Raw genomic sequence first — 60,948 nt, forward strand, 5'->3', positions numbered from 1 at the left:
TTTCATCTTTACTTAGAGTTTTCTGCTGGTAGATGATATAGAATTTATATTTTTTAGTCTAAAATTTTTCATATTTTAAATGGTATATTTAGACCTCTGTTAGAGTCTATATAATACAATTTTTATATCTACTACAGTAATTATCACATTAAATATCTGTTTTTGTTTTTGAATCCTATTCCATTGCAGTAATACTTCACTGTTAGTTTTAACAGATTCCAAATTTCCTTAATTCAATCTCATGTTGACTTATCAATTCTTTTAAGATTTTAGATTTAGAGTGGTATTGATGGTTGCTGTTTTTCTGTAGTAGCCTAGAATACAAGCAGCTTGTAAAGTTTTAACCTAAGTGTATAGTGTAGTTGTCTCCAAAGAAGCCAAAGAGTCAGACATTTGTACCAGGGAATGTGAAATAGTGGCTAACTTTGACTGCATTTGGAACCCAAGCACCTGTGGAATTTGCTGCAGAGCAGCTGCAACAGAAAAATCCCAAACTTTCTCAGAGGGCTTGGGGGAAAAAAAGAAAGGAAAATCTAACTGGCAAGGCAGTGATTCCAGCATGTGCCCATGGTTGCAAAAGATCAAACAAAAGTTGTTGTTTTTGTTTTTGTTTTTCGTGAATGTGTGCCCCATATTGGATGTCAGATAAAGTATGGATCTAATTAGTCTTAATCAACAGAAACTGGGAGGCAAATATCAAGCGTGAAAGCTAAAAGATGAGAGAAAGAGAGCAGCCAGCCACTAGAGACTTTTTACCTCTACAAAGTCTCAGACTGAAAGCGAGAAGAGGCTACTTTCTCTATGAATCCTCAGACAGAATGGGGGCAATCCTGACTAAGAATCCTCACACTGAATAGACGAAGTCCTATCTCTACCCATTTTATATTCCCGTCCCCACCTCCGTAGTGCTGGGATTAAAGGTATGAGCCACCACTGCCTGGCCTCTGTGGTTAACTGTGGCTAGCTCTACCCTCTGATCTCCATGCAAGCTTTATTTGTCAGAACACAAGCAAATATCATACGACATACTTCTCAAGAACACCATGGCAAAGAATGGAGTTTGGAACAGAATTAAAATAAATATCACTTGCACTAAATGCAATGAAATTAAAGATTATAAAAATACTCACATTTTAGTGAAAACAGTGTTTAAAGGGAAAATTTAAGAACCGAATACATGTACTAGAAGTCGAAGTATATTTAATATTGCCATCTAAATTTCTTTATAACTTATGAAATTAGAAAATAATAAATTAACTTTAAAGCAAAAGTAAATGAAATAATACATATTAGAATAGAAATGAATGAAATAAAAAGCAATGATACACTAAGTTCTAAAAACAAATTCCATTATTTTAATGTGATTAAATTGATAAACTCATAGACATATTAGGAAGAAAGAACACACAATTTTTTGATCTAAAGTTTAATCATGAGACATCCATAATGTTTCTATATAAGCTAAATATATAATAGAATATTTTAAAGGAATGTAAGCCCACAAGTTTCGTAACTTAGATGAAAAGAACCCATTTCTTGAAGGACACATAGATGAATATGTGAAGAGATAGAACACCTGGATAAACATATTTTCATGAAAGAAATTAAAACAGCAATAGTATTTCAAATCCTAACCCTAAGCAGCTACATAAAGTAGCTCAGTTATCAGTTCCACTAAATAGTAAAAAGGGGTTATACTCATTCTTTCCAATAAAGCACAGAAAAAAGATGCTTAATTTCATGTGCCATTGGGTATTACAGGTCACTAAAATGAGATATCACTTAATATCTATAGGAATGGACAAATTCTAAAACTCTGGCAAGATCAAATGCTGGAGATATCGTGGTATTATATCACTCACAATTAATGATAACAGGAACACAAAATGCTACACTATCACAAAATTAAACATATATAAATGCAACAGGTAAAAATTATAAATGTAAATGAGGTTAGTGAGTTACAAAATAGTAGAGATAACTATTTTAAGCCAGCTATCTGAAAAATTTATGTAAAATTTATGAGTATAAATAATTGATGCTAGAAAAAGTATACAAATATTCAACATAGAAAAGATATAACATTAAGAATTACTTGAAATTTTATCAATATATCAAAACAATAAATGATTGTCAATGTAAAGGCTCTACCTACAAAATTTCTGGCAACAAACTGAGAAAATTTTTGGTATCAGAAAATTCTAACCTTGTATTGACTAAGGGACTGATGGGCAAAGGTGATGGTGATATTGAAGAATACAATCTCTTTTAAAAATTGTGCAGGGGAACCCAGCAGTGGTGGCACACACTTTTAATCCCAACACTTGGGAGGAAGAGGCAGGTGGATTTATGTGAGTTAAAAACAAGTCTGGTCTATAAGAGTTAGTTCCAAGACAGGTTTTCAAGGAACAGAGAAACAGAGAAATCCTGTCTCAAACCCCCCCCCCCCAACGGAGCAACCAATAAACCAAGCAAACAAACAAACAACAACAACAACAAAAAAAAAAAAACGGTCCTGGGATATTCACATGTAGAATATTGAAATTAGATCCCTACTTTACACATTGCTCCAAAATCAATTTCAAAATGTCACATTGGTCAATGACTTTAAAGAAACACATTACATCTTGTAATTGCTGGAGACAATCTTAAGAGAAAACAAAGAAATAGATATTGGAAACACATTTCTGGAGAGAAGTCTAAAAGCTGTGGAAATAATAGCATGCATCAACAAAGGAGGATTATAAAATATAAAAATTATTCTATCAAGGGAAAAAATTACAAGGCTGAAAAGAACACAAAATGGAAGAAAACATTTGCCAGTTATTTATATATCTGAAGGGGGACTAATATGTCAAACATATAAAAAGTTAGAAAAAGTACCCAAAGGACAAATAATAAATTTCCCCCTAATGAAAAAATAAAAAATAAAAGATGTGATTAATTAATTAATTAATTGGCTAAATTGGATAGACACTCAATAAATAGGTGTAAAGGGAAATAAAAATGCCCTATATTTCATGTCATTATGCAAAACAATATTAAATTTTGAGTTTATTTCACCATAGACAGAGTATCTATCATGATAGAAATAAAATTTACAAATTCTGTTAAAAAAGTAAAAGTATCATGAATTGTACTGATAATGTAAATCAGTCTAGTCACTATGGAAACCAGAATAGCATTTTCTGTGAATTTTTCTACAGAGATAGAATATATTTCAGGTATACTAAGACCAGATATATATGCAAATCAATCCAAGTAATCTAAGAAAAATATCTTCTTACCCTTACTTGATATTGCACTTCCCAGAATACCAGAAAATAAAGAAGCAACATGTGTGTCTATAAAAAAAGGAATGGAAAAATCAAAATATTCTACAGTGGACTTTTAAAGGACATTTCACACTATTTTCCTAAAGGAGCACAGAATTTTTAGATTCATAGTGAGTACCATGTGAACAAATCTTAAAGCACTATGCTAAGTGGATGAATGCAATTATGAAAAACTCACATATTGTATGACTCTTTTTTTTTTTTTTTTTTTTTTTTTTTTTTTGGTTTTTCGAGACAGGGTTTCTCTGTAGCTTTGGAGCCTGTCCTGGAACTAGCTCTGTAGACCAGGCTGGTCTCGAACTCACAGAGATCCGCCTGCCTCTGCCTCCCGAGTGCTGGGATTAAAGGCGTGCACCACCATCGCCCGGCCCTGACTCTTTTTTGCAAAATGTCCAGAGTAGGCAAATCTATAAAAGGTAGAGAATACTGATTCCTTAGGAATAAAGTAGAGGAAAATTCATGGCTGCTAAGGATTGCAGATTTTTAAAGGGAGTGGTTAAGTAGCTTATAATTGATATTGGTATGTAAATATAAATCTTTATGGTTAGTAAAAATATCTTTACAGTTAATAAAAACACTCATTTGTATACTTGTAATATTTGAATAATATACTATGACTTTTATGTAAATAAAGTGCTTAAAAATTTAAAATAAACTTATCTTTCTCACATTTTTGTAAATGTATTTTGTTGTTTCATTTACCCATCAAAAAGAAGATTATAAAATCTTCAGGAAATTGTATGTAACTGGATATCAACATGTGAACCAAAATAAATTAGACTCAGAATACAAGTACAATATATTTTCTCTCCTGTAGAATTGCGAAAACAACAAAGAAGTTGAAGGGAAAAGAATACTGTGAGAAATCCAAGGACAGTGCAAGATAGGGGAAGAATATAATGAAAATCCATTATACTCATGTATAAAAACATCAACATGATACTTATTATTTGCATAATTGATAGCTTTTGCTAATGCTAAAATTCTGAAAACAATTTGATAACATAATTAAAAAACTGCTCTACAAAGTTCCCTTCACAAATGTCAGATTATTTAATAAAATAAACAGCTAATTATAATATGTAATTGATAATATAACTATTAACACATCAATAATATTCAAATTATACTTAATAGAAAGTCAAAAATAAAGGTACACATTTGTGAGATATCTATAAATCTACTGATAGACTATAAAATGAGTTGCTAATAGAAATATATAGTCCATTCATTATAGAAGAAACTGTTATAAAAAATATTAATCACCTTAAATTCTTACTTTTTGAAAATTATTCTTTATGTATGAGTGCTTTACCTGCATATGTCTCTGTGCACCACGTGTATACAGTGCCTTGCCAAAGCCAGAATAGAACGTTAGATCCCCTGGTACTGGAAAAACACATGGTTATGAGCAGAAATGTGGGTGCTGAGAACTGGTCAAACTCAGGTCCTCTGGAAGAGCAGTTAGTCCTCTTAACCACTGAGATATCTCTCCAGTCCCAATTACCTAAAATTAATTGAATATCTGGTGCCTTATACATTGCTCTGATATTTAAAACCAAACTCAGTCTGTGGTTTTCCATGACTGAAATCTACTTGGAATAATGGGACAAATAAAAATAATATTAACAATAAGAGCAAGGACCCTATGTCTGTATAGACCTAGAACCTGTGTTTGAATACACCCTGAAAGGAGACAGGTTGAAGAAAAAATTGGCTGTAGGAAATTTTAAATTTGACTCATTTTCTCCAATGTGCAATATAGAGAACCAGGTAATTTTATTTTATTCTATTTTATTTTATTTTTGGTTTTTTTGAGACAGGGTTTCTCTGTGTATCTTTGGTCCCTGTCCTGGAACTAGCTCTTGTAGACCAGGCTGGTCTCGAACTCACAGAGATCCACCTGCCTCTGCCTCCCACGTGCTGGGATTAATGGTGTGTGCTACCACTGTCTGGGTGAGGACCGTATATTTTTAAGTAACATCTGAATCCAGTAGGAATCCACTGCTAAAAGTTTTGAACATATTCTTATATCTGTCATCAGAGGATTAGACCCAACTATTAAGGAGTTCCCTCTACACCTTGAATTACATAGTACCTGATAGTCAGTCTCCTGTGCTTCCTACTGTGACTCAAGGATAGATAAACTAACAAGCAGAAAATGCACACCTGAACTTCTTGAAAACAGTCCCAAGGATTAAAATCTTCAGTCTGAAAAAAAGGTACAAGCAAAAAAGCTCAAAAAGATACAAGCAAAGTGGCTGAGTATCTTCAAATAACCAAAATAAGAATTAACATATTCTAGCAAGGTGGCACAGGCCTGTAATTCCAGCCTTCAAGAAACAGGCAGTTTGATTGTTGAAGCTAGGCCACTCTAAGCTACCTAAGATTTCCAGGGCAGCCTGAGCTACACAGCGAGATTGGTTCCCCACAAACATAAACAAAAGATGTAACCTTTAACCAGAAAAAAAGAAAGACAACAGGTATGATGGTATATGGGGACAATGAGGCAGGAAAATCACAAAAGCTCATTAGGTCTAGGGCAATATGAGATACACAGAGAGAGAATAACCAAAGATAAAAGAGTAGAGGAAAAGAAAGTATAGAGTTGAGGGTTGAGAAAGGCTGTGGGGGGATGGGAGAGGAGGAAAAATGGAAGGAAAGGGGGAAAGCTAAGAAGAAAGGAGAATTGAAAGATGTTGCACGTGTTGTAATATGTCTTAATAATAAAAGCCCAGAGTTATATCTAGGAGAAAATGTGGAGAGATCAGATAGACGAAGCAGCAAACCACAGCAACCTTAACTACTCATCTTCCCAGCCAAAATGGTGGCTGTGGATTGCTCCTTTGTCTATCTGATCTCTCCACATTTTCTCCCATATATAACTTTGGACTTTTATTATTAAGACCAAGCTCATGTTCTCCCTTCTTCTGCTCCTCATTTGGACCTTGGGAGCTCAGTCCAGTGCTGCAATGTGGGTCTCTGTCTCTATCTCCATCCATCGCCAGATGAAGGTTCTATGGCGATATGCAAGATATTCATTAGTATGGCTATAGGATCAGGCCAGTTCAGGCACCCTCTCCTCAGCTGCCCAAGGAACTAGTTGGGGAAATCCCCTTGAACATCTGCGAACCCCTCTAGAGTCAAGTCTCTTGCCAACCCTAAAATGGCTCCCTTAATTAAGATATCTACTTCGCTGGTCCCACATTCACCTCTCCCCCATCCCCACCATCCCATTCCCTCAAGCTCTCCCCATCCTCCCCTTCTCCCTTCTCTCTCCCCATCTCCACTTACCCCCATCCCAACCCACCCCCAAGCTCCCAATTTTTGCCTGGCAATCTTGTCTACTTCCAATATCCAGGAGGATAACTACATGTTTTTCTTTGGGTTCACCTTAATGCAACAGATAGGAGGTAGTAAATAGCTGGCTAGGGGGTTGCAGAGTGCAGGAGTGGGATGGGGTGAGAAATCACAGTAAATATTCAGGGTTCCAAGTACAAAATAACAGGCATAATAGAGCCCTTTCAATGATTTATGGTGAAGTTATGAACAAGAATCCTATGCTCCAAATTACACTCTTCACAGTATTCTCGTGGACGTCAGAATTTTGTCTGGAATGCTTACTGACTCACAGCAAGACATTCCAGCCCCAGGCAAAGTTAACATGAACCTATTTATCTGGGGACTTCCCCTTTTCCCGGAACAAAAAATGACAAGAACACTTCCTCCTATGGAGTTATTTTAATGAGAACAAGGAGCAGAGGGGGACAGAGAGAGGGAAGCCGAGGGCCCTAACTTCCGATTAATTGTCCTGTCGGTATAGGCCTTGGTCAACTTGGTGAAGGCGTCTCCTGTCAGGTAAAAGAAACTCCCCTGGTGTTGTAGGGTGTTACAATTGGGGGCTCCTGAGTTAAAACTATGACAGCCAGAATCTTTTTGTGAATCTCCTAAAAAAAAGTCCACCCTTGGCCTTGAAAAGGAAGCCAGCCACACAGGCCTGCTTCTGCTCTGGTTTCCGAAGTTCCGGACATGGCCCTTAGGCCAAGATACCGGTAACTTTTTCTTGTGTCTCTCAGAGAAGGAAGGCCGCATTAAGATAATGGAGGACTAAGGGACAAAGGAGGAAATATAGAAGTTATAGATTTATAAGGAGGGAGGCCAGTTATGAAAATTAGGAAGATTGACCCACGCTTCATGGGGTATACATAGAATTGTTCTCTTGTATGGTGGCTTAGGTGGGTCAGGCAGGCCCAAAGACTGTGGTGCCACCTCACTTTGTCCTTCAGAGAACACGGAGATGGGAGAATTGTGTAGCATGTTTTAAGATGTTCACACTGAGGAGATCTGGGAAAGAAACGGTGGGAGGGGCAGGCTTCGCAAAAGTATAAGCATATTACCCGTCGGCTGAATAGCATCAGGCATAAGCAGCAAAGCTTAACTTAATTTCCACCTGTGTGTTATTAGTGAAGGTTGTCGTGTTAAGTTTAGAGAGTCAGGGAAAAGTGGGGATCCAGACTTAATTCAAAATGCACACGAGGGTTCTGAATATAAAGAGGATCCTGAAATTTATCAAATGGGGCTCTAATGTAAATGCTTTTCTCTCACTAGGAAGGTATAACCTGGGGTGCAATGCAGTGCCCTAACACAATCTGATTTCCTCCACAGGGTTTCTTAGGAAGTGGATTACAACCATAAAAATCAGAGCACCGTGAGTACCCAAAAAGATGTCCCGAGAAAAGGAGCGGAGGTGGCATTCATTTATTAAAGAGAAGTCTCTCACTACCCAGTGATGATATGGCATTCATAGTGTTATTCTATTCCCTCCAGATACCTGCCTTTACAGCACTCCTGCCTGCTGACTGTGAGACAACTCATCATGCCTAGGGGCAACAAGAGCAAGGGCCGCTCCCGGGCCAAAAGGCAACAGACTCGGGGAGAGAGGCAGAATCTCCAGGGTGCTCAGTCCGCTGCAGAGGAGGAAGCAACATCGCCCCCTCTTGGCCAGGGGGATGACCCCAGCTCCCCTGAAGGCTGCACTCCTCAGGGGTCTCAGGAGGCCATGCCCCATGGCTCTCCTGAGTTAGATGTGCCCCGCTCAATCTTTGATGTTGGTGCTGAGGGTTCTGATGTTGGTGCTGAGGGTTCTGTTGCAGGTGCTGATGAGACAAGTGCTGTCAGTGCTGAAGGTTCTGGTGCTGGTACTGGTGCCGAGGATTCTGTTGCAGATGATGACAGACGTGCTCATGCCTCCAAGATAGCAGCTGCCATTCTGTCTGCACGCAGAGATCCTCTGACCAGGAAGGCCAATGTATTGATAGAGTTCATGCTGGAGAAATTTAAGGTGAAAAAGGCCTTCACACAGGCAGATATGCTTAGGATGATCAGCAGGAAGTACAAGGTGCACTTCACTGAGATCCTCAGGAGAATCTCTGTGCGTCTGGAGTTGGTCTTTGGCCTTGAGTTGAAAGAAGTAGATCCCAGTTCTCAGTCATATATGCTTGTGAGCAAGCTGGGTCTCTCCACTGAGGGAAGTCTGAGTAACAGTACTGGGTTGCCCAAGACAGGGCTTCTGATGACCCTCCTGGGTGTGATCTTCATGAAGGGGAACCGTGCCACTGAGAAAGATGTTTCGGAATTCCTGAAAGTAGTGGGGATTTATCCTGGGAAGAGTCATGTAATTTTTGGGGAGCCTTGGGAGTTCATCACCAAAGATTTGGTGAAGGAAAATTATGTGATATACCGTCAAGTTCTTGGCAGTGACCCCCCAAGCTATGAGTTCAGGTGGGGTCCCAGAGCCTATGCTGAAACCACCAAGATGAAAGTCCTGGAAGTTGTAGCTAAGATCAATAATACTTTCCCCAGTTTCTTCCCTAGTATGTATGAAGAGGCTATGCTTGATGAGGCTAATAGAGCAGCTCGGCGATTTACAGCTGTACCTGGCAATGCTGTTGATATCAGTGATATCAGGGAAGTTAGGGCTCATCATCGCAAGTGCATGGCTCATAGCTCCTCCCACATTTAGTTGGATTTGAGATATAGTTTTTATTGTGCTGAAGAGTAGTCAGTCTTCTAAGTAATGAAATGTATTTTGGGCTAGAAATAAAGTTTGTATCTTATCTTTCTGCAATACATGAGAAAATATATGTATTTTTCTTTGCTATTTTCTTTGCTATTCAACGTTCCTTGAATCGAGGATTAGCTTGTTTCATAATCTGCTTCTTAACATTGGGCCTGACATACTTATTGGTGTTTTTCATGTTTAAGACCAAGAGTTTGGCTATTAAAAAAACTGGTATATCTTTAAAATGTTAATGTGGCATTGGAAGAATAACTTTCCTGAAAATGTAGAATTGGTTAATGGTGAAACAGACGTGACAAGGCTAATTCAAATTGGTTGTATTTTGCTTTTTCTTGTAATGCCTGTAACTGAAATAAACTTGGATTTTATTACTCAAAATGTGTTAGACAATAAATTATAATAAATACCACAGAAAAATAAAAGCGGTCAAGGACATCACAAGACAAACCACATAAAAACTAACTTGGGCTCATAGGACCTCACAAATTCTGAAACAACAATCAGGGAAACTGTATGGGACTGACTTAGGCCCTCTACATATTTGTGACAGTTGTGTAGTTTGGTCTACTTGTGAGACTCCTAACAATGGGAATAGGGGATGTTCCTCAGGCTTTGAATGGCTCTTGGGAACCTATTCCTCATACTGGATTGCCTTGCCCAGCCTCAATACAAGGGGAGGTGTTTAGTCTTAAGGCAACATGATATGCCATGCTTTGTTGATAACCATGGTTGGCCTGCCTGTTTCTGAACAGAAACAGAGGAAGAGTCGATGGGGAAATTGCTGTGGAGGGTCAGTGGATGGAGAAAATGGGAGGAAAGGAGGGAAGGAAATGAGGTTCTGATGTGAAGTAAATCCCCCCAACCCTTTACTACTGGCAGGCAAGAAAGCAGTTCCTGGGATTAAGAGAGATGAAGAACTATGTCTGTCCCTCACTGGATGTAGCACAAGGGAGAACAGGAACTGCATCCTTTGTGGACAGTATACTAGAGCTGACCCTATTGGCTGGCTGTGATGCAGGCGAGCCCACTGAGGGCATTAGAGTACAAGAAATGGCCCTGTCCCCCTTCATGTGGTAGCATTGGTGAGGGAAAGATGCTTCCCCCTGCTCCTGGTATTAGGTGATAGAACCCCAGGATCACTAGAGTGGGGGAACTATCCCTGCCCCTCATCATCTGCAGCACACAGGAGAGCAGTGGACCCTACAACTCACCAAGGTACCAAACTTGTCCTTGTATGCTGTTGTAAGGGATGCAGCTGAGCCAGCCCTAATGGTGTAAGAACAGGAGAGCTGCCTCTGCCTACACCCCTCCTACACTCCTACATCCTTGCCTGTGGGAAAAACAGTGGAGTTAGCCCTTGTGGTGTGAGTGTGATTGAGTGGACCTGAGGACCTGAGAGCAGGAGAATAGGCTACATTGGATGGGCAGAATGAGACAGTATTGGAGAGCATGTGAGGGTGGGGGTGACAATGAGGAGAAAGCAGGCAGGCTGACCAATCCAGCTGATAGCCAGGCCCTAGACTGTGAGCTGTTAGAGCCTGAGAAGGGATGGATCCAAAACTGCAGGATCTCCATGACACAGGACAAAGGTAGAAAGTCCAGGTGGGGGTAGACCCACTGAGAGCCCATTGTCCATGCTGTGGAAGAGGACAGAGGTCCCTAACCAGACTCATGGCATTGAATAATTGCAAATGAAGGTGAAAAGAGGTAACCCAGACCCAGAATGCCAAACACTGTATATTCTCTCTCAGATGTGGACACTAGCTTTGAATCTTAAGTATGTTTGTTTACATTGGCATGCCCTTAGAAGTCAGGAAACTAGTAAGGGACTATGTAGGAGATATCAAAAGAGGGGGTTACAACACAGGTGGTATAAAAGGAGAAAAGGGAATAATGGAACAGGAAAAGCTGAATGGGGTAGAGAAGAGAGTGCAGCGTAGAGGAGCGAGTGTGGAAAGGGATAACTAACATTAGACCTTTGGGAAAAAAAACATATGGAAAGCTACTACAATAGGAACTTCTTTAAATAAATTATATTCATCTATAAATATATTTTTCCTGAAGTTACCAGCAAAAGAGCCACAGTGCCTTTCCTAGACAACAAATAAAAGCCTAGTGAAATTCATGTTGCTAGCCAATGGGGTCATAAAAACCTCTGCAAACACAACAGACTACTGTGATTATTCTTGGTTGCCCCCCAGAAACTTGATGATAAGACCACGAAGACACCACATACTTAAATCACAGCACAAGGAGAAATCAAGATAAAAATGACTTAGAAGCTTCATTTCTATTTGCTAGATTTTAGAGTCCTAGAAGGTGGTATGTATGCTACTAGGGGACAAAAAAAAATCATTAGCAATCTTTCCCAGAGCTAAAATAATGACTGGCTGGGAAAGATATGCCCACTTGTTCAATAGTGGCATGAATGTTATGGTACTAATCCACCACTTTCTATGTGTAGTTAAGGCTCAGTTTACAAGACTGAACTCATACTAGGTTCTCTTAATCAGAACTAGAACCCTTGCCTGGGTGGTGATAAGTCCCAGTGAAGAATTACTATTATTTCACTAAATAGACACAGCACTAAAATGCCTCCCAAGGACTTATCTTTATTACCTGTGAATGAATGTGTCTCTCAACTTTTTTTTGCAGTAAATAGCAATTAATACAGAGATTCTGATTGATCAATATGCAGAGAAGAGGAGAATGTAAATGCTTGATTTTAAATGAGACATGTTGGTGGAGGCTGTTTGTTCATTCTCCACCCAGACCTAAAATAATTACACAGAAACTGTATTAATAACTGCTTGGCCAATAGCTTATGTGTATTTCTAGATACCTCTTACATCTTAAATTAACTCATTTCTTTTAATCTGTGTATTTCCACAATGATGTGTCTAACTGGGTAAAGTTCCAGGCGTCTGTCTCCTCTGGTGGCTACATGGCATCTATCTGACTCTGCCTATGCTCTCTCTCTATTTTTTTCAGTCTGGCTATACTCTGCCCTGCTATAGGCTAAGGCAGCTTTATCATTAACCAATAAAGGCAACATATGTACAGAAGGACATCCCATATCACTTCCCCTTTTATGTCTAAAGAAAAAGGAAGGATTTAAATTTAACATAGTAAAATTATATATAATAAAACAGGTATCAAGCAAGAATTACAGTTATAATATTTATATCTACTTTATCTTTCATCATAATTAAGCAAAATTATAATTATATGTATTCTTCAAGTCCATCAAAGACTCCATACAGAAAGACATAATATTACCTAGGTAAATAGGAAGTACATTGTAAGCAACTTCCAAAACTCTAGAATTGACAGAGACGTCTTGCTGCCTAGACAGTCATCCAAAGTTCTTCGGTAACATTATGGCATCTATCTTCAATCTACAGGCCCATAGTACCTGGAAGATTTTTCATGAAGCAGGAAATTTGAAAATCTCTTATGATTTGTACTGGCAAAGTTAATCAGTTGTTTTCTGCTGTGTCCTGGAAAAGGTCTCATGAAGCAGGAACTCCAGAGAGCCATCTAACATTTAGACAAGTTCAGCAGTCATTTTTCTGTGGGTGGGTCCTTTCATGTCTGGTTCATTTTGTAGTAGGAGACTTCTTTTTTGTTCCTGGCCCCCCAGACCCAAAATATGTATTAATTGTAATACTGTTTGGTCAATAGCTTAAGCATATTTCTAGATAGCTCTTACATCTTTAATTAACATATTTCTATTATTTATATTTTACCACAAGGCTCATGGTTTACTGGTAAGGTTCCAGCATCTGTCTCCTTTGGCAGCTACATGGTGTCTCTCTCGACTTAGCCTACTCTCTCTATATATATCTTTTCCAGCTTGGCTATATTCTGTTAATCCAATGGCCAAAAGGAACTTTTTTATTAACCAATGGCAATAAGACATATTCATAGCATGCAGAGTGAAATTCCACATCACCTTCTCTTTTATGTCTAAATAAAAAGAAATGTTTTAACTTTAACATAGTAAAATTACATATAGCAAAACAGGTATCAAGCAAGAATTGCAGTTACAAGATTTATATCTAATTTATCTTTTATCATAACTAAGAAAAAGTATAATTATAAATATCTATTTTTCAACTCCATCAAAGACTCCAGAAGGATATAATATTACCTAAGTTAACAGGAAGTGCGTTGTAAACAACTTCCAAAACTCTAAAATTGACAGAGACATCTTGCTGCCTGGACAGTCACCCAAAGTTCTTTTGTAACATTGGGGCATCCATCTTCAGCCTATTGGCCCATAGTATCTGGCAAACTCACCAATCTGTTGGAGGAGGCTACTTGTTCATTCCTGGCTGCCCAGACCCGAAATAATTACACCGAAACTGTACTAATTAAACAACTGCCTGGTCAATAGTTTTTACATATTTCTAACTAGCTCTTACATATTAAATTAATTAATTTCTGTTAATCTGTGTATCACCACAATGCTGTGGCTTACCGGATAAGTCTGTCTGACTCTCTGATTCTGCCCCCCCCCATATATCTATATATCTATATCTATATCTATATCTATATCTATATCTATATCTATATCTATATCTATATATCTTTCAGTCTGGCTATATTTTGCCCTGCTATAGGCTAAGGTAGCTTTATTTATTAACCAATAAAAGCAACACATATAAAGAAGGACATCCCACATCAGAGACATCTATCTCATATCCCTTCCCCTCAGTGCTTAGGGCTTATAAGACCCAGAGGAAGTATATAACTGCAGCAAAGCAGTGTTTGCAGAACACAACAGAAATACTGTACACTTGAACTCATACTGGCAGGGTGTGCATACACAAGATGTGTATGAGATCAAGTCATCAAAAACCCCAGCACAAATATGAGGGGGCCTCATGAAGTTCCTCACCAAACTAAAAATCAACTGACAATTGATGCCTGCTGGGAGAGGGGAAGTCAGTTTTCATCTGGGAAGTAGCCCCTGAGAGGCTAGCCATGATTCAATAGATGAACCTATACAAATACATTGGCTTAGTGATTGGGTGTAGCATGAATTCTAACATTTCTTAATAATAAAAACTCGGAGTCAGCTATCAGGGGGAGAAAACAGAAGTATTAGAGAAGCAGAGGGACCAGTAGCTAGAGGACCTCAAGGAAGATCCTGTCCTCAGACAGCCTCCTCAGACTGTATCCTCAGACTAACTGCCTAGACTACAATCTCAGTCTAACTGCTGCTTCAGACTGCTGTGTCATACTGTACTGAGCTCCTGTCTTATCCTGCCTTATATTCCTCTTTCTGTCCATCCATATAACTCCTCTTCCATCTTCATAGTGCTGAAATTAAAGGCATGTGATCTCAAGTGCTGGGAATCTCCTTTGTTTGAGCTCTGTTTATCTTTTAGACTGGATGAATTTCATGTAGCCCAGAGTAGCTTTGAACTAACAGAAATCTGCCTCAGTCTCTTGAGTCCTGGGATTAAAGGTGTGTGCTACCACTGCCTGGCCTCTAGTGACTTAGCTCTGCACTCTGATCTTCAGGCAAGTTTTATTTGTTAAAAAAGCAAAAACAAAATATCACCACAACTGGGGGAAGGGAGAGTGCCTATGACATTGGGAAAGAAAAATGTTTGGAGGGTTAAGGGTATAATTGCACAGCAGGAAATGATGAGAAGATTTGGTAAAACTTTGTCTTAAGATTTCCATTGCTATAAAGAAACACCATGATCTTCATAACTCACAAATGAAAATATTAATTAGTGCTGGCTTACAGTTCAGAGGTTAGTCTATTATCATCATGGTGGGAAGCATGGTAGCACACAGGCAGACATGGTGCTGGATAGGTAGCTGCGAGTTCTATATCTGAAGGCAACAGGACAAAAGTGTGAACTATTTGGTCTAGCTTGAGCTTCTGAAACTTCAAAGTCTACCCTAGTACATAATTTCCTCCAACAAGTAAACTCCTAATAATGCCACTCCCTATGAGTGTGTGAGGGCTGTTTTCATTCAAGCCCCTATATTATATGCATGCTAAAAATTCTGAAATAGTAGAAAAGGGGTTGGAAAGATGGCTCAGTGGTTAAGAGCACTGGCTACTCTTCCAGAGGTCCTGAATTCAATTCCAAACAACCATCAATAATGAGAAATGGTGCCCTCTTCTGGCCTGCAGGCAGACATGCAGGCAAAACTGCTATATATTACTATATATAGTAAATAAATCAAGTCTTAAATAAAAAGTACTCTTTCTACCAGATGGTGGTAGTGCACACCTTTAATCCCAGCACTTCGAAGGCAGAGACAGGCAAATCTCTGTGAGTTCGAGGACAGCCTGGTCTATAGAGCTAGTGTCAGAATAGGCTCCAAAGATACACAGAGAAACCCTATCTCAAGAAACAAAAAAAAGAAAAAAGCATAAAGCAATAAAACAAACTAAAATAAAAATAATTGTAAGAGGATAACAAAGTTAGAATGATGGAGGAGTTAATTTCATTGGTTAATTAATAAAGAAACTGCCTAGGCCCATTTGATGGGCCAACCCCTAGGTGGGTGGAGTAAACAGAACAGAATGCTGGGAGAAAGAAGACAAGTCAGGCAGTCGCCATGATTCTCCCACTCCAGACAGACGCAGGTTAAGATCTCCCTGGTAAGCCACCTCGTGGGGCTACACAGAATATCAGAAATGGGTTAGATCAATATGTAAGAGCTAGCCAATAAGAGGCTGGAAGGAATGGGTCAGGCAGTGTTCAAAAGAATACAGTTTCCGTGTAATTATTTTGGATAAAGCTAGCTGTGCGGGTGGCCGGGTGCCAGGAACTTAGCCCACCGCTCCTATTACAATATTAGAATTTGAATTGGGGTCCTGGGTGGAGTTTGAGGAACATGAGATGTGAATACAATAAAGATACATTGTATACATATATGAATTTTTTAAAGAATAAATAATAACAAACTTAAAAAGCCAGATTATGTTCTTTAAAAGAATATTTCTATCTGGTTAATTAGAGTGTAGTTTGTCAAACAATAACAGAGTGCTTGTTACTGGAGTAATGATAAAAAGAATGGAAAAGAATGATTTGAACTCAGAGCACTAATGAGAGATGATGTTGGTCTTTGTTTCAAAACATCAACAGTGACTTGCCTATAGCCAAAGAACAAAGTAATTAAATATAATTACCTAATTTATAAACATTAGTTTTTTGATGAGCAGCATTTTGCCTGCTTTATGCCCTCAGATTTATTCTTTAATATATTTGTCAGTTAAATTCTGAAAGGAAAGGTGGTTACTATGTTAGGTAAAAATTATCTCAGTATTAACTGAACTTGTCAGTTGATTTACATCCATTCTGTATTGAAATCCTACATGCAACGGATTTTCAGAAATTTATTCCCCTTTTACATAAACTTGAAATTTTCTCAAGTTCATAAAGCTGTTACATGAGAGAGATTGGCTCAGAATTTCTTTCAAATTGATATCTTTGCATTTTTCCAAGCCTGAAGCAAAATCTATGTCATTCACTTTCTGCTCATTACATCAAAATGTTTTTCTGGTAAAAATATGCATGCCTTTAAACTCAAAATACTGCTTTGAAAAACAGGGCCCCAAAAATAAGCAGTAAAATATTAAGTATAAATAAACAGAGAGACCAAGGGAGGAAGACTTTTTCACATAAGTTTTTAATTTTTTACTTGGTTTATGTGGTAATACAACTAAAATTTGGATTCACCCTATGCACATGTGCCTCCTGTAATTTCTCCTCAACAAATGTCAATTCCTTTTCTGCTTCATCTGTTAATTCTCTGGGACTATTCATGTCTTTATCACCATAAAAGCTTTTGTTTAAATGAATTATTAGATCAGGTGTTATCCCAATAGCCAGTCATTGACTGGAAATGACTCCTAACTGTCTTTGAAAGTCATTAAGAGTCTGCAACTGGTCTCTCCTAATTTGTGTCTTTTGTGCTCTAATTTTCTGTAAACCTATTTTATAACCCATGTAATTGACAGAATCTCCTCTCTGTATTTTTTCAGGAGCAATTTGTAATCCCCAATTTGGCAAAACTTTTTTTACTTCTTCAAACATTTTTTTCTAAGGTATCTATGTTTTACTCAGCAAAATGCCATCCATGTAATAGTAATTTGTAGATTAAGAAAAAATTTTAAGTATTATTTCCAATGGCTGACTTACAAAGTATTGGCATAGGGTGGTGCTTGAATCCTGTTCCAAGCATTTAAGGCTACTTTGTGGCAAAGGGACTAGATTTGTTCATTGTAAAGAGCTTGAACCAGCATAAGTGCCCTCACCAAGAATTTGATTTTGGGAAGTTTCTAGTCCTCTTGTTTTTCCCTACTGTTCTAAAATTTTAGCCTCTTCCCTGAAATAATGTTTAAACATCAATTGAGGCCTGTCATCCAGGACTACTGAAACATGTCTTTATCATCTCCCTAACAAATGCCAAATGTAAGCCATAAATTACAACAGCTTGCTTAAATTCTTTTAGATCATTCATTCCTATAGGTATCCGTCTACCTTCCTTGAATCCTTTTGGGTCTTTAGAACTTGACACTTTGTCAGAGTAGATTACAGGGTAGGAAGCTAAAACCCTGAGTAAGCCATCTCTGACTGCTGCTGGTGATGTTGAATTTTATTCTTGTGCCTTCTTTCCCTGTTCATCAGCTCCAATAATTGCCTCAATAATTTTAAATCTTTTTACTATTGTCTTTTGTAAAGCCTGAATCTCCTGGCCTGTATATATTTCTAGTGATTTCATTGAGGCACCTAGGCTCTGATCCTCATTCTGCACATGTGATTTCAAGGACTGAAGTTTTTACTTTAAAGATAACACCTCAACCCTGGACATTATTTGGATAGCATGCAGATTGCCATCCTGGAGAGATACTCTATCTGATAACCTATCATAACTTTTTAACAAATTTTGATTGTCAAATTCAACAGTATGAAATTTTTAGATAATTTCTCAGTACCCTTAGACATGTATTCAATTTTATCTGTCAAATTAATGTTACTCTTTTCAATAGTATTAATTTTTCCAGGTATCTTTGATTTTTGATGATATTAATCCTGTCAGCTAGCTGTTCATTATTAGTCTGTAAAGACTGTATCATTTCTAAAAGTGCCCCATTCTTGGCTTTGTTAACAAACCATTTTCTTAAGGATTTAATATGTAGAAAAAAACTGAGTCCCAATATCCTATAAATGGATGTATCACAAAAAATCATATAAGCCTTACAGAATACAATCCATAGTATTAGCAAAAAAAGTTACTAAACGTTTCAATGATAATGCAGCCTGCCATTATATAACTTTCAAGTTTATTGATTTATCAATTACCTGTTATGAGATCCAGTAAATTGTTTTAGGTGTAATAATCTTTACTGTCCAGCAGGTGTCATGGTTGCAAAGTCGTGACTAGCATCGATGCAACTGGTAGTGACATGAACAGTCCTGAGGTGCTTTAGTTTCCTGGCTTGGAACTGGTTAAATACTGAAAAATATGCTTTACTTGACAAATTAAAAGCAATTAAATCAGTTCTATAAAAGGAGCAAGAAGCCCAGAACTCATGGGTAGGGAGCACAAACAGGAAGCTGCACAAATCGCCATGTGGCAAGGAACATGGCAGTAAAGGAGGTGATCTTCAAGAGTTTGGGAAATTTCCAAGTTGTTGCACGCAGTTAGCTCTGCTGTGGCAGGGGTTTTACAAAAAAAAAAATAAAAATAAATAAAAAAAAAACACTTAGGTAAACGCAACTTTCAGGGCTGTGGATAGGTTATCCACCCAGTAGGTATGGAGTCTGAGTCCACTTGGGGTGCCAGATGAAGAAGGATGCTTAAAAGAAATCCCACACTAGCTATGACTTGAGTATAATAGAGAGTTATTTATTTAAGGGTAGATTCACAGATCACAATCCTCTGCTGGAATGTGGAACAGCAACACAATCCCACAGCTGGAAGAGACCAAACACCCAAGTGGGCACATAACTTAAAAGCTACTGGCTGTAGGAATTTCTACAGCAACCTCTGGCATGACACAAGACAAGGAACCTCTAAATCTCTAAATATGCCATCGAGTTCATTTTCTCTTGGCCATCTACTCCTGGGCATGTGGCTTACCCATAAGACTAGTTTGTTTCACCAATACAACTTTTTTGCAGGAAACTAGATTTTTATTTGTAGTTTGTTATCAACTGCACATAGCTTCTGGGTTAGGGTACAGATATGTGTCCACTTCTTTTAGGTCTTGAACCCCACCTGTTGCAGACCCCTGTGGGCCTAATGCATATTGCCTCAGTCTCTGTGATCCCATTGATTTAGAGGGACTTATTTCCTTGGTGTCCTCTATTCTTTCTGACTCTTATGCAATTCGTACCTCATCTTCTGTGGGGTTGTTGTACTACTGCAAATTGGCACCAAGCGTGGTCAAATGAATCCATGTAAAACCTGAGAAAGCTTAAAACGGAATTCTAGACACACACACACACACACACACACACACACAAAACCCACCATAGTTAAGCAATTTTTCGGGTGGGCTCTGTTTGCTAGAAGCAAGCAGAGGCACGATTCTTTTAAGAGAATGTTTCCTGACTCAGCAGTAGCAGCAAAAACCAGACAGTTTCAAAATGGTGGCTTCTTGGTTTACCAGCATAAATGGCTATGAATCTTTTGGGAGGTTGGACTATGGAGCACTTGAATGGGGTTTGTGGGCCCAGGTGCTTGTATGCCTGCTTGGGGTCAGGAAGAAAGTAGCTGAGAACATGCCTGCATCTCAGCACCCCCCTCCAATCTGGGCAGGAAGCAGGATCATGTCTGCTAAGAGTATACAGGCAGGAAAGCATGGTGGATTCTCAGTGTCATACACAGAGATATTTTCAGGCCAGGCATTGTGCTGCATGGCAGATTAGGTTTTACACAAATAAAAATGATTTATATGCTGCACAATGCTTCCCAGAGTTGAGACAGTCTCTCACTGGGCAGTCTCAGAGGCAGTATACATGCTTCCTCCATGTTGAACTGGGCTGAGTGAACAGGCAAGGCCCTGGTGGCCCTATCCATGCCTGCTTAGTATTTAAAAAAAAGAAAAAAAAAAGCGGTTTTGGTCAGAAAAGGATTACAGATATGCAATAAAGACTAATCCAGATAAAAAGACCTCTAAATGGGTGACAGTGTGGGATAAATGTATGGAGGCTTGGGAAAGAGAAGAAAAAGAGTACAGATAGTCATAAAAAGAAGTAAATGGTTTTTTAAAAAGTAAAACAAAGTCTTTAAAAAGACAGAGTAGCCGGGCGTTGGTGGTGCACGCCTTTAATCCCAGCACTCGGGAGGCAGAGGCAGGCGAATCTTTGTGAGTTCAAGTCCAGCCTGGTCTACAAGAGCTAGTTCCAGGACAGGCTCCAAAACCACAGATAAACCCTGTCTCGAAAAACCAAAAAAAAAAAAAAGAAGAAAAAAGAAACAAAAAGACAGAGTAAACTTGTAGAAGAAGTAATAGTAATAATGAAAAATAAGCCATATAAAGATAGAATATACACAGAGATTCTGGATTATGTTTATTATTGTGTTTTCTTTGAATTTTTTGACTGCAGAGAGACATTTGATTATGGAAACTGCTAAACTAAACCAACATATATGTTTTAAAGGTTTCTTTACTTCAAAATTTGAGTCTAAGGATATGTTGCTTTGGAAATGAAGTTCTTCTTTTGTTTCCACAGATGAGAACCTTTGGTTCTTCTTTCAAACTGATGTGGATTGATGAACCAAGAGCCCCTATAAGGTCACCGTGGACACCCCAAAAATATTTCAGCCAGCAAAAATTAGGGCAGTTTGGAGAGAACTATGACCAAATTCCCTAAATGATTGTTTATAAATATTTGTTTACATTTAAAGAGGATATGCTATAGAGATTTGCGTTGGTGTGGATCTTGGTTTATCGATAAAAATTTAAGATCAATTTTGTTATATGTATATTTCTGCTCTTGATTAAGGTATTGTGTTTGTGCAGCTCATTTCAAAATGTATGATTAAGAAATATAGGTTAACAGATAATTATCTATAATAGTCAAGTGTGTGGTCATGTTAGGTTTTCTAGATATATGGAGATATATTTCAGTTATATAGGTGTTCTTCAAGTGTTTCAGAGACCTTCAGAATATGACACTTAAAGTGTTTAATAACTTAGGACTTTTCATGACACATCTGCTCCTGGAAGCACTAATCTGCTACATGAGGATGATGGGCAACAAAGAGGCTCCTTATGGAGTTGGTTAGCCATTTGGGCAAGAAACTGCTCTTACTGGACTGCTTGGTGTTATGCTGTATGAACTGGAATGCAGGACTCATGGAGAATTGACTGCTGAACTTGCCTAAAGAAGGTAAGATGGTCCTCTTGGGTTCCAGCTACATGAAAGTGTCTGCCAAGCTTTCTACAGGACACATAAGAAAGTAACTGACAAATTGCCAATATAGGTGAACATGTCTTTGAAATTTCCTGCTTCATGGAAAAGTCTGCTGGATATTATGGGTCTGTAGGCTGAAGATGGATGCCTCAACATTACAGAAGAACTTTGAGTGACTATCCAGGCAGCAAGATGTCTCTGTCAATTCTAGAATTTTGAAAGTTGCTTACAATGCACTTCCTGTTTACTTAGGTAATATTATATCCTTCTGGAGTCTTTTATGGAGTTGAAGAATAGATACAGTTATAGTTTTCCTTGTTTATGATAAAATATAAAGTAGATATAATATTGTAACTGTAATTCTTGATTGATACCTGTTTTGTTATATATAATTTTACTACTATGTTAAAGTTAAAGCCTTCCTTCTTATTTAAACAGAAAGGGGGGAGGAGATGTGGGATTCCCCTCTGTATGCTGTGAATACCATTGGTTAATAAAGAAATTGCTTTGTACCTATAGCAGGGCAGAACAGAGATAAGTGGGGAAAACTAATTTTTGGAGAAAGAAGGTAGAGTCATGAGACACCATGTAGCCGCCAGAGGGGAAAGATGCAAGCTGTCAGCTGGAACCTTGCTGGTAGGTCATGAGCCTCATGGTAAAATATAAAATAATAGAAATGGGTTAATTTAATATGTAAGAGCTTTCTAGGAATGTGCTGTAGTGATTGGCCAAGCAGTGATTTAATTAATACAGTTTCTGTGTGGTTAAATTGGGAGTCTGGGTGAACGGGAAGCAAAGAATTGGCCTCCTACAACATGGGGTTTTCTGAGCACTACAGAGATGGATTTGATGCAGACACCCCAATTAGAGCTGTGTGTTTCAAGAACTCACAGTGAGTTTTTGTACTTGTTCCCATCTACTGCAGGAGGAAGCTTCCATTATGATAGCTGATCAATGCACTGATGTATGAGTACAGCATAATATTTTAAAAGTCATTTTATTTAACATTTTTTAAGAATAATAGTATTTGGTTTTACCCTAGGTCCCTCAACTATCTAGTCTCAGATTCTTGGCCACCCAAGCAATATTGGGTATGGTATAGTGGAAAGTATTTCACTGTATTAGCTAGAAATGATAAATGTTGATTTGTACTTATGGATGCCATTCACTTTGTGTTGCCTTTATCTCTGATCTCTAAAATGAGTATGGGGGCTTAAGGTTTGGTCATATAAACCTATAAAGAACAGGTATGACTCTGTTCTTCTTAGATGTTCTTGTCTTGTTAAGATTTACCCAATCTGATGTTTTGATAGGATTTATCTTCCAATTTGACAGAATATTATGTGTTGCTGAAAGCTGTTGTCTAGAAGGAAAGTTCCTATACCAGCGATTGGGTACAGAAATAAATATCTGATGCTAAGTCTTCCACTATTCCTTATCATTTTGTTCTTTCTATCTGCTATATAAGATCTTTAAAAGGAAGCTTATTTTGCACTCCTTATTTTTTTATTGTTCTTTAAGGTAGTGTATATTTAAGAGGCATTAACCTAAGGTACATTTATTTAATTTACTTTGTTTTCAAAATCGTAAGATCATTTATTAAAATATAAGTTTAACATATAGTCTATTCAAAACTTAATCAATCAGGGACACATTCTTCCAGAATATTGGTCACCAGCATCAACTCATAGCCCTGCAATCTGAAGCAAGTGGCATTGATGTCTTTACTCCCATGGCCAAAAACATGTTCTTCTATATGTAGTTATCTCTGATATTAGATTTAGTTACAATGAGCCATCATTAAATATGCATGCAGAAAAACTCAATCAATAAAGAATATTGTTAAAGTTCTTATTTATCCAAGAAAATAAATAAATATTATATTCATTTCTAGGAATCTTGATGCTACGTGTTGTATATTTTCTGCAATGTTCAATACAACCTTATTCTGCTTCTAGAAGCAGAGGACTATAGTGAATGATTTCCATATTCTTGGTTGACCATCTGCTATGCCTAGGTGACTGTGATTTTTATTCCAACCTTATCTGAGAGACTCTATGGCCAATTATGAGAAATTTACTTTGGCGTTTCATAGTGCTTACTATGATTGGTAACAGGCACTACTACTAAGTTCCCTGATGAATACATAGTTGTCGTTCATTATTGAAGTTATACCTTGCTTTTCAAAGGGCTAAACATCATTTTTGGTAAATCCATTATTTCCAGAATTTTTGCCAGGCGATTTTCCATTGCTCATCATTTGTTTTCCTGTCTCTTTATCCACTTTGTTTTTATTGCAAATTTTCCTTAACATTTTTCTTATTAATTGTCTCACAGAATATATTTTTATTATTATGCTTCACTTCCCTAGTTCCTCCCAGATCCCTTCCACTTCCTTATCTACCCTACTTCATGATTTTTGTCTCTCTAAAACATCAAACATTAAAACAGCAAAATATACAAATAAAACGAGACAAAAATGTCAAAAGAAAATTAAAAAATCCCTACAAGAACAAACAAAACATGGAGTTCATTTTGTTGTTGTTTTTGTTGGCCAGCTACTCTTGGCCATGAGATTTACCATAAGTGTGGTTGATATGCCCAGTGACACTCCATTGGTGAAAACTGTTTTCCCCTTTCCGAGCATGTATTAAGTATGAATAGTTTCTTGTTTGGGGGACCTGGTTTCTACCTCCCTCTCTCAGTGTTGAGAACCTGTCTGGCTTTTATCTATGAAGGTTTTATACATGCTGCCACAGTCTCTGAGAGTTCATACGTTCATTAGACTTGATATGTCTAAAAAATGCTGTTTCCTTGTAGTTGTCTACCACCTCTGTTAGTAAGATTTAATACCTTTCTCATCTCAGTTTTAGAGGAAACAATTTCAGTTTTCTTATCATCAGTATGTTTGCTATTAATTTGTCATATTTACCCTTTTATTTTGTTTAGGCATGCTTTTTCTATTCTTAATTACTTCAGGGCTTTTATTATGAAGGGTTCTTGCATTTTCTCAGGTTCTCCTTGCAGATATTGAAATAATCATATGCTTCTCATTGTTTCTTCTGCTTAAGTGCTGTAATTTATTCACAGATTCGCAAACACTGTGAATTATTGTAACCCTGTAATGAAACCAGCTTGTATGCTCTTTACAAAGCATTGCTGGATTCAGTGTGCAATAAGTTTATTAAGGATGTTTGCATTAATAATCATCAATAATACTGGTGAATAGTTTTCTCTTTCCCCGTGTCTGTAGCCAGTTTGGTAATCCAGGTAAGTTCTGGCATCATGGAATGATTTCTGTAGTTTTTCTTCCCTTTCTGTTGTAAGGCACAGTTTCTGGTAAAAACTCAATGGTGTATTCTTTCATTTTCCTAGGATTTTCTTTGTTTGGGCCCACTACAGCTTCAATCTCAGAGTTTGCTATAGAACTGATTAGATATATATGTCCTTTAAGTTTAATTTTGTCAAGTCATATGTAGTTAGTAACTTTTCCAATTACATTTTCTTACAATAAACTGGAATATGAGTTTAATATTTTATGTATGACAGATTATATATAATATATTCTGGAGAGTATCTTGGATTTAGTGGTATTTATGGGATTTTTGTTTATTCAGATATTTATTTATTTTTTATTTTATGTGTATGGATATTTTGCCTATATGTATCTCTATTTACCACTTAAGTGCTACAGAGTCCAGATGAAAGCATCAGATCCCATGGAATTGGAATCAGAGATAGTTGTAAGCTTCCTGTGGATGTTGGGAATCAAACCCAGGTTCTATGGAAAAACAGCCAGTGCTCTCAACTTTGGAACCATCTCTCCAGTCCTGGTGTTTATTTTGATGTATCTAATTTTATTAATTTGCCTATTTTGTTTATTTCTTTCTTTTTCACTTTCTTTCGGTGATTTTAATTAATAGTTTGCCAATATTACCTACCATTTCAGATAACCAATATTGTTTTGTTAATTTTTTAATTTATTTCATTAACTCTATTTAACTACTGTTAACTCTAGTATTTATTTATTTCCTTCCATTACCTGTATTTCCTTATCTAAGTTTCTGAAATGAATCATTTGCATCCATGATTTTTCCTCAGACCCACTGGTTCAAAGTATCAATCACTATGTGTTTGTGTAGTTTCTGTAATTTCTCTTACAATTGCTTTCTGGTTTCAGTCAGTTATGATCTGGAATGATATGGAAATCATTTTTATTGCTTTGTCTTGTTAAATATACTCCACTGTTTACATCTGTAAGAATGGCTAAGATCAAAAACACTGATGACAACTTATGCTAGAAAGGTTGTGGGGTAAAGGGAACACTCCTGCATTGCTGGTGGGAGTGCAAGCTGGCACAAACCCTTTGGATGTCATTGTGGCGATTTCTCAGAAAATTAGGAAACAACCTTCCTCAAGGCCCACTAATACCACTTTTGTGTATATATCCAAAGGATGCTAAATTGTGCCACGAGGACATGTGCTCAACTATGTTCATAGCAGCATTGTTTGTTATAGTCAGAATCTAGAGACAACCTAAATGCCCCTTGACCGAAGAATGGATAAGTAAAATGTGGTACATTTACACAATGGAGTATTACACAGCAGAAAAAATAACAACATCTTGAAATTTGCAGGAAATGAATGGAACTAGAAGACATCATATTGAGTGAAGTAACCTAGACCCAGAAAGACAATTACCATAGGTACTCACTCATAAGTGATTTTTAAACATAAAGCAAAGAAAATCAGCCTACAAATCACAATCCCAGAGAACCTAGACAAAAATGATGACCTTAAGAAAGACATACATGGATCTAATCTACATGGGAAGTATAAAAATACAAGATCTCCTGAGTAAATTGGGAGCATGGGGACCATGAGAGAGGGTTGAATGGGAGGGGTGAGGCAGGAAGTAGAACAGAGAAAAATGTATAGCTCAATAAAATAAAATAAAAAAGAATATTGAAGGGGAATATTTTTAAACCTGCATTCCATTAAACTGGGAAACATAAAAGAAATGGATTCTTTTTCTAAATTCAGGCAAAATACCAAAATTTACCCAAAATGTCAACTACCTAGACAGACCCATAACAAAAAGCAAAATGAAATAGTAATAAAAAGAATTTATGTTAAAATAAAAAGGTCCAGGACCAGATATATTCACAGAATATTAGCTATTTTAAAAAAAGTTGTACAGCCAGCACATTAAGTAATCAAAAAAATAGAAATAGAATGAACACTCCCAACTTCTATGAAACCAGTATCCAGTCTAAGACCCAAATCAGATAAAAAAAAATCACATCAATAACAAAAGAGAAAATATAAGTCAATATCTATAATGAACATAAACTTTAAAAAATCAATATAAGACTTGCAAACAGAATGTAGACATGCATCAAAAAGATTATTCATCATAACTGAGATGACTCTATCCCTAAAATACAGGAACACCAGTGAATAAATGTAACAAACTACATAAATAGACTTTTAAAAAGACAAAAATAACATGATTAGCTCAATAGACACAAAAAAGCCATTGACAAAATCCAACATATCTTCATGAACAAAGTCCTAAAAAATGTAGGGTTAGAAACAAATACCTCAGCATATTAAAAGTCATATGTCAGCTACTCATAGGCAACATCACCTTAAATGGAAAAAATCTTGCCTCAGTCCCTCAAGTCAGGAATGAGAAAGGGTTGTCCTTTGTTCCCACTTATTTTCAATATTATACTTAAGGTAGTAGCTGGAGCAATTGAACTAATCCAGGAAATTAAAGGGATACCAATAAAAAAGTACAAATATCCCTATTTTCAGATGACATGATGCTATATACTATAGATCCACAATTTAAAAATCAACTATGTGGCAAGACACAGAATCAACCTACAAAAATTAAATTCTTTTTTATATACACCAACAAAAACATACTGAGAAGAAGGTCATGGACACAGTACCATTCAATGATAGCATCAAAGTAAATAAAATACCTAGGAACAAATATTACCAGGGAAAAGATGGATCTCTACAGTGAACTTTAAATCACTTAAAGAAATAAAGGCACTAGTAAATGGAAAGACATCCAATGCTTACAGATTGTTAGAATTAATAGTGTAAAAATGACATTTCTAACAAAAGCTATTTACAAAATCAATGCAATCACATTCAAAACCCCATTCCATATTGAGGAAACAGAAAAATAATCCTAAAATTCATATGCAAACCACAAGAGACAAAACAATTCTAAACAAAAAGAACAAGACTAGAGGGCTTGGCATTCCAGATCTTAAGATATATTGCATAGCCATAGTAATAAAAACATCATGGTATTGGCAACAGCAGGCATGGTGTTAAATGGACCGAAATCAAAGATTCACATGCGAATGAATGTAGCTTCAGCTTCTTGGTATCTGCCAAAGAAACCAGAAACATAATGTGAAGAAAAGAAAGCATCTTCAAAAAATTGTTGAAGGAAACTAGATGCCCACATGCAGATGAATGAAAATAGGCCCATATCTATCAAAAAAATTAACAAAAAATGAATTAAAGACCTATATCCAAAACCTCAAGCACTGAAATGGCTATAAGTACATATGGACATTACCCTATATGATATTGGTATAGGAAAGAGATTCCTGGCTAGGATTTGAATTGCTCAAGCATTAAGGCCAACTGTTGTCAAGTGGGACCTCATGAACTAAGAAGCTATTGCAGAGCCAAAAAAAAAAAAAAAAACAAGCAATTGAGTCACAAGAAAGCCCACAGAAAGGGAGATCATCTTCATAATTATACATCTGACAGAGACTTATTATCCAGAATATTCAAAGAACTAAAAACAGCCATCAAAAATTGAAAAATGAACCATTTGAAAAATGTGGGATCTGACTAGAGGATTTTCTCAACAGAAAGAAAAATGAGTAGAAAATATCTCAAAACAATAATGATGTCTGAAAACACCATAAGAAAGAATACTATTAACTATTTACAGAAAAATACAATACAATGTAATTCCATGTAAATCATTTTAATGAATATTTTCTGTCTGGGATAATGGTGCTGCCTCCAATATTCAAATACTAACAAAACCCCCAGTATCAAACACGAGAAGCCCTCCTTGAGTTGTTGGCCAAGGCTGTTCAAGAAACTTCTAAAGCATGCAGCCTATTGTTGCTGCCCTTGTTTACACCTCAGAGCTGGAAGGTAAGTCCCTATTGTGAAAGATACTAGGCATTTCAGAAACAGAGCCCATTGGAGCCGACCCCACAGAACTTATATGAAAGCCCCCTTCCTGAGTACTAGTTTTTGTGATACTAGAAGGTGCCATGCAAGCTTCCAAAGGAAGGAGACAACATGTAGTACTACCAAGCTATCATGCCGATGAACCATTATCAGTGAACAGCATAGCACAATAACCCTAAGAAGGCAGTAATGATATGTGTACCTTGGGAGTAACTAACAACCCTCTAATTGGAATTAAGATAATACTCAACAAGTGGGAGACCATGTCTCGTACTGAAAGCCTAGCTAACTACTAGTGTTGATGAAGTTATGACAACTGGAGGATAATGTAAAAACCATTATTCTAACCCAGCATAATTTCTAACAACAATCTATAATATTTGTCTATATACTCACAAATAAGCGTAGTCTTTGCCCCTCATTAAGTTAACTATTCTTTGTAACAGGTAGAGATCATTACAGAAAACCACCACCAATTAAAATACAGAGTTGTGGAGCCCACTCCCAAAGGATACAATCACAAAACCCTCATGGAGTGGCACTATCTAAAATATATTAAGTAGTTTAAAAAAAACTGAACTAAAAGTACAATTAAAAAATGGAATACAGAAATAAGCAGAAAATTCTCAAATGATGAAACACAAATGACTAAGAAACACTGAATGTTCAACATCCTTAGATATCAGGTAAATGAAAATCAAACTACTTTGATATTTCTTCTTATCACAACCAGAGTTCCAAGTAATCTTGGCACATCGTAGCACATGCTAACAAAGATGAAGAGAAAGAAGAACAGAAATTTATTGCTGATAGAAGTACAAACTTGTCCAGCTATTTCAGAAATCACTGTGCTTATTCCTTAGCAACATAGAAATAGATTTACCATAAGACCCAGCTTTATCACTCTTGGGATAATACTCAAAGGTTACTACATCCTACTATAGAGACACTTGATTATCTATTCTCCTTAATGCCATATTCATAATATTGAAATATTGAAAATATCCCAGATGTCCATCAAATGATTAATATATAATGAAAATGTTGTATATTTTCAGAATGGAATATTATTCAGCTGTTAAGAAAATGAAATTATTAAGTTCACAGAAAAATGGGTAATGCAAGAAACAATCAACATGAGTGAGGCAATATAGACTCCCCCCAAAAATACTGCATGTTTTCTTCTAGGCATAAATATTATCTTTTAAGCTTTCAATATTTGTGCTGTAACCTGAATAACAATAGAGTTTAGGTACCTAATATGGGACTACAGGGAAGATAGAATTTCCCAAGGAAGGGGGAATAGAATATATTGTTATATAAAGACAAAAGAATTAGAATATATAAATGAAATTGTGAGAAGTTGGGACAGAAAATGGAAGGAATATGGGAAGGAACAATTAACACTGAAGGATGTTTGATAACTTATCTCACTATAAGCTTTTAAAGTATGTACATAATATGAAATGATTATAGGGTCACCAAATAATAGGAAACAATGCTCCAATTAGACACCTTAGGCCACCAAGTAAGGCATCTAGTGTCAGGAATGGATAAAATCTTGTTAAGTTGTCAACCAAAGAGTCTCTGTGTAAACCACTGAACATCATAAGCTATTGCCAAAACAACTGATCACTTTCCACAACATATGGTAAGGCCTTACTACTAAAGACAACACACAATACTTACTTATGTCATGGAACATAGGGAAAGCGAGCTGATTCCTAATTAAAAGCTTTACCTCTACTGATTTGCATTCATGGTACTGGAAGTTCCTTTGCATAATACTGGAAGGTACTTTGCTTGCTGCCAGAAAAGAAAGGCAACCATCAATAACACCCAGTTACAAACTCTGAGACTGACAGCAATGTCATGTCTGCAAAAAATACTGGTGCTAGAGGGACTCAAATATTGCAGGAGTATCCATTCATTTTTTTTTATCGGATTAGAGGCCCACTCTATAAGATGGAACCATTCCCAACACTGTTAAATTAGCTAAGAACCTAAGAGTACATAGGATATGATCCTACACAAAACTCACTACCCTTATTCTTCTAAAGGAACATATCAGTTACATGAATCCTAACCAAGAAGCTATCGGCGATGAATATTTGCTGGCTATTGGCATTTCAAGCCCTTATTTTTTTGTTAAGGGCATCCAAACTTTCTGCTTAGTCTTTCAACTCAAAACACTTTTGTATACTGTTGTAGAATATTATTTTAAGATGTTTTACATTGTTTATGATGTGGAACATTTGTTTAATGATGCAAAGTTGTATTCTTTTATGTTGCGTTTCTTTAACTCTATGATGTTGTGTTACTTTGCCTGTCTAAAACCCTTGATTGGTGTAATAAAGACTTGAACAGCCAATCACTTTGCAGGAAAGGATAGATGGAGCTGGTAGGCAGAGAGAATAAATTGGAGAAATCTGGGAAGAAAAAGAAAAGGAAAGAGAAAAGAAGGAGGAGGACATCAGGGAACAGCTACCCAGATACACAGCAAGCGTGGAAGAAAGAAAGAAAGCTATACAGAAATAGAGAAAGACAAAAGCATAGAGGTAAAAGATAGATGGTATAATTCAAGTTAAAGAAAGCTGGCTAGAAATAAGCCAAGGTAAGGCCAGATTTTTATACTCAAGAATCAAATTCTGTGTATATTTATTTCTTCAGGAATTCGGTGGTGGGACCCACAAAAGAGTGAAAAGAGAAAAATCCCCCCAAATGCTATACCTTTTTTCACTACCCATATATGGACCAATATCTTAGAGAATGGCGAGCTACTCTCTAAACAACCGAATTAAGATATTACCTTGGGACCCACACCCAAATACTAGGGCTAGCTAGGGGAATCTTGCTGAAAAGAAGAAAGAAGCATTGCAGGAGACAGAAGGATCAAGGACATCACATGAAAAACAACAGAAACAACTAAACTGGCTCATAAGAGCTCACAGTGATTGAACTAACTACCAGGGAGACTACATGGGACTGACTTAGGCCCTATACAGACATGTGACAGCTGTATAGCTTGGTTTCTTTTGGGACTTCTACCAATAGGAGCAGGGGCTGCCCAAAATACTTCGCCTGACTCTTGAGAGCCTATTACTCATACTGGGTCACCTTGCCCAGTCTAAATATAGGAGAAGGTGCTTAGTCTTAAAGAAACTTGATATGCCATGCTTTGTTGATACCCATGGGTGGCCTGCCCCTTTCTGAACAGAAACAGGGGAGAAGTAGATTGGCGCGGGGCAGGGCATGGCACCATAGGGGAAAGGGGAAGCTGCACTCAGGATATAAAATAAATAGTAAATTAAATAATAAAAAATTATCTCCTCTTGGAGGATGAGAAGGTGGCCTACTCAAGAGAACACTTGCTATATAACCATAAAAGCCTGAGTTCAAATACTCAACATCCATGTAAAAACCATGTAACATACATCTGCAATTCCATAGCTGTTGGGAGGAAGAGCCAGAAACAGGAGGATTCATGGAGGTTGCTGACTACTAGCCTAGGCCAAGGATCAGTGAGGAAGCCTGTCTCAAGAGAAAAAAAAAAGAGGATGATGGAGCAGGATATTCAGTGTTCTTCTTTGGTCTATCTGCAAGAATGCACTGTGTGTGTGTGTGTGTGTGTGCATGTACTACACATTTTCAAACTCTCACAATACATACAAACAGAAAATATATCCTTTTATTAAAATAGGATATGGGTTTGACAACCCATAGCAAGAATGACAACTCAGTGGTTTCTGGGACCTCTTCTCAGAGTATTATTTCTAATATTTGTCAAAGAGTCCTACAACATTATGTGTGTAGCTTTTGCACAATATTTACCTACAGTAGGGCAATCAAATAGACTCCGTCCATTCTTATCACAGGTAATGATTCAGTTCTGGTACTTTTAAAGTTCCAAATAATTGTTTAATGTGTATTCTCTGTTCCAGAGTTAGCCTCTCTGTTGGAAGATATGCTACCAGAAGGTTTGGGCCTTGTTCACAACCTCCATAATTTCTACTAATCCACTGTGCAACTTCACTGAATTTCTGTGCACTGAAAATGGAAATTTCTAATGCTCCAAACTACCTTTGACAAATAATTTACAATTGTCTTGTATCTGAAATCTTTAGTACTTAATATTAACTTTTTTACTTGTCTTCATGCCATTTCTCACCCTCTTATTTGTAGTCATTACTAGGCTCTAAAGCTCTCTTGAGGGCTGATTGAATTGAGCTTGGGAGTCCAAAGATCAGATTCTCAACTCAGCCTTGGAGAAAATAATGACACAATGGGAGAGTGAATAAGTTTCTTATAATTTATTCGTTCATACATTGAGTAATCAAGTTTGTGTCAATTGATGTTAAAACAACAGATAAAACAATACATATAATGAGGAATTTATCACTGTATTTCTTTCACCAGAATGTGACATTACATTTCCATGAGAATCACTTTTACAATTTCATGTTACCTTATGTAACAGTAAACAGAAATTTGTGGAATATTTTCATTTGTTTTTTAAAGTAACAGAACTCTTTAGTTGTAAAATTGAAATGCAACACATTGGTTAAGTAATAAAGAAACTGCTTGGTCCTCATAGGTTAAAACATAGGTGGGTGGAGTAAACAGAATAGAATGCTGGGAGGAAGAGGAAGTGAGCTCAGATGCAGGGCAGCTCCTCTGAGAGACAGATGCCATGCTCCCCTCTCCCTGGCAGATGCAATGAAGCTCCGACCCAGGATGGACGTAGGCTAGAATCTTCCCGGTAAGCGCACCTTGGGGTGCTACACACATGAACAGAAATGGGCCAAGCAGTGTTTAAATGAATAGAGTTTGTGTGTTGTTATTTTGGGGCATAAGCTAGACAGGCAGCCATGAGCCGGGTTGTGGGAAGAGACCCGCAGCCCCTACTACACCCATAAACCCTCCACTACATAGAAGGCTGACTTCTTTTCAAACAGGAAATGAAAGCTCAACCTTGGTTGCAGCTATGTGTGAGAGGAGCTGCAGCATATGCACCTGGGATAAACGCTGGCCGTGTCCAAGGCTGGAGATGTCTGCTCTTCTCGCTCCATTTGATCTTTAAGAGCTTCTACATATGGAGTAGGAAAGAAGCTAGGAACAGTGTCATTAATCCTAGCCCAAACTTCTAGCACTTTCATTTTGCTGGTTTCTACATGGGACCGGGAACCCCAGAGGAAATCATATCTTGGGGATTTACCCCCAGACATCTTATGGATCTCAAGGTAATTTTGCTCAACCAGATCTTTGGTGATGAGTTTTCGGGGCTCCCCAAAGATAAAGTGCTTCCTTCCTGCATATACTCCTAACACACTCAGGAATTGCCAGATCTCTTCCTCAGTGGCACGATGGCCTTTTGTGAATATCAGAACTAAGATGGTCATCAGGAGACCCATCTTTGGCAACCCTCTCTTGCCACTTAGAATTTCAGCAGTGGAGAGACCTAGCTTGCTGACAATGGCATAGGACTGACTATCTGGATTGATTTTCTTCAATCGCATTGCAAAGAGCATTTCCATGCGGGAAGAAGATTTCCTGAGGATGTCAGAAAACTGCGTTTTGTATTTCTTGCTGACCACTTTCAGCATATCATCTTCTGTAAACTGCTCACTCTTCTGAAACTTCTCCAGCAGGAACTCTACCAACATATTAACCTTCTTGGTAAGAGGATCTATGCATATCGGCTGAGTGAAGGCATGTGGACTTCCCCCAACAACATGGACATCAGAAGCCTCACCATCTATTTCAGAGCCTGTGCAGGATACACCTGCCACAGGAGAGGCAGGAAACGCAGCTCCCTGAGAAGTGGATGCTTTAGAAGAGCTTGGGGAATTAGCTTGGCCAATAGGAAGAGATGCTGATTCTTTCACTACAGTTGGTTGAGCACCCTTGGGACACTGGCTAGCCCCATGTGCTTGATGACCTTTGCCATGAGAGTGGCCTTTACTCTTGTTGCCCCTAGGCATGATAACAGGAGTCAAAGGCAACAGTCAGAACTGTAGTAAGGAGAACTGCCAAAGCAGGAACCTGTAGGAATAGAAAGACAAGAGGTAAGCAGCATATCATCACAAAGTATACTTTTGCTTTTAAGAAGTCATCCTTCACTGCTTCCCTGGAGGGTAACATACTGTGTACCTGTTCTCTTGTTAGCTTGGTCAGGACTCCTGTTTTCCTGGTCATCTTGTTTCCAGAGAACCCTGCAAAAGAAAGTAGAATTTGTTAGACTGCCCTTTGACGGACCAGTTCAGGGATTCCTAGAGTGAGACAAAAGGCTGTTCTCCATGAATAAGAATCAAATGTTCATGCTTTGCATTCCATTTACATGGATACAAAATATATCCATAGTTGGTAAAGTCTGAATACCCACTTCTCTCTGTTACTCTGAAGTTCATACTACATTCATTCTCTGAGAGACCAGTTCATAATAATAATGGCCTAGGGTCCTAACTACAGTGTTCCAGAACCCTGGAGACAAATGAAGGGTGGGGCATGTGTAATCTTCTTTCTAGGAGGATGACTGATAGTTTAAGGGGATTAACAATGGTTTAGAATTGCCACTGGTTTAATTCATATGATTCCCCAAGGCATACAACAGCTCTTAGATAGCTCTCTTAACTTGATCAGAGACCATACCTCTCAGAGGAAGGCCTTGCCTCTGCAGGTTGGAGAAGCAGAAGTCAGAGTCATCTTCTTCCTGTTCCCTTCCCTCACTCTTTTCTAGTTCTTGGAATAGAGACCCAAGAGTGGTCAGTTCCGTTGTTCCAAGGAGGGGTGGGGGAGAGTTCCCTGGGGAAAATGATTTTTTTCTTGGTGATTTTTCAAGGGGCTAGGATACCACTTAAATGAGACGACTGGGGAATTAAAGATCCCATTTTCACCAGAGTCCTGAATACCGAAGGAAAATGAAAGATGTATGAGCCTAAGATTCATGCCTACCATCTACCATAAACTATGGATTGGGCTCTAGGAGTTCAATTTCCTTTTGGGTATAGAGCCCCAATTCATTGAAAATTTTTCTTTCCATTCCTTTAAGGATTGGCTATATAGCCCAGGCTGGTCATCATTCCTGATCATCATTCCTCAGCTTCCAGAAACGAGATTTAACACTAATGCATCATAATGCTTGTTTGTTACAAATTTTATAATTAGATATTTTTTTATTTTAATTTTGAGGCAGCTTCCAGCTATGCAGCCCAATATAGCCTCAGACTTGCTGTATAACTCATATAACTCAGAGTAATCTCAAACTGACAACCTCCCTCTGCTTCTTGAGTGCTGGAACCGCAGGCTTGTACATCTAAGCTCTTATCTTGATTATATATAGGTATTCAACTGCTTCCCTACGGAAATCCCTAAATATTTAAAGCCAACCACCCAGACTAAAGGTCTAATCCTTAAGAGTGCAGATATGAAGTACTGTATGCTTAATTTGACCACTTCTGCCTCAACTGATTGTTGTAGGTAAGTCAACATGAGAAGAAAATAGGCACCTGTTGAGTCCTTTGTTATTTGAAATGTGGTGTCCCTCTGTCCTTATGTGGCATCTCTGTAATGACTGCTGGCAGGGCCTGGTAGTACAATCTTTTCTGATATGAAATCATTTCTATCCTCCAAACATGCAATACCACCAAATGGAAAGGTGAAGTTTCTTCTAGACCTGGCATCCATGGTTGGGTTTTATGTTATTTGGCATCATAGTATGTTCAGAATTTGAGTCATGAGTTTCCACTCATATCAGGTGTAGTTAGAATACTTGGTATTCTCGATTCATACTTGTCAGTATATTTTATTAAAATGAGAATAAATGAACAACGAGTAAACATCCTTTAAACACCCTTTATGTATTTAGTATCATAATCTCTCAACTCTCAAGGCATGAAAAGTTTTCTTGTTGTCAATTCCGTTATTTGCTTCTGTAGGCTTCAGATCTGCTTTGGCTACATGGCCATCCATACTCAGGATCTAGTTCTACACAGATTTAATGGCACTGCTCTTAATTATTAATATTTCTTTTATTTACTCCACAATATTTTCACGGTTGATTTCAAGCATAGAAATATCCTCATAAGGGAGCATGTCATCATTATAGTCAATACTGTGAAACAGTGAATATGTGAAAAATTAAGAATTGTTGACATCTTTATAATATTCTCAAATATAACAAATGAGAAGTATACATGTCTAAGGTAGCTATATTTCTCTCTTGTTATATCAGTGTGGTTTTATATCTGCTTCAATAAGAAATTTGACATTTCTATTTAGTTTTATCTTTTGTATATTTGTAATATTATTGATCTTTTGAAAGGTGTATATTCCATCAGATATTTTAAGTAGTTACTGTCATTAATTGATTTACTAACACTCTAAAAGTTTTTTTTTTAATTTCTATTTACTCCTGCATATTATCACATTTGTTTTTAACCTTTAAGGGAGCACTGGCTTCCAATGTGTAGTATTCTCTAACGTGAATTCACCTACTTGCTCTTATTTTGAACATCTACAACACAACACAATGCAAACTATTTTCTCGTGTTACTGCTAAACACTTGAACTTGTAGAAGATATTTTAGTCTCTGTGAATAAGACATCTTAAATACAGTTATTAGTGTATTGTCATCTTGTCTTTGAATAAAGGGAAACTGACCTACTAAAATGGTTGAGTGATTATAATTACATAATTTCTTTTCCCTTCCTCCCTCCAAACCCTCCAATAATCCTTTCCTTCTTTTCCTTCAAATTCATGGCTATATATATTTTTCGCCTAAATCCTAAGTACAGCCTTCTCAGTCTGTATAATGGTATTAGTGTGTATGTTTTCAGGGCTGACCATTTGATATGGGATAACCAAGTAGTATGATCTTCTCTGGACAAGACTAATTCCCCTGCTATTAACATTTCTCATTTACCTGTAGTTCTTTAATGTAAGTTTGGGAACTCATATACTTTCCTTAGTCCACTTAGGCATGTGTGTTGGTGTTGTGCTTCTTTCACTCATGTTTAGGAAGTCATGTCACTGAGATTTTATGTTTATGATCTCAAAAATTAAAATAATTAAAAAATAGTTAAATTTTTCAATATTTACATATGATTTGGAAGTAGATAAATGAAATGGTAATTTTTTCATTTCTTCATATTTGATGTAATAGGCCTGTAAACCAGGCTTGTTTGGAACATTTTTCAATGTTTGTCAGATGACTTATTAATTATACAAACTACAGTTCATTGGATTTCTGTTCCTCTAGACACTCTCTTATTTCCCCTGATCTTGACTTTATTACATAGATAACATAACATTCTGAAAATATGTGGAACCTTCTGGCATTTCAGGATGTCTTTATAGTTAGGAATTTATTTTTAAATAATGTTTCATGATATATTTTTAATTTAACTTTTTATAATTTCATATGTGAGTACTGTTTTACATTATTTTCTCCCCTCTTTCATAGTAGCTCCTTCTAAAATTCATTACTTATTTTTCATTGGCACACATATGTACACACATTTTTTTAAGTATTTTGTGTTAGGACTACAGTTTGAGATTCTCTTTATGTTGAAGTTTTTATTTTTCTATAGACTTTTATACTCATTTATATTGGTCATTTAATTTCTATTTATGTATTTAGAGTAATTAAATATTTCAATGAAAATATTCCTAAATTTTTAGAGTTATTCAGAAGATGGAATAATAAATCCAGTTATCTGACATTCCTCATCATGAAGCCATATTCTTATGAGAACAATGTTCATGTAAAAGTTTCTTAAAAGTAGTTGCATTTTACAGGCTATTGTTATCTGAGTTTTTGTCTTGCCCAGTTCCCACAGTCATTAAGCCCCAAAGAAATCACACATAGGTCTACATTAATCATGAACTGATTGGCCCATTAGCTCTGGCTTCTTAATAACTCTTATAACTTACATTAGCCTACTATTCTTATCTGTGTTAGCCACAAGACTCAGTACCTTTTTCAGCGGGTTGTGTCACGTCTTGCTTCTTCTGTGTCTGGACAGGACTGCAGAGGAACTCTTCCCAGAATTATCCTGTTCTCATTGACCCACCTCTACTTCCTGTCTGGTTGTCCCGCCTATACTTCCTGCCTGACTACTGGTCAATCAGTGTTTATTTAAAATATGATTGACAGAATATAGACAATTGTCCCACATCAGGCAATCTTTTGTAAAGTACTTAATGTGTGTTATTTTTTGTCATAATGTCATAAATTACTTTTATTTATTTATATCTTGAGGCGTACAGGGTATTAATTTCTTAATTATAAAATTCCTTTCAGTTTGTTACTGGAAATTCTTTGGGAAGACTCTTTATGTCTGTTCATTTATCACCTTGCCATATTGATAATATGTTGTTACAGCATTCCATTATTGATATTAAATCATTTATACAAACAAGATTCATGCTTTTTTAGTTTACTGATGTACTTTTATCAATATTTATTAATTTTTTTATCATAACTCTGCTTATTTCTGTGCCCCAAACTTATTAAGTTGCTTGGTTTTGGTTTATTGTTGTTGTTGTTTTGTTTTGTTTTTTTATGTTCATCTTTTTTGAATTTTTTGTATATCCTAGACACGGCTCTCTGTCAAATGTATAATAGTAAAAATATTTTTCTATTCTGTGGATTGCATTTTCACTCAAGTGAAGGTGTCCTTTGCTGTGCAGAATATGTATGCATGAAATTCTGAAACAATAAAATATAAAAAAAATGTTTTGTATTCTGCTTTGGAGAAAGCTCTATGAGCTGTTAAGAAAGTATATTTTCTTTAGCTTTACAATGGAATTTTTTAGTTTAATTGATCTATAGCACAGCTAAACTTTGTTTCTTTTCTGAGTGTATCTATGGATGGCCTGTCTATTGATGAAAATTACATCTTGACATGAGCCAGAATTTTTGTATTGGAATATATATGCCCCTTTATGAAGAATAGTGTTACTTTCATGAAATTGAATAGACCAACATTCATTCCTGATATATTCAAATCCATTGTGCCTTTTTAGTAAACTGTCACCTTTTTATAAACAACTTTAGTTATTCTGACTACATTTTTTTTACTAGATTTGATTTGAAGTCTTCTTTTTCAGGTAAGACCATCACTAATTTGACTTTCATTCTGATTCCTTTTGTTTGAATATTTGTTTCCAGTTTTCCATTTTTGGTCTTTATACAGCTTTGTAGATAAGTTGAGTTTCACGCAGAAACCATGGTTTTATTTTTTTATCAGTCAGTATGTGTCCTTGGATGGGAGAATTAATGCTATTTACCCTCAGGGTTATTTCAATCAATCTACTAATTTTTGTTTCCTCCACCCCTATGTTTTCTTTTTCTCTTATTTATTTATGTATGTATTTAATTATTAATTAGTTTGTTTATTTTATATCCTGACTACAGTTTCCAATGCCTCCTCTCCTCCCAGTTCCCCCACCTCTATTCACATCGTTCAATCCACTCCTCCTCCATTTCTGTTCAGGAAAGGGCAGAACTGCCATGGACATAAACAAAACATGGCATATCAAGTTGCAGTAAGAATAAGCATATATTAAGGCTCAGTAGGTGACTCAGTATGAGGAATAGGGTCCCAAAAGCCAATAAAAGAGTTGGAAACCACTCCTGATCCCACTGTTAGGAGTCCCACAAGAAGACCAATCTACACAGCTGTAATATATGCAAAGTGTCTAGGTCCGTCCCTTACAGGCACTCTAGTTGTTGGTTTAGTCTCTGCGAGCCCGTGTGAGTCCAGGTTAGTTGATTCTGTGGGGTTTCTTATGGTGTCCTTGACCCCTCTGACTCCTACAATCCTTTATCCCCCCCGCCCTTTAGGATTCCATGAGCTCCTCATAAGGTTTGATTGTCGATCTGCATTTGTTTTCCTAAGTTGCTAGATGAAGTCTCTCTGATGACATTTGGGTTAGGCACTAATCTGGTCACAGGAGCTGGCTAGTTCAGGCTATTTATCTGTTATTGCTAGTTGTCTAAGCTAGGTTCTTCTTTGTAGATTCCTGAGAGATTCCCTTGCACCTGATCATGAATGGACCACCCTCACTTCCAGTAGTCATTTTCAGTATTCTCGCCCTCCATACCTCCACCCCTTCAACCTGATCCTACATGTTCCTATCACCACCTGCCTTCAGTCCACTCATGAAATCTCTTTAATTTCCACTTCACAGTGAGATTCATTCATTCCCCCCTTGAGCCCTCTTGTTATTTACCTTCTCTGGATCTGTAGATTTGTAACATGGTTATCCTCTACTTTATAGCTAATATCTACTTTTAACTGAGTACATACTTGGCTTTCTTGGTCTGTGTTACCTCACTCAGGAATCTCTTGTCTAGTTCCATCCATTTGCCTGCCAATTTCATGATGACATTGCTTTTAACAGCTGAGTGACACTCCATTATGCAAATGTACCACATTTCTTTATCCATTATTCTGTTGAGGGACATCTAAGTTGTTTCCAGGTTCTGGGTTTTACAAAGAAAGCTACTATGAACATAGTTATACAAGTGTCTTTGTGGGATGATTGAGCATCCTTTCTGCATATGCCCGAGTGGTATAGCTGAGTCTTGTAGATTGAGTCCCAGTTTTCTGAAAAAAAAAAAAAAACACCATATTGATTTCAAATATACAGTATTATTTCATTCTTATTAAAGTTTGATAACTATTGCATAATGTTTGAATGTTTCTTAATTTGCCTTCTCTATCTAATATTCAAATAAGATTGATGTTTTCCTTATCAATCTGTCCATGAAGTTCCTTGAAGTGTTTTTTGTAATATTGTCCTACTGGTTATGAATTGCTTTAGTTTATGCTTATCTTGGGAGACTATTATTTTTCATTTGATTTTTGGGTGTTAACTTTGGAGGAAATAATAAACCAGGGTAACAGTTGTATTCTTTCAACACATAGAAATACCACTACGAAATTTCCCAAGATTTTGTACTTTCTGTCTAGAAATCAAAAGTTATCACAGTTTCTGTTCATAACTGAAATTACATGTCACTCTGATAGCTATCAACATTCTGTTTTCCTCTATTTTGGCAGTTTAAATGAAATATGATGTAGAGAAATTCTTTCTGGTACTGTCTATTTGGCATTGTAAATGGTTCCAGTACCTTGATGTTCATAATTTTCTCAGAAATTAATTTTTTCCAATTATTTCTCTTAATTTTTCTATACTTATAATACATGAAACAATCCCACACCAGTTTGGAATTATTATTGATAAAAGCGTTATTTATCTGAGGTGAAAAAATTTACAGAACGCTGTCCTAGACAACAGCCAGGAACGGAGTCTATTCGCTGGAACCAGAGTCCGGAGTTTGAAGCAAGAGAGCAAGAGGAGGGCTGCTTCCGCTTTTTAAAAGCAAAAGAGACCACGCCCCAGTGGGCTGGTATCTCAAAGGCTATTGGCTGAAGAAACAGAAGGAGCTCCGGCATCATACTTTCAGTATAATCAATGTGCACATTCAACTGCCTACTTTGTTCTTAAACTTGATCTCTTAATGTTATCTCAAGGTAATCCTTGTTCTAGGCATAATTCGTTTGTATTTTCAGATTAACTGTTTGATGATAATAATTCGTCAGCATTATGTTAAATCCTGGTAGTCTTCTGCTTGATTTATAATTCTTTTTGAACTTTGCAGCTTAATATTTTCCTTGAATTATTGAAGTTTTAATCTAAGAAATATTGTTTGTAATCTGAGAAGATCAAAAGCAGAGGCAGGTGAATTGTGAATAAAGCCCAACCTGGCATACGTAATAAACAGTTTGTCAAAGAGAAACAAAAATTAATTAGTTAATTAATAAGTAAGTAAATAAATAAACAAACAAATAAATAAGTAAACAAAGAAAACTTAGATAATAAAACAAGAAATAAATTATCAGTCAGGCATAGTGGCAAACATCATTAATCTCAACACTGGATAGGCAGAGGCAGGCACATTTCAAAGCCAGCCTGGTTTACAAAGTAAGTTCCAGGACAGTCAAGGCTACACAAAGAAATTCTTTCTAGGAAAAACATACAAGAAAAAAAACTAAGGAAGCTGGGCGGTGGTGGCACATGCCTTTAATCCCAGCACTCGGGAGGCAGAGGCAGGCAGATCTCTGAGTTCGAGGCCAGCCTGGTCTACAAGAGCTAGTTCCAGGATGGGAACCAAAAAAGCTACGAACAAACCCTGTCTCGAAAAATAAAAACAAAAAAAAAAAAAAGAAAAGAAACTAAGGAAGGAATAAGAGACAGAGAAAGAGAGAATCATCATCATCAGAATATAAACCTCTTCTTTTTTTTTTTTTTTTTTTTTTTGGTTTTTGAGACAGGGTTTCTTCGTGTTGCTTTGGAGCCTGTCCTAAAACTAGCTCTCATAGACTAGGCTGGCCTCAAATTCATAGACATTCACCTGCCTCTGCTTCCTGAGTGCTGGGATAAAAGGCATGGGCCACCACTTCCCAGCTCGAATTTTTTTCCACCCTCTTTGCTTTGTTTCTTTCTACTGCAATACTGCAGATCTAAAATGGAGGCAGGGTAATTGTGAATTAGAGGTCAACCTGGTTTATATAGCAAACACTGTATCAAAAAGAATCTAATGACCCCCTCACTAACAAGCCACAGCCTGCATCTTCGAGTTTACACTCCCACCACTCACCCACAACCCTCAAAATTCTTTTTTTTTGTTTTGTTTTGTTTTGTTTTGTTTTTTCGAGACAGGGTTTCTCTGTGGTTCAAAATTCTTTAATTACCAAATAGTCTTTTCAACATAAGACCAGTGCCTTAGGCACTGGATCCTCATCTCACTTGAATCTATGCCAATGATGTAAAATTTGGCATGGACACCTAAGCCTTAATACTTCAAGGAGCAGACCTGTAAATGGATGTTGTAGCTGTTACAATGGAACCAAAAAGAACAACAGATTAATGAACAGAGTTGGGGAAGCCCAAAGTAACAAAAGATAAAATGACTGTTACAAAATCAATTGATTTAATGAGTAAATATAAAAATCTGAGAACGAAACCCATTAAAGCTGTTGCCAGTAACACAAATGAAGAGGCTATGCATGACACCATCACTACTACTGTTTTGTTATGTTCTATTGCCAAGGATAGCTTTGAGTAGATCAGCAAATTGCTAGCCTAACAGGAATGGGATAAGTGTGATGTTGACTCTAGTTACTGTGATTTTTGAACTTATAAAAGAGTCTAAACCCATGACAACCCTTGAAGAAACTGCTCAGGTTGCTAAGAGTTTTGTAAATGAAGACAAAGACATTGTGTTTTTGATGCAGTGAATAAGGTTGGAAGAATGGGAATCATCACAATGAAGAAAGGAAAATCCTTGAATAATAAATTATAAATTATTAAAGGAATGAGGTTTGGGAGAGGATACATTTCCCCATATTTTATTAACATGTTGAAAGTTTAAAAATGTGATTCCTATGTTCTGTAGAGTGAAAAGAAAAATTATAGTGCTCACTCCATTGTACCTACTTTTGAAATTGCCAGACCTCACTGAAAGACCTTGGCTATAATCTCTGAAGCTGTTAATAGAGAAACTCTAAGTACACTGGTTTCAAATAGGCTAAAAGTCGGTCTTTAGGTGGTGGCAGTCAAAGCTCTAGGGAGTGGGGAGAATATGAAGAACCTATTGATAGTGCTCTACTTGGAGAAGAGGGGTTGAGTCTAACTCTTGAAGATGTTCAATCTCATGACTTAGCAAAATAGAGGTCATTAGCATCAACAAAGATAATGTCATGCTTTTGAAAGGAAATTGAAATTGATAAACATATTCAAGCAATCACTGAGCAGGTATACATGACAACTAGTGAACAAGAAAAAGAAAAGCTGAATGAGAAACTGGTTAAACCTTCAGATGAAGAAGCTGTGCTTAAGACTGGAGCAACAAGTGATGTTGACGTTAAAGAGAAGACAGAATCATAAATGTCCTCAATTCTACAAAGAATCTCTTGAAAAAGGCATTGTTCTAGGAGGGGATTGTTTGCTTTGGTGAATCCCAGTCTTGGATTCATTAAAACCTTCTAATGAAGGTCATAAAGTAGGTATAGAAATTATTGAAACTGTACTCAATTTCTTGCTGCTACTATTGTCAAGAATGTAGGATCTTTGATAGTTGAGAAAATTCTGCAGAATTCTTCAGAGGTTGGTTATGATGATGTGCTTGGGGATTGTGTGCACATGGTGGAAACAGGAATCATTGATTTCACAGTGTTTGGAAGAACTACTTTAGTGGATGTTGCTAGGGCAGCCAGATTGATATGTACAGTGGAAGTGAGAGTGACAGAAATATCTGCAGAAGAGAAGGTTCCTGGAATGTTAGCAATGTGTGAAATGGAAGAGGGTATAGGGGTGACATTTTTAACTCCTAAAATATTATTTTGCCCTTATCATTTAGTTATGACTGGAAGCTCATGCCAGATTCCTCACCAATAATTTCAGAGAAGTCACTCAAAGAAAATTACTGAAGAAAAGGTTCACTGATCACTGTAATAATCCGTTACTAGTTTCAATTGACAATAACAATTGTTTACTGCCATCAATGTCCATACCTAAAAATAATTTGCTTTGTGTTTTTAAATAAGGATATTTTTAAATCCCTAAAAATGAAAAACAAATGAAATAAAAACTAAACTCAGCAAATGTAGGCTATAAAGCAAGCAAAAGAAAGGAAAGAAGAAGAACATGAAATTGCAAAATTCTGCCTCCTGGAGTTTTTTGATTTAGAAATCTTTTTCCAGGTCTTATTATACAGGAACAGGTCAGGTGTACAATAATGAAAGATAACAGGACATAACATGAATCTAGTATGACTTCTGTCTGTTCCCACTAAACAAGTATGCAGGCTAAGACTCATGCTCAAGCAAAATTATGATGTTAGGGACAAGTCAGCATTCATTAAAAATACTTAACTGCCCTGAATACTAGTAACTACAGTTTCTGCCAATGAGCTTTGTACTTTTGAGGTAGACATGGTTGTACTAGCTGTAGAGAGTCTCAGTCTGTGCACCCCTTAGCAAACCAAATGTCCTTACCAAGACTTATTCTTAAATGTGTTGCAGAGTTATGAGAGTAAAAGAATCACTTTTTTTTTACTCTTTCAAGTGAGAATTTCAGTAAAATAAATAGTTAAACACATAAATCAAAACAAACAGACAAAATCAATCTACTGAACTTTGGCTCTAGGTTATCAAGCCTTGCCCCAACTAAATCTAAAAGTGTGAAGTCCCTTTACCACAGATGATATAGGTCAGAGACACCAGTGTACTTTACAAAAAAATTACCCACGCTGTAAACCCTTCAGTGGGCTTATACCAGAGCCTTCCCATCTCAATGAATGAATTTTGTGTCGTCTTCCACACAGATATCTTGACAAGAGTATTCTCAGATTCTCCGACTAGTACATTTTGTGATTATTCTATATATCCTCAGGTACTCAGAGTGACTTATAGTCAAAGATTAAGCTCTCTTTCAAGCTTTCCACTGCTTATAATGCTCTCCAGATGTGGTAAATATCCATGTGGTATTTTCCAATGTAAACGTTCAGTGCAAGAAGAATTCCCATCACACTAATTAATTTCATGTGCTGAATGTAAGGCCTGGAAAAGCCATGGGTTTATATGGTGGCTAGGACAACCAATATTTTGTCACTGGGTTTTCCTGATGCCCTGCAGGATTTTGTACATGATGTCTTGTAGTCCCCTTCTTCACAGGGAGCTTGCGTTCTACTAATGGTCTGCTTTCTGCTTCTCTCTAGCCTGCCTTTTTGCTGTTCCATGTTTCTGAGATTTCCTGTCTCCTCTGCCTTGGTTGCTATTGCTATTTATCTTTATCATTATTTAGAATGCAGTTTCTTTGACTGTGCTCATTGGTAGATTCAAATAGAAAAATCATTTAATTTTCCATCTTACCCGAGATTCCAAGGACTAATGATTTATATATTTATTTTTTTGAATTATATATTTTTTAGTTTTTAGTTTTCCATTCAAAAATTTACATTTCCTCCCCTCCTTTCAATCTCCTCCCACTCTCCCACTCACCCCCCTACATCCAGGCCTAAGAAGCTGTGCATCCCTATAGACTAGGATCCCAAAAAGCCAGAACATGCCATAAAAACAAGTCCCAGTGCCTTTATCAATGGCTTCTCAATGAGCCCTCATTGTCAGCCACATTCAGAGAGTCCGGTTTTATCACATACTCGTTCAGTCCCAGTCCAGCTGGATTTGATGAGCCCCCATTAGAACAGGCACACTGAATCAGTTGGTGGACCAACCCATCGTGTTCCTGACTTCCTTGCTCATCTACTCCCTCCTCCTGCCCTTCAACTAGACCTTGGGAGCTCAGTCCTTTGTTCTGATGAGGGTCTCTGTCTCTATCTCCATCTGTTGCTGGACGAAAATTCTATGGTGATATTCGAGATAATCATCAGTGTGATAGTGGGGCAAGGCCAGTTCAGGCACCCTCTCCTTTGCTGCCCAAGGACCTATCTTGGGACATCCCCGTGGACACCTGGGATCCCCTCAAGAGCCAAGTCTCTTGTCAACCCTAAAATGGCTCCCTTAATGTAGATATCTTCTTCCCTGCTCCTATATCCGCCCTTCCTTCATCTCCACCCTCCCGCTTCCCTAATCACTCACCAGTCTTACCCTTCTCCCTTCCCTCTTCCCCTCTCCCCTTCCCACAACCTCATCCCCACCCCTACCCCCACCCCCGTGCTCCCAGTTTTTGCCCGACAATCTTGTTGGCTTCCAATTTCCAGGAGGATCTATATATGTTTTTCTTTGGTTTCACCTTGTTCTTTGGCTTCTCTAGGCTTGTGAACTATAGGTTTAAAGAAACTCTGTGACCTCTCATTATCTCTTATGATCATTGCAATGAAGTCAAAAGTGGCTGATACTTAACATCCTTTGAATGTATCTGGACAAAATGATTGTATTTTCTGATCTAAACTAAATGAGCTACTTAAGGCTATGGAAGTAGATAAGCCTTAATTTCTTTAAACTGTCTTAATATTTACTGGGAAATCTGCCTGCATTTGTGCACACAATATGATTAAATAATTTGTATGCATAGAAGTCATCCATTACTGATCCTCCTTCCCCAAGCCTTTAGATCTCTTTAAATGAAAAGTTTTACAAAGAATGTAAATTTGCATGGTTATATAAAGATTTTCCCTACCAGCATTTCAAAAATTGCACTCCTTGAAATGGAAATATGTATCACTTCACCCTTAAATACAGATCTTTATTCCATGACTTTTATTTAATATAACAGAAAATTTTGTTCTATGAGAGATTATAGTTTAGTCTTATATGGACATGCTGTAAAGAACTGTTTGTGCTACCTGAAAAATACCAGGTATTTACAATTTTTGGTAAGTTGTGTGTTTGTTTTTGGATTCTGAGACAAGATATATGTGGACATTTTCTAGTGGGAAAGGATGAGTCATTTGATCCCCTGCCATAATGAACGGATATCAAGGGAAACAAAATTTAAAAAAAAAAAAAACTTTTCTCCCTTGGTTTTTCAGCTATTTTCTCACAATAAGGAGAAAAGTGATTAATAAAATGTGAATGTCATCATGAACACTTGCCAAATCACCAGCCCTTTTTCATTCATGCTAATTTCACCAAGTTTCTTGAAACTCTTAGACATTAGTACTATAGATGATCATTGGTGGGCACCTACCAGTACACCAGGGATTTCTGTGTTCCAAATGTATATTGTCAAGTTCTGACTCTTCATATATTTGTGTGTTTGTGTGTACATGTGCATACCATAGCACATATATAGAAGTCAGAAGACAACTTTCAGGAGTCTTACTCTCCTTATACCATGTGTGTCTCAGCGATTGAACCCACATACCTCATTAGGCTTTATAGCAAAAATCTTCACCCACTGAGCTCTCTCACAAGCACACATGCTAAGATCATTGTTTGTTCGTTTTTCTATATGGTCTCTTTTGTTTTGTTTTGTGAGACAAGTTCTTGCTATGAACCTTGTTAGCCTAAAACCCATCCTGTATCCCAGGCTATCCATGAACACATAGAAATACATTTGCCTCTGCCTCTTGGATCCTGGGGTGTAAGGTATGTACCACCACATGTGAATTCATATACCCATATCTTATTCCACAATGCTACTTATGCAATGAGCTCTTTAACTTCAGGAATCTCAAGCAGAAATTAAAGAGTCTCTACATGAGCAGTGAGTGGAAGATGCTGCCTGTGAGGTCCTTGATCTTTCCCCATTTTGAGTATATTCTATTTTATCAAATTGTGCACCTGAAATGCCTCCCAAGAAATAGTGATTGCCAGATCTCAGAGATACCTGTCAGCAGTAGAGATATCTGGTAAATATCTCTAAAAAAATATATAATGAATTTAGATATTCTTGACCTCTAGTAGAAGCCTGAATATCCTACAGACCATATGACATTTCTTTTGGACACATAATTAACTTTCTCTGAGGCATATCTTGGGTAAGGGACAGCAGGCCTGAGTTGGTTATGTAATTCAGATGCATAGCATAAGCAGAATGAGATGGTATGAGCAAGCAGTGTCTGCCCTGACTTTTACTTAGACTGCAAGTACATATTTCTTAGATATACTATCCTAAGAAACTAAATGGTACCTTACTAAGCATAGCCCCTGTGTGGGAAATAGAAGGAATATAAAGCTCCATCCTGCTACACTTGTCTGAAGCACACTCAGGATACTCTATGACATTCCAGTTAGGATCCATACATTTGGGAGTGGGGATCCATCTAGGCTAAATTAAGGATCATCATGTAATGCTGTAGCAGCACTCAAAACTTTCCAATGAATATAATTTGAAATAAATAACAGGAGCCTCATTACATCACTAGTACCAGAGGTGATGTAATTCTAAGTAATGACAATGCTAGGAAATCCATTCTGTCCTGGGATCATTTATCCATAGTCTTTTGTCATGGTTCTAATCTTTACCCCTGGTAATAGATAGGATGCAGCCTTGTTTGTTTTTGTTTTGTTTTTTGTTTATGTTGTTGTTGCTATCATCATTTGATTTTTTAAATTACTGATCTTTTTGTCATTTATTGAAAATAGACTTATTCTCATAGAATATATCCTAATTATGGTTTCCCTTCTTTCTACTTCTCTCAGTTCCTCCCCACCTCCTCTGAAGTCCAGATCTACTCACTTTCTCCTTCTAATTAGAAAATAAATGTGTTTCTAAGTTACAATAATAAAATAAAATTAATTATAATAAGGTAAAACAAAAAACTAACACACTGAATTGGACAAACTAAGAAAACAGATGGGAAAGAGCCAAAGAAAAGGCACAAGAATCACTAGTTCTCACTCTCAGGAATCCCATGAAAGCAAGAAACTGGAAATATATATGCACAGGACTTAGTTCAGGCCCTGTTCATGATGCCTTAATTTCTGTAAGTTCAAATGAGGTTTGATCATGTTAATTTAGAGGACCTTGTTTTCCTGGTGTCTTTCTATCCTCTTTGGTTCTAACCATTTTTCCCAATTTTCTTCCAAAAGATTACCTGATTCCTCAGGAAATATTTGATAGAGACATTGCATTTAGAGTGGAGTGTTTCAAAATGTCTCATTCTCTGCAAATATCAGCTGTAGGTCTCTGGATTTGTTCCCAATAAGATAAAACTTCTCTGATACTTGAGTAGTGCACTGACCTATGAATGAAACAGGATGTCATTTGGTGTCATATTGTTAATAGTATTATTGGATAAAAGAATTTAGTTTTTACCCTAGATCTATGAGTTGTCTATTCTCTGGTTCTTGGTCAGCCACATAATGATGGCAATGGTCTCTTTCTTGTGGAATGGGCCTTAAGTCAAATTGTTGCAGAAAAGAGGGCCCCTTGTTTGTTCTGGCTGCTTGGCTAGTTTACACCCGAAATAACCACACAGAAACTGTATTCATTAAAACACTGCTTGGCCCATTAGCTCTAGTTTCTTATTGTCTAATTCTTACATCTTAATTTAACCCATTTCTATTAATCTGTGTATCACCACGTGACTGTGGATTATCAGCAAGATTCTAACCAGTGTCCGCCTCAGGCAGATGGATCCATGGCATCTCTCACTCTACTCTTCTTCCCAGGATTCAGTTCTGTCTTCTCTGCCTACCTAAGTTCTGCCTTATCAGGCCCAAAGCAGTTTCTTTATTCATTAACTAATGAAAGCAACACATGAACAGAAGAACCTCCTATACCATTTCCCCTTTTCTGTTTAAACAAAAGAGAAAGCTTTAACTTTAACATAGTAAAATTACATATAACAAAACAGGTATCAAATAAGAATTACAGTTATAATACTTATATTTACTTTATCTTTTATCATAACTAAGGAAAACTATAACTATATCTATCTATTCTTCAACTCCATCAAAGATTCCAGAAAGTTATAATATTACCTAAGTAAACAGGAAGTGCATTATAAACAACTTCCAAAACTCTAGAATTGACAGAGACATCACTCTGCCTGGAAGTTTACCCAAAGTTTTTCTGTATCATTGGGGCATCCATCTTGAGCCTACAGGCCCATAATTCCAGCAGACTTTTCCATGAAGCTAGAAATTTCAAGGACAGTTCACCCAGTTTCTTCTGTGTCCTGCTGAATGTCTCACAGACTCTTTCCTGAAACAGGAACCCCAAAGGGCCATCTCACCTTTTGGCAAGTTTAGCAGTCATCCTTGTGGGTACTGCATGTACAGAGAAGCAGTCCAGGCAAGAGCAGTTTCTTGCCCAAATGACTAAGGAGCCTCTTCGATGCCCATCTTCCTCTCGAAGTAGCTTGGTGCTGCCAGGAGCAGATATGTCTCACTGTCATGAAAAGTCCTAAGTTATTAAAACCTTTTAGATGCCATATTCTCTAGTCTTTGAAAGATATGAATAATGCTTATCCATTTGAAATATATCTATGCACATCTAGAAAATTTAACTAACATGACTACAAACTTGAGTATTATAGATGGTTATCTATTAACCTATATTTGTTGATTATACATTACATTTTTAAATGAGCTACACAATCACAATACCTTAAACATGATAAGAAATATATATACATATAACAAAATTTACCTTAAATTTGCATCAATAAAGCAAGATTCATATCAACGCAAAATTATTTATATCTATATCATATTTCTCTTTAAATGTAAAAGAATATTTATAAACAATATTTGGAAATATGGGCATAGATTTATCCACACTTCTTCGTGCTAATTGGAGGTGCTATTAATCAGGTCTTGGGCTCATCTCAGTCAGCAGTTGAGTGAAGTAAGCTTTTGAAGGTGTCCATGGCAACCTTTCAGAAGGCCTAGTCCATGAAACCATATTGGTGTAGAAGCAATCCACAGGTTCTTATCTTCTGTGAAAACAAAGGAAGAACCTCATTTCCCAAGCAACATATCCTTAGACTCAAATTTTGAAATCAAGATACCTATATAATATACATACTGGTTTAACATAGCAGCCCATACAATGAAATGATTCTCTGTACTTAGCTCTTTCACAGTCAAAAAATTCAAAGAAAACACATTAATGTACAGAATTCAGACTCTCTGTGAATTTTTCATTTTTATGTGGCTTATTTTTCTTTACTCCTTTTAATCTATGATTATCTGTCCTCTGTCTCTTTAAATACTTTACCCTTTTTATTTAAATCATTAACTTTATTTTATGACTATATATACTCTTTTTTCTCTCTCCCAAGCTTATGTACATTTATCCAACACTGTGAACCATTTAGAGGTCTTTTATGTCTGAATTTTTCCTATTGTATTGTGTGTAATTCTCTAGTGTCTTGAAGAGATTTTAAAATGCTAAGCAGCTTGGTTGCAGCTGCTCTGGATGTTGTCTCTGCCTCTTTCCAATTTTAAAATGGTGGAAGCACCACTAGTGTTAGCTCTAGGGCTGCTAGGCAGGAGCCACACTCAGCAGTCCAATGCCGAGAATGAGCATGCAGCACATAAACCCTTGTTATCTGAGTTACAACCAAATCTGCCACACAGAGCACTCTACAGCCTGGAAACATCTCTGTGTATGGCAGCAGAAATCTGCCATGCTCTCCTGCTTGTGCATGCCTAGTAGACCTGATCATGCTCCCTGCCCAGTAAGGGAGTGCTGAGTCACAGGCATGGTCTCAGCCACTTTCCTCCCAACCCTATTGGGCACAGAAACACCTGGGCCCACAAATGTCATTGAAATGCTTTATAGCCAGAGTTCATGCTGGTGTCACAGCCCAGGAAGCTGGATTTTAAAACTGCACTGCGTTTTTCCTGCTGCGGCTACTGAATCAGGAAAATTTCTCTGTGGTATGCCACCAGCAAACAGCAAAAAGCTGTGTTAAACTCTATTTTTGTTTCTAGAATTCCTTTTCAATCCCTCTCAGGTTTCACGTGGAGTAAGTTGACCACGTTGAAGCCCCAATTATTGCAAGGAGCAGGGCCCTTTGTTCTTCCCAGCCACCCTTCTAACTTAGCCCCTGAAATAAACAAAGAAACTGTATCCATTAAAACACTGCTTGGGCCATTAGCTCTAGTTTCTTATTGTCTACTTCTTGCATCTTAATTTAACACATTTTTATTAATCTGTGTATCGCCACGTGACTGTGGATTACCAGCAAAATTCTAACTAGCATCCACCGCACGCAGAAGATCCGTGGCATCTCTCACTCTGCCCTTCTTCCCAGCCTTCAGTTCTGTCTTTTCTGCCTACCTAAGTTCTGCCCTATCAGGCCCAAAGCAGTTTCTTTATTCATTAACCAATTAAAGCAACACATGAACAGAAGAACCTCCTACACCATCAAATCAGATATTGGTTGAGCACTCCCACAAGCTCTATGCGTCCATTACCCTCAGATATTTTGCAGGCATGACACCATTATAGATGAAAAGATTTGTGTCTCTTTTTGTGTTTGTGTTTATGTTTATATTTAGGTAGCCTGAAGGGTATCTTCTCATATCCAAGATGCTAGAAGAATCTATATGTACCCACTTGACTTCTCCATGTTCAATGGGTTATATAGGTGTTTTCTTCAGTAATGAGGCCTTGCTGTAAGTTTGTGGAGAACAATCAGATTCATGATATCTCATGATCTTAGTGTTTGTGCTATTGCTGTTCTGTTCAGGAAGTTGTCCTATGTGCCAATGAATTTAAGGCTATTCTACACTTTCTCTTCCATCAGGTTCAATGTATCTGCTTTTATGTTGCGGTCTTTGATCCTTTGGACTTGAGTTTTGTGCAAGGTAAAAAATATGGGTCTTTTTGGATTCTTCTATATGCAAACATTCAGTTTTGCCAGCACTGTTTATTGATGATACTGGCTTTTTCCACTGTATATTTCTGGTATCTTTAACAAAGTTTAGGCTTCTATAGGTGTATAGATTTGTGTCTGTGTCTTCAGCTCAATTCTGTGCCTCTGAGGTTCCAGATTTCCCCTAAGGGTTTTTTTTAATTGATTATAGAAAGTTGGAAAAGAAGTAAATTATTTAAAAAATAAGACAGATTCTTTATAGAGACAGAGTACAGACCGTCATAGATTAAAAGGAGTAAAGAAAGAAAAATAAGCCATGTAAAAATGGAATATACAAAAGAGTGTCTGGATTATGTATGTGATTTTGTTTTCTTTGATTTTTTTTTTTATTTTGAAGAAGCTAAGTACAGAGAGACATTTCATTGCATGGACTGCTAAGCTAAACCAGCATTGATATTTTAAAGGTTTCTTGACTTCAAAATTTGAGTCTAAGGATAAGCTGCTTTGGAAAAGAGGTTCTTTTGTTTCCACAAAGAATGAGAACCTGTGGATTCATTCCAGGCTAATGTGGTTTGATGGAACAAGATCCCCAAAAGGTTGCTGTGAACACCTCCTAAAATTACTTTGCCCAATAAAGAGTAGGAAGCAATTTGGAGAAGAGCTATGCCTGTATTTCCAAATATTGTTTATAAATGTTTGCTTATATTTAAAGAAGATAATGCTGTATAGATTTCCATTCGTATGGACATTGCTCTATTGATACAAGTTTTAGGTCAATTTTATTATATGTTTATTTCTGCTCTGGATTAAGGTATGGTATTTGTATAGCTCATTTAAAAATGTAATGTATATAGAGCAGATGTCAAGAATATTATTGGTTAATAGAGAAACTGCCTGTCCTGTTGATATTTCAGATGGATAGGCATTCTTCAAATCTTTCAGAGACCTTCAGAATATGACATTTAAATGTTTCAAGAAGTTAGAACTTTTCATGATGGTGAGACACATCTGCTCCTGGCAGCACCAATTACTTCAAGAAGAAGATGGGCATTGAAGAGGCTCCTTATGGAGTTGGTTAGCCATTTGGGTAAGAAACTGCTCTTGCCTGGACTACTTGATGAACTGGACATGCAGGATTCACAGAGAAATGACTGTTGAACCTGCCTAAAGGTGAGACAATAGAAATAGATATAGTTTTGCTAATTATGATAAAAGATAAAGTAGATATAAATATTGTAACTGCAATTCTTGCTTGATACCTGTTTTGTTATATGTAATTTTACTATGTTAAAGTTAAAGCCTTCCTTTTTATTTAAACAGAAAAGGAAGGTGAAGTTGAATTTCACTCTGTAGGCTGTGATTATCATTAATATGTAAAGAAACTGCTTTGGGGGGTTCTTGGCTTGAGCCAGTGCATCCTGATGGAGGGGTCGTGCTCACGACCCTGGCTGCCAATCTCAGCGCAGAGGTGGGCCAGCTTCACCAGAGCGGTGGCAAAGAGCCCAGGCCCGTGGTCCACAGGGGAAGCCTGTGGTTGCTGGGGGTGGTGGCCCTGGCCCTGGGCGGCGCACTGGGGCTGTACCACACAGTGCAGTGGCGCCTGTGCTTCCAGGACCTCTGCGGAGCTCTCGGCCGCGTCCAGCCACCTGCAGCTGACCCTGTACTAGTACAAGATATGTCCCTTCTGCAGCAAAGTCCGTGCCTTCCTCGACTTCCACTCCCTGCCCTATCAGGTAGTGGATGTGAACCCTGTCAGAAGATCAAGTTCTCCTCCTACAGGAAGGTGCCCATCCTGGTGGCCCAGGAAGGAGACAGTTCGCAACAGCTGAACGACTCCTCCGTCATCATCAGCGCTCTCAAGACCCACCTGGTTTCAGGTCCCTGGAAGAGGTTATCACCTACTACCCACCCATGAAGGCCATGAATGACCAGGGCAAGGAGGGGACAACAAGTTCTGCAACAAGTACTGGCTCATGCTGGATGAGAAGGAGGCCCAGCAGATGTATGGTGGGAAGGAAGCCAGGATGGAGGAGATGAAGTGGTGGCAGTGGGCAGACGACTGGTTGGTGCACCTCATCTCCCCCAATGTCTACGGGACGTCCACTGAAGCCCTGGCTTCCTTCGACTAAATTGTCCGTAAGGGAAAGTTTATGGCTGTGAAGGCCACCATAGCCAAGTATGTGGGTGCAGTGGCATGGCCATGTACCTTATCAGGAAGCGCCTCAAAAACAGGCACCACCTGGAGGATGATGTACGCGCAGACCTCTATGAGGCAGCCAACAAGTGGGTGACAGCGGTGGGAAAAGACCGGTCATTCATGGGGGGCCAGAAGCCTAATCTTGCTGACCTGGCAGTGTATGGTGTGCTGTAAGTGATGGAGGGTCTGTAGGCCTTCGATGACCTACCTGATGTAACACTCATGCATCCAACCTTGGTACCTGTGGATGGAGCGGGCCATTGAGGAAGCCCCATCAATGCACTGAGTCTTCCCCGCCCCCAGTTGCAGAGACTAGTGTTGAGGGATCAAGACCTCCTGACCAGCCTGCCCCTGGCCATGCCGTAGGGGGCAGAGTCATTTTGTCTCTGGTCCACCCAGCCCCCTGGCCCTCTACTGGACATTACTAGGGACCTTGCCTCTGGAGACAAGGCCCAGGCTCACAGCTGTTCTGAGGGTAATGAGCTCAGGGGTTGCAGAGGACTGACTGCATTCCAGCCCCAGTTCCAGGGGCCTGCTCTCTCAGCAGGGATTCCTTTTCAGCTCCTCCAGGGCTCCTTGACTCCCTGTTAGCAAGGATAAGACTGGCTCCCACCCTGGACCAGGGGAGGGCAGTCTGCATTAGGGAAAGCCCCATTTCCTAGTTCCAGTTCTTCCCAGGTACCCCTGGGACTATTGTATTTCCAATAAAGGAGATGTCTGCTGCAAAAAAAAAAAAAAAAAAAAAAAAAAAAAAAAAAAAAAAAAAAAAAAAAAAAAAAAAAAAAAAACTGCTTTGGACATATAACATAGCAAAACTTAGTTAGGAGGGAAAACTGAATGCTGGGTGAAAGAAAGATGGAGTCAGAGAGAAGCAAGGAGCCAGTGCCAGACAGATGTACTGAAATTTTGTTGGTAGCCCACAACCTCGTGGTGATACCAGATTAATAGACATGGGATAAATGGAACATGAGGTCCTGCTTATTGGGGTTTCTGTCCTGCCCAGTTCCCACAGCTGTTTAGCCCCAAAGAATCACACAGAAGTCTACATTAGATATAAACTGATTGACCTGTTAGCTCAGGCTTTGTATTAGCTCTTATAACATGCACCAGCCCATTATTCTAGTATATGTTAGCCACATGTCTCAGTACCTTTTGTAGCGGGGCAGGTCACATTTTGCTTCTTTCATGATCTGGGAAGGACTGGGGGAAGAGCTTCCTTCTCAGAATACTCCTGTTCTCATTGCCCCACCTCTACTTCCTGTCTGGTTTTCCCGCCTATACTTCCTGCCTGGCCAATCAGTGTTTATAACATAAATTATAACATAATTAACAGAATTAACTCCTGCACCAGTTAAATTAAGATGTAAGAGTTAGCAAATAAGAATCTAGAGCTAATGAGTCAAGCAGTGTTTTAAATAATACAGTTTCTGTGTGGTTATTTCAGTTCTGGACTGCAGGGATGAACAAGCAACTCCTTTCAACAGTATTCTATCTGATTAATCCCCTAGTAGAGAGCAAGAAGAGGCCACGGCAAAAGAGCTGGGGGTGACTCTAGGAGATTGGACATGGAATAATAAGTTGGAGAATAAAGATTTTCAGTTAGGTGTATATGGAAGCTTCTCTGCCACTTGTTTCCACAGAGGTTGAGTTCCAAAGAAACATGCAGAGGTTTATATTAATTATAAACTGGCCTGTTAGCTTAGCCTTATTATGAACTAGCTCTTACAACTTAAATTAACCCATAATTATTATCTATGTTTAGTCACATGGCTTGGTACCTTTTCTTAGTAAGGCATTCTCATCCTGCTTCCTCTGCATCTAGCCTTACTTCTTCCCAGAATACTCTTGGTCTGGACATTCCACCTATGCTTGCCTCCTGGACAATTAGCATTTTAGTAAACTAATATGAGTGACAAATATTTATGGTATAAAAAAGCATTATCCCACAGCATATTCCCTTTTTTTTCTTTTCAAAACAAGAACTCTGAATCTAATTTCCTTTGTTTAGCATTTTTTCTTGATCATTATCCATAACTACTTTCAACCATCCGTCTAAACAACGAAAAACATACATAATCAATATTTAGGTAATGAGGGCATAGATTTCAAGGCTAATTTCAGCTGATTAAGGGTGGTGATAATGTTATAGGGACCAATAGAAAATTTAGAATTATGGTGAAGTGTTGACTGGAGTATTCTATGAGGCTAGATCATCTCAGCCAACAGTCTTGAGGTTGTTCTGGATATAGAACTCAGATAAAACTGCAACAGAAGTGCTATAAAATGTTGGATCATCTGGGCCATCCATCCCTATTGGAGATATTTCAAGGGGTCTTCCTTGATCAAACATTTTTCTTAACCCAGAATGAATACACAGCCTCTCATTTCCCATGGAAACAAAAGCAAAACTTCTCCAAAGTAAAATAGTTTTGTCTAAAATTTTTATGTCAAGGCATTTTTAAAATATATTGGTTGGGTTAATCCAGCAGCATTCTTTTTTTTTTTTTTTTTTTTTTTTTGGTTTTTTAAGACAGGGTTTCTCTGTGGTTTTGGAGTCTGTCCTGGAACTAGCTCTTGTAGACCAGGCTGGTCTCGAACTCACAGAGATCCGCCTGTCTCTGCCTCCCAAGTGCTGGGATTAAAGGCGTGAGCCACCACCGCCCGGTCTCCAGCAGCATTCTTAATCAAATGTTTTTTAGTAGCTATTGCTCCTTCCTCAGCAGTTAAACAATTTAAAGACAACAGAATAACATCCAGACTCTCTGTATCCTCCATCTTTATTCAGCTTTTTAAAAACTTTATTTCTTTTTTTTTATTTTAATTTTTTTTTGGAGACAGGGATTCTTTGTGTATCTTTGTCTGTCCTGGATATCGCTCTGTAGACCTGGCTGACCTCAAACTCACAGAGATCTACCTCCCACTGTCTACCAAATGCTGGGATTTAAGGTGTATACCACCATGCCTGGCTACTCTATTTCTTTTCATAAGGACTTTCTCTATCCTTTTTCTTTTCTTTCCCAAGCCTACATATATTTTTAAATACACTGTAAACTGTTTGGAGGTTGTTGTTTTTCCATCTGAATCTGTCTTTACTGTATATATTTATCATTTTCTGACCATGAGTCTTTAATCTGTAAGCAGCATGGCCAGGAGAAAAGTGACACTTTTGGCAGCTGGCTCTGCCCCATTCCTTAGTTTTCTGATTATAAGGGGGTACAGGCAGGAGTTACATTCATTACCACGACTCTGTGCATTTTCTAGGTCCATGCCACCACCTAGAAGCATGCTTCTGACTGTTTGTAAACACTATTTAAGTGTTTGGTGGGAGGGCCTCTTAAAAGAGCTGCCATGCAGTTTTTGTTACTAATGCTGAGTCATGAAGCTTTTCTTAATGGAGAAACATCTCTGCTTGCCACTGGCAAACAAAGCCTAGTGAAGTAAAGATGGTGACCAAGAAGCTATGCTTGCCTCCATTCTTGTCTGTCTAGAATTCTTTTAAAAAGATTTCTTAGGTTTTACATAAAATTTCTTGTCAAACTTTTGGGAACCATTTGTAGATGGAAATTTTTGTCTTATCTGATCCTAGAACTTTTCAGTCCCAAAGAAACACACAGAGGCTTATAGTAAATATAAACTGTTTGACTTATAAGCTCAGGGTTGTTATTAACTAGCTTTTAAAACTTAAATTAACCCATAATTCTTGTCTATGTTTACCCACGTGGCTTGGTAACTTTTCTCAGTAAGGCATTCTCATCTTGCTTCCTCTGTGTCTGGCATGTGACTGACTCTCTGTATTTCCTTTTACCAGAAATCTCTTGGTCTTATTTCCCCACCTATAATTCTTGCTTAGCTACTGAGCAATCAGCATTTTATTAATATAATATGAGTGACAAATCTTTACAGTGTACAAGAACAGTGTCCCACAGCAATTAATTTACTTGCTTCCTTGGTAAGAGTGCCTTGTATATTCCCAAGAAAAGCCTTCTAATGTTGGAGCCTTTAATAATGCAATGAATGAGAAGATGGAGTTTAGCAGGGGATGATCTGTGTGTTCCACTGGAAATATGATTGGGGGTGGCAGCAACTTGTAATGTTATGAAGAACAAGGCATGACACTGGGGGATTGGATTTGTGGGAGCTGAAGGAGATATGAATAACTGCCTTATCCTGCCTTCTTCCTTCATCAGAGGGGGGTTCCAACTTTCCATATTTGTTGGCTTCACTTTCAGCCTAAAAATGGCATTCATTAGACTGGAATATTCAAGCAAACTGGGTGGCTCTGTTGTCAAGCCCTCTCTTGGTTTTCAAATGATGGTAGCATGGACAGAGCCAGATTATGTCTTTTTTTTCTCTACTGAAATGGTGGTGTAGTGTTGCTCAAACA

At 37.6% G+C, this 60,948-nt stretch overlaps 2 protein-coding genes and 1 pseudogene across 2 annotated transcripts; 2 read left to right on the forward strand and 1 right to left on the reverse strand.

Moving 5' to 3' along the window:
• Nucleotides 1-8,211: 8,211 nt before the first annotated feature.
• LOC130868414 (melanoma-associated antigen B2-like) lies at nucleotides 8,212-9,357 on the forward strand. The gene has a single exon (XM_057760644.1). It carries the CDS (start codon nucleotides 8,212-8,214, stop codon nucleotides 9,355-9,357), a length of 1,146 nt encoding a protein of 381 aa, XP_057616627.1.
• Nucleotides 9,358-34,042: 24,685 nt separating this feature from the next.
• LOC130868415 (melanoma-associated antigen B17-like) lies at nucleotides 34,043-35,041 on the reverse strand. Its single transcript, XM_057760645.1, has one exon. It carries the CDS (start codon nucleotides 35,039-35,041, stop codon nucleotides 34,043-34,045), a length of 999 nt encoding a protein of 332 aa, XP_057616628.1.
• Nucleotides 35,040-56,850, forward strand: LOC130868416 (60 kDa heat shock protein, mitochondrial-like; annotated as a pseudogene).
• The last annotated feature ends 4,098 nt before the right edge of the window (nucleotides 56,851-60,948 follow it).

Source organism: Chionomys nivalis, chromosome X (assembly GCF_950005125.1).
Source record: "Chionomys nivalis chromosome X, mChiNiv1.1, whole genome shotgun sequence".
Taxonomy (NCBI): domain Eukaryota; kingdom Metazoa; phylum Chordata; class Mammalia; order Rodentia; family Cricetidae; genus Chionomys; species Chionomys nivalis.

Bases quoted from the DNA above. Each gene is read 5' to 3' on its own strand.
- LOC130868414 (XM_057760644.1), top strand. From the start codon at position 8,212: ATGCCTAGGGGCAACAAGAGCAAGGGCCGCTCCCGGGCCAAAAGGCAA.
- LOC130868415 (XM_057760645.1), bottom strand. From the start codon at position 35,041: ATGCCTAGGGGCAACAAGAGTAAAGGCCACTCTCATGGCAAAGGTCAT.